The following is a 72,089-nucleotide window of genomic DNA, read 5'->3' as shown; positions in this document are numbered from 1 at the left end:
GCGGTGCTGCTGGAGGGAGAGGTCGCGTGTGTTCATATGGCGGCGCATGGCACTGAGTGTGGATTTCAGAATGTGACGGGAACAGCAGTCCGAGAAACGTTTTATGTCCCGGAGATACCTGTAATCCTGGGTGGGTTCGAAACATGAGGGGTGGAATTTCAGTTGAAATCCACGTGGGGTAAGTCGGAGACGGAGACAGTCACTGAGAAAGGAGATATGGCTGTGAAAGCGGGTTTTAGTAAACACCTTGTCAAACACCAGGAGGGAAATGGAAAGCAATGAAGGTGAGCAAGGCAAAAGAGAGGTACGGAAATCTTGTCGCAGAGAAGAACAGAACTTCTTCAAGGAGGTAGGCATTTCTTGAAAAGCAGTGGCAGTCAATTAAACACAGAGATAACCTTTATTATTAAGTCAATCTGCAATGAAAAAGGCTCAGATGACGCTAGGCACGAAAAATGATAGCGGTTGTGTTCATGGAAAAATGTGGACCTACATTTTATCAGGTCAGGCCATTACTGCCTGCCACTAAAGAAGCCAGATATTTTTTGTCAAAAAGTTTATGCAGTTGTTAACTTCTAGAAATAAGAATTTGGTGGATAAAAAGATTATTTGGAAGCTGCATGGACAGTTTGCACCTCCAGTGCCACAAAAACTGAAAGCTCTACTGGTGATATGCTTGAGTGGTTGATAAAGGATACAATGACCATATTGAGTAAATCACGGCTCACTGAAATTTGTATTAAGTATCGTAAGACACCACCACGTCCTGTTGTGAGCTCACCACTAGCCAGGGAATTTAACAATGCGGTGGCAATGGACTTAAAAGTATGGGACAAGGATAGGGGTATTTTTATTTTGCTACGCTTTTATAGATATGGTGACCAGGTTTAGCCTATCCGCTGTAATACATGGCAAGGACAAATGGGCCATTGTTGATAAGGTCATGGAGAAATGGGTGGGAACATGATTCGGAACACCAACAAAATTCCTGATGAATAATGGTGGGGAATTTGCTAATGAAGAATTTCGAGACTTGTGAAAATTTGAAGATCATAGTTATGCACACTGGCTGAGAGCCCATCAGTAATGGTCTGTGCTGGAGAAATCATGCAGCGATAAACAACATGTTGGATAAAATATTGGCTGATCAACCAGATTGCAAATTGCAAACAGTACTGACATGGGCAATGCATGCATAAAACTATTTGAAAATGGTTAGGGGGTACAGTCCATACCAGCTGGTGTACGGAAGAAATCCAAAGTTGCCGAGGGTGCTATCAGAAGCTCCCCCTGCTCTAGAAGGGACTCGCATTAGCTCCACTTTTTCTGCTCATTTGAATGCTTTGCATGCAGGCAGAAAAGCTTTCATTAAAGCTGAGGTTTGGGAGAAAAACCATCAGGAATACAGTTTAGATGAGGAGACATGGTATGTTACAAAAGAGAAGGGCAGAAAGAGCAGGAGAGGCCACTGGCAAATATAAACATTGGTTAACTGTGCAGGATGAAGGACAGGGGATAAGACCAATGGTAATGGCAAAACAAGGTAAAGATATGGAAGGCCAAAAAGCGCAGTGTGAGCTCTGACAGTGGACCAGAAAGTGACCCCAGGAAAAGATGGCAGACTTAAAAAAGGAATTCTGATCACGTTCGGGAAAGATCATATAGCAGTAGTTCAGAAAGAGGCGGATGTGAATAGCGGTCATAGCTTGACAAGAACAAGGATTGCAGAACAAGCTAGGAATGTCACTAGAAGTAGAAGTCCTTTATGATCAAAAGGTTTTAGTAGCTGTTAATAAATTGGAAAATAAACTGATAAGGGAAGCCAACAAATAAAGTTGGAAAGGGTTTGGGGTATATACTGAAGTACCTGATAGGGAATAGCCAGCCTTATCACACAGATGGATCTGTACAGAAAAAGTAAGTCCTGACAGCACCCATAAGGCTGAAGTGAGACTAGTAGCCTGAGGTTTTAAATAAAGACTTGGGATCAAGATGTCAGGGTGGACTCCCCTACTGCAGGGAAAGTGAGCTTGAAGATTCTTTTTTATAGCTATTTTAGCGTCATATTCCTGGGAGTGCAAATCGATTTTGATATAAAGGCTGTGGTTTTGCAGGATGAGAAGTTTCAAAGCGAAGTTTTTTCTGAAACCACCTAAAGAAGCTGGCGATATAGAAGGGGAGCTGTGGAAATTGAACAAGTGTGTTTATGGATTGAATAATGTATCAAGAATGTGGTATTTTTCCATCAGGTCTGTCCTGTTGAAAACAGGGTGCATTCAGTTAAAGGCAGACCCTGCGATGTCTTACTGGTATCACAAGAAGAAACAAGCAGGAATCTTTATCATGCATGTTGAAGGTTTTCTGAGGGGAGGTTCTGTAGAATTAGAGCAATGTGCAATCGAGAAAATAAAGAAGGAATTCAAGGTTGGAAGTCAGGCCTCAAGGGCCTTTACATAGGCTATTAAGCAGAACAAGTCAGGAGTGACAACTTTATCCATCCCACCTTAGCTCCCACCTATTCCTGACCTTCTATCTTGTTCCACCTCTTTTTAAACAGTATAAAATCCATCACATTTCTACTTCCCTTTAGGTCTGAAGAAGAGCCATACGAACTTAAAACGTTAACTCTGTTTCTCTCTCCACAGATGCTGTCAGACCTGAGTTTTTCCAGCATTTTTTTGTTTTTAAGTTAGGAGTGACATTGAATCAACAATCTTATTTAGAAAACGTTAATCGCATCCCAATAAATCGGGTTAGATCCTCACAAAAAGAGGATCCTGCATCCAAGGAAGAATCAGACCAACTGAAGTTTGATTGGGCAGCTGAACTGGTTGTGTACTCAGACGAGACCTGATGGTAGTTATGACATGTTGGAACTGAGTACTATGATGAAGCATGCTACACTTGAAATTCTGACAACAAATAAAACATTAAAGAAATTAAATTCACAGAAATGCATACTCAAATTTCCAGCCTTGGGTGAACCGGAAGATATGGGGTTGGTCATTTTTAGCAATGCTTCACATGCCAATCTTCCAGATGGATATTCTAGCACGGCAGGGTTTATCACATTCTTGGTGAAAGAATGATAAATATTGCCCATTGGCTTAGGAAGCCAAGAAAATAAAAAGGATAGTGAAAAGCACCTTAGCTGCTAAAACACAAACCTAAGTGGAAGTGATAGATATGGGGGTCTGCTTATCCAATATATTTATGGAAATACTATATAAGGGACAATGTGAGAAAAGTTTGCCCATAGAATGCTATGTTGGTAACTGATCTCTTTGGGATGACGTTCATTCAACGAAAAGTGTAGCTGAAAAAAGACTCAGAATCGACCTAGTGAGCATAAAGGAAACGTTAGAGAGAAGTGAGATCTCTAAGATACGATGGGTTCACACAAGTTGCCAATTATCAGACTGTTTTACAAAAAGAAATGCCTGCTCTAAGAAATTACTAAATGTACTAGAGAAAAATTAGTCTTATGTTATAATGACAAAATAGAAAAGCTTTTTTTTTGCTAAAGGAAATGTGGGGCTGATCTGTTTGATTTCAAAAAAACGTTCTTGAATTTTTTTGAAAAGCTTTAATTTAAAAGAAAAGGAGGGGAATTTGTCAATGTATTAGTAATTATATGGTACAGGTCCAATAACAACCTTGTTGACTGGCAATTACATTGTATAGCAATGACATTGTTAAACCAGTGATGGGTATTGTCTCACCCATATGTGAAAGGACTGGGAGAGTCTGCTACACTGTAGAGCTGTCTTGAGAATAAATCTGCTTGAGGTAAAAGACTAGCTTTGAACTCATTCTTCCATGACAAGCACTAATTGTGAATAACAAACTAGGCCCCCTCCCCCCCTTGCCCCCAACTGCCTCCCCAACCTGCTGACTACCACCCATTTACCTTACACACTTAGCTTCTCTCCATAGCTTATCAAAGGGACATTTACATTTACAGAATAAGAAGAGGGTGTGGCTTGGCTTCCCCTAACACTCCTACACTACAAGGGAAGGGCTCCAAGAACATGTATGCTCCACATTTCTCAGGAGGTCCGATGAAGTCCCGGTGAGAAACATGGAGCTCCAGTGCAAGATAAGTAAGAAGGAGCAGAGTGGCAATCTGACAGTGATTGCCACTCCTCTGAAGATTCAGCCCATTAGGACAGATAACAAAAAGCTTGGTCAATGAAGTAGGTTTTAAAGAGGTAGAGAGCAATGATCCCTCTAACCTGAGCAGTTGTACAGCAACCCAAAAGTTTCTGCACGGTCTGAGAATGAACTCCGCATGTGTAGCAGTGCAAAAGAATTTAACAGCCGATGCACTTATCATAGAATGATTACAGAACAGAAGGAGGCTGTTTGATGTGTTGTGTCCATGCTGGTTCCTCAGCCAATCCCACTCCCCTGCCCTTTTCCTATAGCTTTGCAAATCTTTTTCTCTTCAGGTGCAATTTTCAAGCCCTGGCAACATTCTTGTAAATCTCCTCTGTACTTTCCCCAGGGCAATTATGTCCTTCCTGCAATGTGGTGATCAGAACGGTACACAAAAAGTTCCAGCTGTGGCCTAACCAGCATTTAATACAGTTCTATTATTGCATCCCTGCTTCTGTATTCAATACCTCGTCCAATAAAGGAAAGCATTCCATGTGCTTTCTCTAACAACTTATCCACCTGTCCTGCCACCTTCAGGGACCTGTGGACATGCACTCACTTCCTCAACCCTTCTCGATATCCTCCTGTTTTTAGAGTATTCCCTTGCTTTGTTTGCCTTCCCCAAACGCATTACCTCACGCTTTTCTGGATGAATTCAATTTGCCTCTTTTCCACCCACTAAACCAAGCCGTTGATATCTTTCTGGAGACAGCAGCTACTCTCTTCACTGTCTACATGGCCAACAGCAAGGGCCCCACACTGAGCCCTGTGGAACGCCACTGGAAACCGTTTTCCATTCACAAAAAAGTACATCAACCATTACCCTTTGTTTCCTGTAGCTGAGCCAATTTCAGATCCAACTTGCCACCTTCCCCTGTATCCCGTGGGATCTCACTTTTCTGACCAGTCTGCCATGTGCGACCTAGTCAAATGCTTTACTAAAATCCATGTAGACAACATCCATTGCACTACCCTCATCAATCCTCCTTGTTACTTCCTAAAAAAGCCTATTAAGTTAGTAAGACACTATCTTCCCTGAACAAAACCATGCTGACTATCCCTGATTAATCCGTGCCTTTCTAAGTGAGAGTTTAATCTATCTCTCAGAATTGATCCAATAATTTGCCTACACCAAAGTGAGACTGACCGGCATATAATTTTCTGGCCTATCCTTCACACCCTTTTTAAACAATGGTCCAATGTTCACAGACCTCAAATCCTCTGGTAACTCACCTGTATCTAATAAGGAATGGAAAATGGTACTCGGAGCATCTGCTATTTCCTCCCTGACTTCCTTTAACAGCCTGGAATATAATCCATCTGACCCTGGTTATTTAGCCACCTTCAAGGATGTCAGTCCCCCCAGTACTTCCCCTCTCATTATGCTTATTGTATCTAATATTTCACACTCCTCTGTCTAGAATGTCTACATCATCCATCTCCTAATTGAAGACAGAGACAAAGTACTCATTGAGAACCCTGCCCACATCTTCAACATCAACGCACAAGTTACCATATACATCTCTGGCAGGTCCTACCCTTTCATAAGACCGTAAGACTTAGGCACAGAAATTAGGCCATTCGGCCCATCGAGTCTGCTCCGCCATTCAATCATGACTGATAAGTTTTTCAACCCCATTCTCCCGCCTTCTCCACGTAACCCTTAGTTATTTTCTTGCTCTTAATGTACTGATAATACATCTTTCGGTTTTCTTTGATTTTACCTGCCAATATTTTTCATATCCTCTCTTTGCTTTCCTAATTTCCTTTTTACTTCACCCCTGTACTTTCTATACTCCTCTAGGCTTTCTACAGTATTAAGCTTTTTGTGGCTGTCATACGCTTTCTTTTTCTGCTTTATCTTGCCCTGTATGTTTGTGGGAACCAGGGGGCTCTAGATTTGGTAGTACCACCCTTTTTCTTTGTGGGTACATGTCTACATTGCCTGGAGAATCTCACTTTTGAATGCCTCCCATTGATTTGACATTGGTTTCCCTTCTAGCAGCTGTATCCAGTCCATTTTTACCAGTTCACCTCTCAGCTTTGTAAAATTTATCTTTTACTCCTGTTCTATCTTTGTCCTTTTCCATAGTGATGCTAAATCTAACTGTATTATGGTCACTATCTCCAAAATGGTCCCTCACTGCTACTTCATCCACTTGCCCAACTTCATTTCCCAAGACCAAATCTGGAATTGTGCTCCCTCTCATTGGGCTTGTTACGTGCTGGCTGAAAAAGTTCTCTTGAATGCAGTTCAAGAATTTTATGCCCTCTGTTCCCTTCACACTGTTCATATCCCAATTGACATTAGGGTAGTTCAAATCCCAACTATTGCTGCTCTGTTGTTTTTGCACTCAGAAATTTGTCTACATATTTGCTCTTCTAACTCCCTTCCACTATTTGGGGGTCTATTGTACACTCCTAGCATTGTGGCAGTCCCTTTTTTTTATTTGAGCTCAATCCATATGACCTCATTTGATGCCTCATTTAGTATAGCATCCTGGCTCACAGCTGTAATTGATTCTTTAACCAATAATGCTATACCCCCACCAATTTTATCCCCCTCTCTAGCCTGTCTGAAAACTCTATATCCAGGGACGTTGAGCTGCCATTCTTGCCCCTCTTTAAGCCAAGTTTCCGTTAAAGCAATGATATCATAAACATTTACAACACAGAAGGCCATTTGGCCCATCGTGTCTGTGCCTGTCAACAAAGATCTGACTACTCTAATCCCTTTTTCCAGCGCTGGGCCCATAGCCCTGGAGGCTATGGCAAGGCAAGTGAACACCTAAATATTTCATAAATGTTATGAGAGTTTCTGATTCAACCATCCTTTCAGGCAGTGAGTTCCAGACTCCCACCATCCTCTGGGTGAAAATATTTCTCAACTCCCCTCTTAGTCTTCTGCCTATTACCTTAAATCTATGCCCCCTGGTTATTGCCCCCTCTACAAATGGAAGAATTGCCTTCTTATCCACCCAATCTATGCCCCTCATAATCTTATAAGCCTCTATCAGGTCCCCTCTCAACCTTTGCTGTTCCAAGGAAAACAACTCCAGCATATCCAATCTTTCCTCATAGCTCAGACTCTACAGCCCAGGCAGCATCCTGGTAAATCTCCTCTGCACCCTCTCATGCTGCCACGTATCAATCTGTGTCCTCAGCTCATTGGCTTTATTTGCAATACTCCTTGCATTTACATAAATACCTTTTAACACTGCCAAATTTCTCGGCTGTACAGTTTTTAACCATTGCTTCTTCTGTCTTTCAGAATCGCTCACTAATTCTCCATCTCCCATTCCCTGATCTGAATTTTCCTTTGGGTTCCCATCCCCTGCCAATCTAGTTTAAAACCTCTGCCAAATAGCACTAGCAAATCTCCCTATGAGGATATTCATCCCAGTCCTGTTCCAAGTGTAGTCCATCCGGCTTGTACAGGTCCCACCTTCCCCAGAACCGATCCTAATGCCTCAGAAATACGATGGTCTCCATCCTACACCAGCTTTCCAGCCATATGTTCAATTGTTCAATTCTCCTATTTCTATACTTGGTGGCATGTGGCACTGGGAGTAATCCTGAGATTATTGCTTTTCAGTCTCCTTCCTAGGTCCCTAAAATCTGCTTTCACAACCTCACCACTTTCCTACCTAAGTCAATAGTACCAATGTGGACAACGACCTCGGGCTGATTATCCCTCAGAAGAATGTCCTGCAGCAGCTCCGTGACATCCTTGACCCTGGCACCAGGGAGGCAACATAGCATCCTGGAGTCATGTCTGCAGCCACAGAAATGCCTGTCTGTTCCCCTGACTAATGAATCCTCTATCACTACTGCTCTTCCTTTCTCTCCCTTCACTCCTGTACAGCAGAACCGCCTGTGGTGCCACAAACTTGGCTCTGACTGCACTCCTCTGAGGAACCAATGCCCTCACTAGTATCCAAAATGGAAAACTGATTGGTGAGCGGAACCCCAGGGAACACCTGCACTACCTGCCCAGTTCTCTTGGACTGTCTGGTGGTCACCCATTCCCTTTCTGCCTCCAGACTTCTAAGCTGCAGTGTGACCACCTCTCTGAACATACTATCCAGGTAGCTGTCAGCCTCGCGGATGCACCACAATGACTCCTGCTGCCACTCGAACTCCTAAACCCGGAGCTCAGGTTTCTGCAGTTGGTGACCCTTCCTGCACATGTGGTTGTCTAGGACAGCGGTAGTATCCACGATTTACCACATATTATAGACATGCTTTCCACTCGACTGAGCTGTCCTGCCATGGCTTCAATTTACTTTCCTTATGTTATGTTAACTTTATTTTACTCTGGTTTACTTATACAACTTTATTTTACCTGACCTTGACTTAAATTTATATCCTTATTGCTTGGGTTTCTTACTGAAATCTAAGCAGCATCTTCTTTTAAACCGACAACGCTTTTCTAATTTTCAGCAACTCGAAGACCCTCCCTAACAGCGGTTTCTCACCAGTCAATGAACTTATGTTTGTCCTGAGATGTCACTCTTCGATGTTTTCAAACTGGGTGCTCCTGTGCAGCTTTTCAACTCCTGATCTCCTGGAGGCTGAGACAGATAGAGAAAAAAATATATGAGTAAGAAGAAAAAACGCCCCCTCCCCTTCTCACCGAACTCCCATACTTACCAAACTCGCAGTAATTCCACTCTAAACCAATTGCACTATGATCATAGGTGTCTAAGACGGCACGCTAACGACTTGACATCTCAATCCCATAGAGAATGGAAGAGGCTTCAGCGCTGCCAAAGTTGACCTTCAGTGAAGGCACTCATACGCTGCATAAGTAGGATTAGAGATGACCCCTGCCTTGCACTTTTGAAATGACTAGGTGCCTTGTGGCCTGTGACCATGTAAATTGGACAATGCACTTTACAGGGTTTCATACAGCATCTTGCAGATGTCCAGCAACTGTGCTCCCTTAATAGCTGGCTGTCTCTTCCCTTTTCACATTCCTCTGAGATTTAAATGCTCAGTGAGACCACCTCTACTGTGGCCCCAATGGCTATTGCAGTCTCGCGTAAAAGTGCACCATTAGTTAGTGGTTCTAACTATAGCTTCTCAATAAAATGTTCATGAGTTCTCAGCTGAGTCTTCAGCTTTATGTTGAGAATCTAAAAATATGAGGCTGCCCCCTGAATGGGCCCTGGAGTCCAGTGGTGGACTCCTCCCACACAGTCTCAGACCCCTACCGTGGAGATTTTGTTTCAGTTTTTTAAACAGCTTCATTGATTCAGGGTGCTGCACATCCACTCCCAGACCAATTTCAATCCACCCCCTGACACCATTCCTGTCCCTCTGATCATCCTGGAACCCCAGGATGTGCAGGTAGGCCTCCTTGCGGTAATTCTCCAGTCTCCCCCAGTAACCCTGGAACCCATAGCAATTGTGGACATTCCTGCCCTTCCCCCTGAACCCATCACTGTGGATGTCCCCATGCCCCATGTGGATCTCACCCCTACCCATCCTGAGACTCTGTGCATGGTCGCACACACAGGCAACAACCGCTTCACCACGCACAAGAGATTCAAATACCCCACACTTTATTACATTTTCCCCATTTACAGGCTGCAGGTACATACCCTGAACATGATTATTCCATCTGCAGCCCTGTACCGAGCCAGCCACCCCCCGGGATCACCATGTGTGAGGTACTGACCATGCCCGGCACACCAAACTGTGCATAATCCCCTTGAGTACACAGGCCTTGCTCCTCCCTGGACCAGGACCACGACTTGCATGCCATGCCTAGCCCTGTAGCATGGTCCACAAAGCTCAGGGCTGCCTTTAATCTCTCAGCCCGGCCATTTGGCCTCAGTCCTAGCACTACAATTGTCACTCAGCCCCCTCATATCTTTCAGGACTCAACACACTATCCTTTCTCCCCCCCCCTTCCCCTCATGAGTCCTGTAGCTCTTCCCTCTTGTGTTACGCTCACCACCCCCCTCTTTCCCTAGTCTTGATTCTGCATTAAGCCTCCCTGTCATGCCATACGAAGCCCACCCTCCCCGCTCCCGAATCTATGTGCATCCCTTCCAGCTTCCCCACTCCCAATCATCCCTCTACCTGCCATTTTCCTCCCCACCTTCTACCCAACACTCCCCTGTTCCCTTCACCCTCATGTCTTTGTCAACCACCAACCCCCCAACCCCATTATCCAGGCTGGTCTCCGTTGGTAAAATGTAGCCCTGCATGTGAAGCAGATCTGCCACTGCGAACAACCCTGCCAGTGAAGCACAACACACACTGTGAGCTCCCCTGCCTAAGACCCATTGCACCCACTGTAAGCTGCCCTGCCTACAAAGCACAGCGCATACTGCAACCAGCCCTAACTGAGACCCGTAGCGCACACTATAAGTAGCCCTGCCTGAGACCCAGAGCATCCATTGCGAATGGGGAGGTGGTGCATAGTGGTTTTGTCACTGGATTAGTATTCCAGACACCCAGGGCAATGCTTTGGGCACTGCTGTTCGAATCCCACCACGGCAGATAGTGAAATTTAAATTTAATAAAAATCTGTAAGTAAAACTATTATGATGACCATGAAACCATTGCCAATTGTCGTAAAAACCCATCTAGTTTACTACTGTCCTCTCTGGAAGGAAATCTGCTGTCCTTACCTGGTCTGGCCTACATGTGACTCCAGACCCACAGTAATGTGGTTGATTCTTAAATGCCCTCTGAACAAAGGCAGTTAGGGATGGGCAATAAATGCTGGCCTAGCCAGCAACTCCCACATCCCATGAACGAATAAAAAAAATGGCCCTGTCTGGGATGCCCACCCACCAGTCTCGCCTTACACAGATCCTTTGGCATCAGTGAAGACTCACAGCAGCACTGTTGCAAATATTGTTGCACTCACCTTGAAGTTACGAGTGAAGTGAGGGGTGGCTGATGCATGCCATTCATACTTGGTCGTTATTCAGACCGGTCTAATTTCCCACTTGTGTGACATAATTAGGAAGGAGACTGTGATTCCAGCTACTTGTGTTTTTAATGAGTATTCATGACATGCTAATGCATGCAATGGAGTTTCCGACATGTATCAGCAGGAAAGTTGGGCTGCCATGACAGTGCTGAGGAGAAAATTCCCACTTGATTTCCAGCTGGCGGAAATCCGACTATTGGCCTTACTCCGAATTTTCTGCTCCTGCCTGCCATAATTCCTGCTGGTGGTGGGACTGGAAAATTCCACCCTAGGACTCCAATGAAGATCAAGAAAAGCAGTGGTCTTAGTAACTGCCCCGGAGAAACCCACCATATGGTTTCCTCCAGACTGAAAAACAAGCGTTCCCAACTGTTCTGTTTCCAGCCACTCTGCCAACTTCCTATCCAGGCTTTTACTTTGCCTTTATTCCACAGGCTTCAACTTTACTGACAAACTTGTTATGTGACACTTTATTAAACACCTTTTGGAAATCAATGTACACCATATCAACCACATCAACCATATCTGTTACATCATCAAAAAACTCAATCAAGTTAGTTAAATATGATTTGCCTTTAAATATTTGTGCTGATGTTCCCTAACTAATCTGCACTTGTTCAAGTGATTATTACACTTGTTCCAGATTACTGTCTCTAAAAGCTTTCCCACCACTGAGGTTAAACTGACTGGCCTGCAATTGCTGAGTTTATCCTTACACCCTTTATTGAACATGGGTGTTCTCCAATCCTCTGGCACCACTCCTTTATCTAAGTAGGATTGGAAGTTTATGGCCTGTACCTTCACAGTTTCCACTCTTTCCTCCCTCAGCATCCTCAGATGCATCACATCAGTCCTGATGACTTATCAACTTTTAAGTACAGCGAGCCTAATACTGCCTCTTTATCATGTTTAGTACATCTGGCATCTCAACTGCCTCCTCTTCACTATGACTTCAGCAGCATCTTCTTGCTTGGAAAAGATAGTTGCAAAGTACTCAGTCAGCCATGCTCTGTCTCTATGTGTAGATCCCCTTTCTGGTTCCTAATAGGCCCACCCCTCCTCTTGGAGTTTAGGAACACTAACCACTCCGAGTTGCACAGTAACACAATTTGGAAGTATAACGCCATCATTCCTTTATCATCGCTTGTTCAAAATCCTAAAATTCCCTTTTAACAGCATTGTGGGGGTACCTTCACCACACAAACTGCAGTGCTTCAGGAAGATACCTCACCACCACATTCTCGAGGGCAACTAGTGACGGGCAATGAATGCTGGTTTTAGCAATAATCCAGAAGACCCATGGGAGAATAAAAATGTTTTAAAAACTCTTATCTGGTCCCTCAGTTGCGAGTTGGCCACTCTCACCTCTGAATCAAAAGGGTTATGGATTCATCATCCCATTTCAGAAACATGAGCACAAAACCTAAGCTGACATGTCCAGCAAAGTAAAAACAGAAAGTGCTTGAAAAGCTCAGCAGGTCTGGCAGCATCTATGGAGCGAGAAACAGAGTTAATGTTTCGAATCCAATGACTCAGCAGAGTCATGTTAGACTTAAAATGTTAACTCTGTTTCTCTCTCCACAGATGCTGTCAGACTAGCTGAGTTTTCCCAGCACTTGGTGTTTTTATTTAAAATCTCCAGCATCGCTTTTGCTTTTATATTTTGCTTTTATTATGCCCAATAAAGTTCTGTCTTTCAGGTGGGATGCAAAAGATCCCATATCACTATTACTGCCTGTTATCCTGGTCATTATTTATCCCCCCCGCTAACATCTAAAACAGATTATCTGGTCATTATCACATTGCTGTGAGGCCTTTCTGTGCACAAATTGGATGTTGCATTTCCTACAATTGCAACAGTGGCTGTACAAAAATTCTTCATTGGTTGCAAATGCATTGGAACATTCAGAGGTTGTTAAAAGCACTATATATAGTCTTATCTTCAAGGCAAAATTAGCCAAGTACCTGAAAGAGAACATTATCCCCTTCAACTGCTAAATTGGGCTAGCTTTAAAGTCTATTCTTGCCTGGAATTCTAATGTTCCAGGAACATAGGACGTGGGAGCAAGAGTAGGTTATTTGCCCTTCGAGCCTGTTCTGCCATTCAATAAGATCTTGACTGATCTGACTGTGGTCTCAACTCCACTTTTCTGTCTGCCACCACCCCACCCCTCCCCTCTGCCCCCAGTAACTCTTGACTCCCTTGTCTATCATAATCAGTTTAACTCGGCCTTGAATAAGTTCAATAGCCCAGCCTTCACTGCTTTCTGGGCAACATAATTCCACATGCTAATAACCATCTTAAAATGGAGACCTCTTATTTTTAAACTGTTTTAGTCTCCCCCACAAGAGGAAACATCCTCCTGGGATCTTACATGTTTCAATAGGATCAGCTCTCCTTTTTCTAAACTCCAATGGGTATAGGCCCAGCCTGTTCAAAAGATTTCCTCATAAGATAACCCCTTCATCTCAGGAATGAGTCAGGTGAACCTTCTCTGAACTGCTTCCAACACATTTATGTCCTTTCTAAAGTAAGGAGACCAAACTGTATACAGTACTCCAGATGTGGTCTCAGCCCTGTACTAAAACTTCCCTTCATTTATAAAAACAGAAAATGCTGGAAAAACACAGCAGGTTTGGCAGATTGCCAGACCTGCTGAGTTTTTCCATTAGACCATAAGGTGTAGGTGCAGAAGTAGGCCACTCGGCCCATCGAGTCTGCTCCACCATTCAATGAGATCATAGCTGATCTGATAATCCTCAACTTCACTTTCCTGCCTTTTCCCCATAACCCTTGACTGATTAAAAATGCCTATCTCAGCCTTGAATATACTTAACGACCCAGCCTCTGCAGCCCTCTGCGGTAAAGAATTCCACATATTTACTACCCTCTGAGAGGAGGAATTCCTCCTCATCTCTCTCTTAAATGGGTAACCCCTTACTGAGATTATGCCCTCTGGTCCTAGACTCTCCCACAAAGGGAAACAACCTCTCAGCATCTATCCTGTCAAGCCTCCTAAGAATCTTATATGTTTCAATAAGGTTGCCTCTTATTCTTTTAAACTCCAATGAGTATAGGCCCAACCTACTCAACCTCTACTCATAAGAAAATCCCTCCATAACCGGGGTCAACCTAGTGAACCTTCTCTGGACTGCCTCCAATACCAGTATATCTTTCCTTACATAAGGGGACCAAAATTGTTCACAGTATTCTAGATGTGGTCTAACTAGTGCCTTGTATAGTTTTAACAAGACTTCCCTATTTTTATACTCCATTCCCCTTGAAATAAAGGCCAACAATCCATTTGCCTTTCCTATTACCTGTTGAACTTGTATGTTAGCTTTTTGGGATTCATGCACAAGGACTCCCAAATCCCTCTGTGCTGCAGCCTTTCTCCATTTAAATAACATTCAGCTCCTCTATTCTTCCTGCCAAAGTGCATACCTCACATTTTCCCACATTATATTCCATCTGCCAAGTTTTAGCCCACTCACTTAACCTGTCCATATCCCTCTGTAGGCTCCTTGTGTCATTCTCGCCACTTGTCTTCCCACCTACTTTTGTGTCATCCGCAAACTTGGCGACAGTACATTCACTTCTCTCATCTAAGTCATTAATATATACTGTAAATGATTAAGGCCCCATCACTGATCCCTGTGGCACTCCACTAGTTACAGATTGCTATACCGAAAATATCCCCCTTATCCCAACTCTCTGGCTTCTATTAGTTAGCCAATCCTCTATCCATGCTAATATACCATCCCCAACACCATGAGCTCTTATCTTATTAAGTGGCCTTATGTGCAGTACCTTATCGAACACCTTTTGGAAGTCCAAATGTATTACATCTACTGGTTCCCCTTTATTTATCTTGCTTGTTACCTCTTCAAAGAATTCTAATAAATTTGTTAGGCATGATTTCCCCTTCATGAAGTCTGGTGGCTGGTGGAGAATCAGTTCAGTTTGGATGGAAAACGTCAACTGAAGCCGCTGCAGGATACAAGATCTGGACTGAGTGTGAAACTGAACATTTCAATTTATTAACATTACTAAGAGGGGTAGAGATCTTAGTGTACAAGTACACAGGTCCCTGAAGGCAGCAGTTCAAGTAGACAAGATTTTAAAGAAGGCATATGGAATGCTCTCCTTCATTGGCAGAGGTATAGAATATAAAAGTAAGGATATAATGTTGGAATTGTATAAAACACTGATGAACCAAGGACTGGAGTATTGTGTGCAGTTCTGGTCACCACATTACAGGAAGGACGTAATACCTCTGGAGAGAGTGCAGAGGAGGTTTACAAGAATGTTGCCAGGGATAGAAAAGAGTAGCTACGAGGAGAGATTGGATGGGTTGGAGTTATTTTCCTTAGAACAAAGAAGGCTGAGAAGTGACTAGATTGAGGTGTACAAAATTATGAAGGGAATAGATAGAGTGGACAGGATAAAATTGTTTCCCTTGATGGAGAATTCTAGAACCAGTAGACATAGATTCAAGATAAGTGGCAGAAGGTGTAGGGGGGGCATGAGGAAGAACTTTTTTACGCAGAGGGTAGTGGGTGATTAGAATTCACTGCCCAAGATGGTGGTAGAGGCAGAAACTTTAAACTCTTTTAAAAAGTACATGGATCTGCACCTAAAGTGCTGTAAGCTGCAGGGCAATGGGCCAGGTGCAGGAAGGTGGAATTAGAAAGGGCACCTGGGTGTCCTCGCATGGACAAGATGGGCCGAATGGCCTCCTTCTGTGCTGTAACTTTTCTAAGTCATGCTGATTGAGCTTGATTAGATTATGTATTTCTAACTGCTCTGCTATTACATCCATTATAATAGACTCCAACATTTTCCCAATGACAGATGTTAAGCTAACTGGCCTATAGTTACCTCTTTATTGTCTCCGTCCTTTTTTGAATAAAGATGTTCTCCAATCCTCTGGGATTTTTCCAGAATCAAGGATTCTTGGAGGATTACTACCAGTGCATCCACTAACTCTGTAGCTACTTCCTTTAATATCCTAGGATACGACCTATCAGACCCAGGGGACTTATCAGCCTTTAGTCCTATTAGTTTCCCTAGTACTTTTTATCTAGTGAGTTATTGTGTTTATTTCTTTCCCACCCCCTTTTGCCCCTTGATTATTCAGTATTTTTGGCATGCTCTTAGTGTCTTCTATCGTGAAGACTGAAGCAAAGTATTTATTCAACTCCTCTACCATTTCCTGTTTCCCGGTAATTATTTCCCCAACCTCATTCGCCAAGAGATCTATGCTCAGTTTGGCCTCTTTCTCCCTTAAGAAACTCTTACTGTCCATTTTTATATTTCTTGCTAGTTTACTCTCAAAGTTTATTTTCTCCCTCTTTATTTTTTTTGGTCATCTTTTGTTGGTTTTTATAACTTTCCCAATACTCTGGCTTACCACTAATTTTTGCCACATTGTATGTTTTGTTCTTTCAATTTGATACTGACCTTAACTCCCTTGGTTAACCATGATTGGTTTCTCCCCTTTCTTGAATCCTCCTTCCTCACTGGAATATATCTTTGTTGACGGTCATGAACTATTTTCTTAAACATCTGCGTTTTCTGTTTTTATTTCAGATTTCCAGCAGCCGCGGCATTTTGCTTTTTCTCCTTACGTTTATATCCCATTCCCTTCTGGAATAAATATCAACATTTCATTTGCCTTCCTGATCACTTGCTTTATATACGGGTCACCCTATGCCACAGGTTGAATGATACAGCACTATAGAGAAGCCATTTGGCCCATCGTGCCTGTGCTGGCTCTTTGGAAGTGTTATCCAGTTAGTCACACTCCACTGTTCACCCTGTAGGGGTGCTCCCTTTTCAAGTTTTTAATAAAATTCTCTAATGAAAGTTACCATTGCAGCTGCTTCCATCGACTTTTGGATCACAACTCGCTGCACAAGAGAAACACATTTTCCCTTGCCGCCAGCACCGGTTCCTTCGACAATTCATGTCCAGTTGGGGGTTACTGACCCCTCCTCCCAAATCTGCCGCCTCAAACATTTTCTCCCCATTTTTCCCCTCCACCATAACCCTTTTCATGATAAAACTTGGGTAAAAACAAAGCCCTGAACCATTTTCCATTTGTTGGGTGGCTGTTGTTCTTGTCTCCTCCCCCACCCATTAACATTGAGCAGTTTAGGACGGTAAAGTGCATAGCAGGTTGGGCGGGAATTTCAAAACCAGCTCGAGGCCAGAGAGAGAGAGAGGGGGCGGCTGCAGCGGCAGCGGCTGGGGCCGGGGGTGGGGTAGGAAAACGTCATTTCAACTGACGTCATCTGTTAACGTCACGCGCTTTCTTCGCGCACAGCGCTGGCGGCGGCGGCGGCAGCAGCGCCGGCGGGGAGGGAGTCAATCCTGCCCCTGCGCGCGCGCGTGCGGGGGCACGTCGGTCCGTGCGTGCTTGCGTGCGGGCGGGTGGGTGCACGTCGTTCCTTGCGTGCGTGCGTGCGGGTGCACGTCCGTCCGTACGTTTGAATGTAAACAAGAGGCGTTGGGTCAACCGCACGCAGAAAAAGGGGGAGGAAAGGAAAAAGCGTCCGACTGTTAACTCCTTTTAGCCGGGGCGGTTGCTGCCATCTCTTCCCTCCCACCTCCGGTTACTCGTCGCCCGGTCTTTTAAAAGCAGAACTTCCGACTGTGTGTCCCTCAGCTTTGTGTGTGTGTGAGAGAGAGAGAGAGGAGCAGGAGGGAGGGAAACGCGGGGCCTAGGCCTCAGGCTCCGGCCTGTTCCTCACTCCATTCCCGCCCTTCCACACACACAAAAACAGCGCCGTCACCCGGCGGCCCAGCCCTCAGGATCGCCGCCGCTGCTGCTGCTCCTCCTCACCCACTCCTGCCTGAACAGAGGAGACAGAAGGTAAAAAAAAACAACAAAAAAAGCCTCGTGTTTTTGATTTTTATTAAAAATGTTCGCGTGTGTAATTACATCCAAATGAATAATTCCGTCTCAAAAATATGATCTGACTCATCGCTATAGAGCCAGGGATGTTTGTACTAAGTCAGTGCCTAAATGTGCAGTGTCATATCAAGACTTTACTTAGTTTTGCCTCGGGTTGTTTATCAAAACCTAATTTTAATTTCAATGCCAGTCATTGGCCTGTACCGTGTTTTTTTTTATATATATCTTTTTGATACGGCATAGCCGCACTGCTCCTTTAAAAAGTGAGTATTTGACAGGCTGTTTGATTGTGGGGGGCATCACTGGACCTAATGTCTGTTCCCTTGCTGTTCGGTTGTGGGGGGGAAGCAAGAGGGAAATATTGTATTTTTTTAAAAATTCATTCATGGGACGTGGGTGCCACGGGCCAACATTTATTGCCCAATCTCCGTTTGCCCTTGGTCGTGAGCTCCTTTGAACCGCTGCAGTCTTTTGGGGGCAGTTTGATACAACTGAGTGGCTTGCTAGGCCTTTTCAGAGGGAAGTGAAGAGTCAACTATATTGCAGTGGGTCTGGAATCACATGTAGGCCAGACCAGGTAAGGATGGCAGATTTCCTTCTCGAAGGGCCATTAAAATTGGGTTTTTAGGAGAACCCAGCAGTTTCATCATCACCATTACTGAGAGCTGTGAAATTCCTGGCTTTATTTAATTAACTGAATCCCCCTAACTGCTGTTGTGGGATTTGAACTGGTGTCTCTGGATTGCAAGTCCTGTAAAGTAACCAGCATGCTATCAGACCCAGTTGTGTATTTTCTCAGGAGTCCGATAACAGCCAGAAGTGGAACATGAGCATTTTTTTGTTGTTTTCTCTTCACTATCCGGAGGATGCCGTGACCAGATGAAATGCATCCACTGGTTAATGTATCAAAGATTAGGGGGAGTAACTTTGACCTTCCAGGCATGTGTAGCTAGGAACCCACACCTTAAGGTGCATTTACTGACTGCTACTAAATAGTGCTGCTGTTCAATTTGGTTAATATTTAACACTAATAACCAGGCATGTTGTGTATTATTGACTTACATATTGAAAGTTCCTAATCCGGACAAGTGATTAATTTATGAGAATGTTTTGGCCCTGGTGTATTTTCCTGCTTTGACACAGTTGACAGCATTTTTGCCTCAGCCAGAAGGTTGTGAGTTCAAGTCCCAATCCAGAGACTTGAGCGCACAATCCAGACCGACAGCTCTAATGCAGCACCAACTCAGCGCTATCAAAAAACAAAGAACAAAGAAAAATACAGTACAGGAACAGGCCCTTCGGCCTTCCAAGCCTGTGCTGATCATATTGCTGGTCAACTAAAACATTTTGCACTTCTGGGGTCTGTATCCCTCTATTCCCATCCTATTCATGTATTTGTCAAGCTGCCTCTTAAACACCACTATCGTACCTGCTTCCACCACCTCTTCTGGCAGCGAATTCCAGATACTCCCTACCCTCTGCGTAAAAAAACTTGCTCCACACATCACTATGATTTTCTCCTCTCACCTTAAATCTATGTCCCCTAGTAATTGACTCTTCCACCCTGGGAAAAAACTTCTGACTATCTACTCTGTCATAATTTTGTAAACTTCTATCAAATCGCTCCTCAATCTCCGTCGCTGTAGTGAGAACAATCCGAGTTTCTCCAACCTCTCCTCATAGCTAATAACCTCCAGATGAGGCAGCATCCTGGTAAACCTCCTCTGCACCCTCTCCAACACCTCCATATCCCTCTGGTAATGCGGCGACCAGAATTGCACGCAATATTCCAAGTGTGGCCTAACCGAGCTTCTATACAGCTGCAGCGTGACTTCCCAGCTTTTATACTCAGTACCTCTGCCCATGAAGGCAAGCATGCCATATGCCTTCCTGACTACCTTATCCACCTGCGTTGCCACTTTCAGTGACCTGTGGACCTGTACACCCAGATTCCTCTGCCCGTCAATGCACTTAAGTGTTCTGCCATTTACTATATAATTCCTGCCTGTATTAGACCTTCCAAAATGCATTACCTCGCATTTGTCCAGATTAAACTCCATCTGCCATTTCACCGCCCAAGTCTCCAACCAATCTATATCCCATTGTATCTTTTGACAATCCTCTTCACTATCTGCAACTCAGTGGTCTGACTTCCCTGTCAGGTCCCATGGCACTATTTGGAAAAGAGCAAAAGGCTTAAGACATAAGAAATAGGTGCAAGAGTAGGGCCATTGGCCTCCTGAGCCTGCTGCTTAATAAGATCATGGCCATGACCCTTTCCTTCCCGATCCATAATTGGTTCCCTTAGAATCAAAAAATCTATCAATCTCAGCCTTGCAGCTACAGTAGAGAATTCCAAAGATCCACAGCCCTGAGTGAAGAAATTTCTCCTCATCTCAGTCCTGAATGGCTCCCCTTATTCTGAGATAATGATCCTCTAGTTCTAGGCTTCCCTGTCAAGAGAAACAGCCTCTCAGCAGTATCTACTCTGTCTCATACTCTCAATCTTAAATGTTTCAATGAGATCACCCCTCCAAAGAATATAAGTCCTTTCTCCATCATTTCTCCTCCACTAGGACAACCCTCTCCTCAGTAATCAATTTAGTGAATCTTCACTACACCGTCTCCAATGCAAGTATATCCTTCCTTCAATATGGAGACCAAAACTGCACAGGCTAATTCAGCTGTGGCCTCACCAAAGCCCTGTACGTTAGCAACAAGACTTCCTTATTATTGTACTCCAACACCTTTGCAATAAAGACTAATATACCATTTGTGTTCCCAATTATTTGCTATACCTGCAGGTTAACTTTGTGTCCTGTACATGACATCCAGATCTTCTACTAACGTTTAATAGTTTCTCACCATTTAAAAATATTCTGCTACCAAAGTGAATAACCTCACCACTTCCCCACATACTCTATCTGCCACCCTCTTACCCACTCATTTAACCTATCTGCATCCCTTTGCAGCCTCTGACCTCCTCTTAGTTTACTTTCTCACATAGCTTTGTATCATCAGAAAACTTGGATACACTCAGTCCCTTCATCTAACTCGTCTCATTTTCCCAGTGTCCTGGCTAATATTTATTCCTCAAATAGCATCATGAAATTATCTGATCACTATCACACTGCTGTTTGTGGGACCTTGCCATGCACAAATTTCACGTTACTACAACAACAGTGATTACCCTTCAAAATTACTTTCTTCAATGTAAGGTACTTAAGGGCATCCTGAGAACATGAATGGCATTATGTAAGATATATGTTCCAGCTAGAAGAACAAGGGCAACAGATGCCCGGGTATGCTACCACCCCTAAGACACTCGGCATTTCCTTCCCTTTGGCCTAAAATATCTTCTTGCACTTGACTTCACAGGAGATCCAAACAGACTATTTTAAGTACCTGTGTACCAGTGTTTATAGAGTGACTTTACTTCCTTGTGTTCTGGTGTTGCAATTAAATTGAATATGTAATTGGATAGTGCAGTGTGGTAAATGCATCAAATGACCACGAGCTTCTCTTGAGTATTTCCCATTCGTTTTTTTGTACTAGTTTAATGTTCTACATTTATGATTTTTTTTAAATAGTTTGTTTTAGGGTGATGCATTTCTGTAAGCTACATGGATCTGCATCCTGCACAGTTCATGAGAACGATAGGCAACATCTATGCCCAATATGCATTAAATAGTTTAACTGCTATAATCCATAATTCTGACTTTCACCATACTTTCACGTATCAATCGAATGACCTAAAATTGTTTTTCTAATGCTGTGTGTCTTCTCTTATTTAATTTTTGTTTTGGGGGAGAGTGAGGCGTCATGCTTGTTAGATTATTTGACCCATGGGAAGTATAATATTAAGACACCTTTGTGTGGCCTGAGTTCTAAGGGGAGAGAGGAGATTCTGAGCTGTGCCTGGAAGAATGGCTGGAACAGTATAATTTGTGAATAGGAGGATGAGCATTAGTGAAATTTGTATTGCTACATGTTCTCATAAGATCTACAACATGTGCAGAAGTGTTAATGTTTTGAATTCAGAACATTCGCATTCTTGGAAATGGGCATGTTTGTGATAGATACAGTTTGATATGGATAGATGTGAGGAAATAAATTTTGGAGAAATAACATGGAGAGGCAGTATAATCTAAAAGGTTATTTTTGAGGAGGCTGCAAGAACAGAGAGACCTTGGATTGCATATTCACAGTGCTTGAAGTGGCAGGGCAACTTCAATCAGGGTATTTTTTAAAAAAGTGTATTGGACATTTGACTTTGTAAATTGGACCATTGGATACAAAAACAAAATTCCTGGTAAACCTTTGTAAATCACTGGTTATGCCACAGTTGGAGTATTTGTATACAGTTCTGAACAACTGAAGGAACCATGCAGAGGGCATAGAAAGGGTACAGAGAAGGTATACCAGGGTGGTACTAGGGATGAGGGCGTTCAATTATGTGGAGAAGCTGGTGCTGTTCTTGGAGCAGAGAGGTTAAGGGGAGACCCTAATAGAGATTTTCAAAATGATGAGGGGCTGTGCTAGTGCAAGTGTGGTGATAGTCAGAGATCATAGATTTAAACAAATGAGAAGTTCATTCACATGGGGTTGTTAAGATCTGAAAGGCTAGTGGAATCAGGCTGTATAGTAACTTTCAAAAGACAATTGGAAATGCACTCGAAGTGGACTTAATTTGCAGGGTTATGGGGGGTGGGGAAGCTAGATTGTGGAGCTAATTTGGATAACTTTTTCAAAGAGATGGCACAGGCATGACAGGATGAATGACCTCCTGTGCTGTAAGATCCCATGATTCTAAAATACAGCTTTTACATCCTCCTGGATGTCCCAGATTGGTTCACAACCAGTGAACGACTTCTGAAGTTATAATGTAGGCAGATTAGACAGCCAGGTTGTCCATAAACAGCAGTGAGATAAGGTTCCAAATAATTCTAGTTTTAGTGATGTTCGGGTGAGGGATAAATTCTTGGCAAGGACTCTTGAATTTTCCTGGTTTTCTTTGAATAGTGCCATGGGATCTTTTTCTTGACAAGGCACACAAGGTCTTGGTTTAATGTCTCATCTAAAAAATGGCACCTCTGACACTGCAGTACACCCTCAGTACTGCAGTAAAGTGTCAGCCCAAGTTATGTGCTCAGGTCTCTGGATGGTGGGAGGGCATTCAGTGAACTGAAACGTTGACAACATCAGGCACTCTGGGGGAAAAACATGAGAAGGTGCACTTACTAGACTCCTTTCTAAGACTTGTAAATGTGTAGGTATATGCCCTTCTGTCCCACTGCTCCTTGTTAGCTGACAGTAGGGCCTTGAATATATCAAGAGGGTAGTCGGGGAGAGAAGCAAAGACGGAAGGGAGGCAGTCAGCTAGCTGGCCTAGGCAGAGGAAGCAGCCTGAGGACTTGCCTGGTAGTTTGAAGCTGTTCATTGAGTAATGATCTGTGGGATATGGGTGGTTCTTTGGAAGTCTTGTAAGTGGTAGGACAAATGTTTCATTGTGTCTACTACAATCACTGTTTGCTGTGATTCCAAAGCTCTGAACTTTTATGGGTTATTTGCCCTATCCATGCAATCATTGCTCCTTTCATCCAGTGGGCTTCAATTATACTAACAGGTTTGAAATTGGAGATGTGTTGGAAGCGGTATACCCCGGAGTCTCTTAAGATAAAAGCAAAATACTGCGAATGCTGGAAATCTGAAACAAAAACGGAAAATGCTGGAAAAACTCAGCAGGTCTAGCAGTATCTGTGGAGAGAAAAACAAACTTAATGTTTCGAGCCTGTATAACCCTTCAGAGCTCTGAAGAAGAGCCATACAGACTTGAAACATTAACTTTGTTTTTCTCTCCACGGATACTGTTAGACCTGCTGAGTTTTTCCAGCATTTTCTGTTTTTGTTACCCCGGAGTCTCTGCTGGTTCCACTTGTGTGTGTGTGTGTGTGTGTATGGTACAGGGGTATAAGGAACACAGCCGTGAAATTTGATCGTACAACAGTAGGGATGTTGTGAATAAGGATTGTAAAAGGATTCTGGGAGATAGAGACAAGCAATCGATTGAGCATACGGGCGGTAGATGCAATTTAATTTAGATATGCGTGAGATAACACTTTTTTTTGGAGGAAGTTTTCAGTAACTTAGAGATAGGAAGGAAGAAGAGCTAAGGGGTTGAATGCCTTATTGGTGTGTCCAAATTTTTCAGGTCTGTTAGACAATTAATTGATGACTTTATGCAGTGTAGTAATGCCATATTTTGGCAATGCAAATAAATATGTTTTATTTGTCACAATGATTTTTTATGGGTAATATTATCCATTACTTTGGGAGCATAGGCTGCTCCTAAATAGATTAACAAGATCTCTAAATATCTACCAGAGCCTGTCCTACAGGCTGAAAATAGGTTTCATCCAAACGATAGCCTCAAATCTATGAATCATGACAATTGAGCACTGGCTGTAAAGTTACATTTTTATATTCATGGGATGTGAGCGTCAATGGCTAGGCCAGCATTTATTGCTCATCCCTAATTGCTCTTGACAAGGTGGTGATGAACTGCATTACTGAACTTCAGCAGCCCATGTGGCATATGTACACCCGAAGTGCTGTTAGGGAGGGAGTTCAGGGATTTTGACCCAGCGACAGAGAAGGAACGGTGACGTATTTCCAAGTCAGGATGGTGAGTGGCTTGAAGGGAAACTTGCAGATGGTGATGTTCCCATGCATCTACTGCCAGTGTTGTAGTTGTACTGGAACAACTTGGCTAGGCACAAGCCTTCAGTACTGTTGCTGGAATATTGTCAGGGCCCTTAGCCTTTGCAGTATCCAGTGCCTTCAGTTATTTCTTGATATCACATAGAGTAAATCGAATTGGCTGAAGACTGTCATCTGTGATGCTGGGGACCTCCGGAAGAGACCAAGGTGGATCATCCAGTCGGCACTTCTGGCTGAAGATTGCTGCAAATGCTCCAGCCTTAACTTTTGTACTGCTGGGCATTTTCATCATTGAGATGGGGATATTTGTGGAGCCGCCTCCTCCAGTGAGTTGTTTAATTGTCCACCATTCACGACTGGATGTGGCAGGACTGCAGAGCTTAGATCTGATCCGTTGGTTGTGGGATCGCTTAGCTACGTCTATTACTTTTTGCTTATGCTGTTTGGCATGCAAGTAGTCCTGTGTTATAGCTTCACCAGATTGACACCTTATTTTTAGGTATGCCTGGTGCTACTCCTGGCAAGCCCTCCTGCACTCTTCATTGAACGAGAGTTGATTCCCTGGCTTGATGATAATGCTGGAGTGGGGAATATGCTGGTTCTTGAGGTTACAAATTGTGTTTGAGTACAATTTTGCTGCTGCTGCTGATGGGCCTCATGGATACCCAGTCTTGAGTCGCTAGATCTGTTTAAAATCTATCCTATTTAGCACAGTGGTAGTTCCACACAACACGATGGAGGGCATCCTCAATGTGAAGGCGGGACTTGGTCACCACAATGACTGTGTGGTGGTCACTCCTACCGATACTGTCATGGACAGATGCATCTGCAGCAGACAGGTTGGTGAGGATAAGGTCAAGTATGGTTTTCCCTCTAGTTGGTTTCCTCACAGCCTGCCGCAGACCCTGTCTAGGGCTCGGGCAGTAGTGTTGCTACTGAGCCACTTTTGGTGATGGATATTGAAGGACCCATGCAGCGTACATTCTGCACCATTGCCACCCTCAGTTCAAGTAGTGGAGGAGCACTGATTCAGGAGGAAGGATGATACGTGGTGGTCAGCAGGAGGTTTCCTTGCCCATGTTTGACCTGATGTTATGAGACTTCATATGTTCCGGAGTCGATGTTGAGAACTCCCAGGGCAACTACCACCCCCCACCCAACTGTATACCACTGTGCCACCACCTCTGCTGGGTCTGTCCTTCTCGTGGGACAGGACATACCCAGGGATAGTGATGGTGGTGTATGATTCAGTAAGCATGACTATGTCAGGCTGTTGCTTGACTAGTCTGTGAGACGGCTCTCCCAATTTTGGCACAAGCCCCCAGATGTTAGTAAGGAGGACTTTGCAGGGTTGACAAGACTGCGATTGCCGTCGTTTTTGGTCAATGCCGGATGGTCTGCCCGGTTTCATTCCATTTTTGTGACTTTGTAGCAGTTTGTTACAACTGAGTTGCTTGCTAGGTCGTTTGAGTCGACATGTAGACCAGACCAGGTAAGGACATTAGTGAACCAGGTGGGTTTTTACAACAATCGACAATGGTTCCATTAGACTTTCAATTCCAGATTTTTATTTAATTCAAATTCAGTAAACCCATCTGCCATGGTGGGATTGGAACCTGGGTCCCCAAAGCATTACTCTGGGTCCCTGGATTACTGATCCAGCAGCAATACCACTACTCCATCACCTCATTTAGCATTGGTAATGCCACTGAATGTCATGGGGAAATGGTTAGATTCTCTCTTGTTGGAGATGGTCATTGTCTGGCACTTGTGTGGCGCAAATAATCATCAGACTGGAAACTTAAACCTGCTGTTTCACTCTGTCAGGAACAGATCACAGTTTTACACCAATCTCTGATTTGACAGCACGTTTCCAGCATTCACTGTTCTTCCTGATTCTAAACACAGTTGTAAAGGAGCCTTCTGTTCTGTGTCTATGAGCTCTGAACCATGAAAGTGAGCGGCTGTGACTCATTTCTTACACACCTCACGATTAACCCACAAGTTCAATCCTGGATGTGATTAGCAGCAGCAATAACAGAATTCAACTCCTGCAGTCATTTGTGTACTCGCTGGGGTATCAGCAGGCTTGATGACTGCGTGAATCCCTTCCCACATAAAGAGCAGATGGACAGCGTCTCTCCAGTGTGAACTCGCTGGTATGTCAGAAGCTGGTCTGACTGAGTGAATCCCTTCCCCCACACACAGCAGGGGAATGGAATCTTCTCTGTGTGAACTTGCTCATCGCAAGCTTGTCAGATGAGTAGGCAAATTTCTTCTCTCACACAGAGCACCTGAATGATCTTTCTCCGGTGTGAATGCGTTGGTGTGTCAACACACTGGATAGCTGAGTCAATCCATTTCCACACACAAGCAGGTGAATGGTCTCTCCCCATTCTGACTGCGTTGATCAGTTTCCAGTTCAAATGGGGAAATGAATCCCAACCCACTGTCCCCCAATTTCACAGATTCGCCAAGGTGCCAGTGTCCTTGTATCTCTTCAGGTTGGACGATCAGTTGAAGCCTTACACACACAAAACAACATGTGTACAGTCTCTCCCCTGTGTGAATGGTGCAATTCTTTTTTCAGACTGTGCACCTGGTTAAAGCTTTTTCCATAGTCAGTTCACTCTCACTTGTGTTTGTTTCGGTGCTTTTCCAGTCATGCTGACGCTTGAAATCTTCTCCCATGGACAGAACAATCATTTCTTCATTTACATTCAGACTGATGATATTCAGGTCCTGATGAATCGAGTGACTCTGTCAGTTCTCGACATGATGTTTGTAATGACTTTCCCATCTGGAACTCCTCCCCATGTAACCCCCTGTAAAAGGATAGAAATTTAGAACTGACAATTTCCCCTCTTTCTTTCCCCACAATCTATAAATCTCTGTCCCACACATTCCTCTCCCTCTGTGCTCATTGATCCAGATTCAGTGTCCACTTATTATTTTCTCCTCCCCACATTCTCTCTCCTTCTGTCCTTAAACACTGACTCAGACTGTGGGCCAGTCCCACTCGCTGATTCTAATTCTGCCAAAGAATTTGGCTCAGAAGTGTTTATGAGGTTGCACATAAGGCCAATGTTATAGGGCATGGAAATGACGGAATTGCAACACGTATTTTGACCAGTGAAGGTAGACATGCAGTAGACGGTAGTAGAGAACCCATTAGCAAGTATCTCAACCACCACAATGAGGAATGGGAGCCCATTTGCTCCATTTCAAAGGTAAATTCGAACACCGGCTGGAACCCATTAAGGTGTGTAAGGAAAATCTTACATGCAGCTGCAAATTGAAATATAGCAAATATATCATCTATGCCTTGGGAATACGCAAGGGGTAGGGGTTCTCTCCAACAGGATTACATTGGTCTCTTTCACCATGTTCACCTGAAGAAGAGTAACACAGACTCGCAGCATTAACCCTTCATAAATGCCGCCAGACCTGCTGAGTTTTACCAGCGTGTAAAATTAAAGCATATGGGATTTGGTGTAATGTATTGAGATGGATAGAAAACTGGTTGACAGACAGGAAACAAAGAGTAGGAATAAACGGGTCATTTTTCAAATGGCAGGCAGTGACTAGTGGGGTACCGCAGGGATCGGTGCTGGGACCCCAGCTATTCACAATATATATTAATAATTTAGATGAGGGAGCTAAATGTAATATCTCCAAATTTGCAGATGACGCAAAGCTGGGTGGGAGGATGAGCTGTGAGGAGGATGCAGAGGTGCTTCAGGGTGATTTGGACAAGCTACGTGAGTGTGCAAATGCATGACGGATGCAATATAATGTGTATAAATGTGAGGTTATCCACTTTGGTAGCAAAAACAGGAAGGCAGATTATTATCTGAATGGCTATAAATTGAGAGAGGGGAATGTGCAACGAGACCTGGGTGTCCTCGTACACCAGTCATTGAAGGTAAGCATGCAAGTGTAGCAGGCGGTGAAGAAGGCAAATGGTATGTTGGCCTTCATAGCGAGAGGATTCAAGTCCAGGAGCAGGGATGTCTTGCTACAATTATACAGGGCCTTGGTGAGACCACACTTGGAATATTGTGTGCAGTTTTGGCCTCCTTATCTGAGGAAGGATGTTCTTGCTATAGAGGGAGTGCAGCGAATGTTTACCAGACTGATTCCTGGGATGGCGGGACTGACATATGAGGAGGAATTGAGTCGGTTAGGATTATATTTGCTGGAGTTCAGAAGAATGAGGGGGATCTCATAGGAACCTATAAAATTCTAACAGGTCTAGACAGGGTCAATGTAGGAACAATGTTCCCGATGGTGGCGGAGTCCAGAACCAGGGGTGACAGTCTGGGAATACGGGGTAGACCATGTAGGACTGAGATGAGGAGAAATTTCTTCACCAGAGAGGTGGTGAGCCTGTGGAATTCGCTACCACAGGAAGTAGTTGAGGCCAAAACATTATGTTTTCAAGAAGGAGTTAGATATACTTCTTGGTGTGAAAGGGATCAAAGGATATGGGGAGAAAGCGGGAGCAGAAAATTGAGTTGAATGATCAGCCATTATAATGAATGGCAGAGCAGACTTGAAGGGCCGAATGGCCTACTCCTGCTCCTATTTTCTATGTTTCTAAATGTTCCTTGCCACTTGTCAGTCCCAGCCTGGATATTGTCCAGGTCTTGCTGCATTTGGACATGGGCTGCTTCAGAATCCGGGGAGTTGAGAATTGTGCTGAACATTGTGCAGCCATCAGCGGACGTCCCCACTTCTAACATTATGATGGCAGGGAGGTCATTTAAACAGCTGAAGATGGCTGGACCTAGTTACTGTTTGGTAAAACATGGTGGGTAGTGCTTTGAGGAAAGAGAGAAACTTGATGTATTATTAAAAATTACCCTTAATTTTATCTTGGCGTTTTATATCACTTCACTTTCTGTGCCAACAATAGATATTCTGTGAACAATTAGCAAGTGATTTGCTAGATTAGATCAAACCAGGATTCTTGTTGTGTCGAATGCACATTCAGCAGACCAGCTATTACACGTTGTCCTGTTGAATGTTTTCAAAGTTTCAGAAATAAGTACAATTAAATATTCTAATCTGCCTGACAATTTTAACTGGTTTATAATGGCAAAGTACTTCAGCATCAGTTTGATGTTGGCAGTTGTAATGGGAAGGGTAATGTTAGTTGAGTCTGTACTATTGGAAAATGGAAATGTTGTGGTTTCCTTTTTACCAGGTACTGACCTTTGCAGATGATTCAGATAAATGTTCTGCAATTTAGACAGCAAGAAACAAACATTCACTTTATCTGGCTTCCCTTCCCTCTCCAACCCCATTATTCAGAGCCTTCCCAATCCTTCCCTACGATACAACAGTAATTATTACATTGCCACACTTCAAAAGTGCTTCATTGCCCAGCAAATGCAAGATCTTTCTTCGCTTTCATTTGCCTTGGCCCTGTATGAGGAATTTGCCCACTTTTTAATTATAAATATGTTGACTGGTGAGTCAACCAGTTTGCACATACTAATGGCAGGCAGTAAGAGCAGGAGGGATTCCTGGTTAGCCGTGTGATGGAAAGAATAGAGCTATCCATTGCTCCAGACTGCAACATGCATGTAAAAAGGGTTCTGTTGAAGGGTCGTGAGGACTCGAAACGTCAACTCTTTTCTTCTCCGCCGATGCTGCCAGACCTGCTGAGTTTTTCCAGGTAATTCTGTTGTTGTCATGTAAAAGTATACGCCATAGCAACTCAGCCTTCCTGAGTGAACTGTTAACACACCACCACTACAACAAGCAAATTAGTATGACAGATGTTGCATTGGCCTTTCTTGTAACCAACTCCTTTGCAATAATAAGGAAGCCCTGCTACAATTGTGCAGGGCTTTGCTGAGCATACATCTGTAGTACTGTATGCAACTTTGGTCTCCGTATTTAAGAAAGAATATACTTGCGTTGGAGGTGGTGCAGTGAAGGTTCACTAGATTGGTTTTTGGGAGGAGAGGGCTGTCCTATGATAAGTAACTGAGTAAATTGGGCATATATTTTCTGGAGTTTAGAAGAATGAGAGTTGATCTTAGTGAATCAAACAAGATTCTGAAGGGACTTGACAGGTAGACACTGAGAAGTTGTTTCCCTGAACTGGAGAATGTAAAACGTGGGGGCATATCCTCAGGTTAAGGGGTTGATAATTTAGGACTAAGATGAGGAGAAATTTCTTTACTCAAAAGGTTATGAATCTTTGGGATTCTCTACCTCAAAGGGGTATGGATGCTCCATCGTTGAGTATATTTAAGGTTGAGACAGATAGAATTTTGGTCTCTTGTAATCAAGGGATATGGGGAATAAGCGGCAAAGTTTATTTGCGACTAACGATCAGCCATGAACAGCGGAGCAGGTTTGATGGACCATATGGTCTGCTCCTTCAAAGGTTGGAAGGTTGGGATGAACAGTTGAAGACAGACATTACCACTTGCATCAAATCAGAGTGTGTACATGAATATTTGATACTAAAAGTGAATGAAAGTGTTCCAATTTGTAGTGCATATATCACAAAGCACTGTAGACATTTAACAAAAAAAAATGCACTGTGGAACTGTTGTGAATTCGCTTCAGGGCTTTTATAGTCATTACCTCTGTGGTTCAGTAACTAATTATTGTCTGTCTCGAAAGGTGTACTGATTCAATTGCCACACCAGGATCTGAGATGTAATCTAGGCTGTTGCTTCAGTATGGAGATACCAGCTAAGAGAGTGTTAAACTGAGGGCTTTCCATTGCTCCAGTCATGCATTCAGCTGCCTAGGCCCTAAACTCTGGCACCCTCTGCCTCACTGCACCTCTTTCTTTAAGACCCTCCTTATAACCTACCTTTTGATCAAGCTTTTGATCATCTGTAATACTACTTTGTATTGACTATGTCAAATTTTGTTTTATAATATCCCTTTTGAAGTGCCCTAGGGCACATTATATGTTAAAAGGTGTTACAGTCAAATATCCTTTATCTGTACATCCAAAACCAAACTTTTTTTTGAACGGACCCTAATGTGAGCCAACGTGAGCCTTTTTGCGTGGGAATTCTGTGACCTGAACTGACATAAATCTCGCCGATTGTACCCCACCTTTAGCACAGGAAAGTCTAGTTTTTTTGTCTGCACGGTTTACAGTCATACGCTCTTGCCTTACCTTGTGACTTTTATGGTTATTTAGTGCTTTTATTGCACTGTGAACATGTCAAAAATACCACCAGATACACTTATGGGTAACAGTAGGAAAAGGAAGCATAATTCATTATCAATTGCTAAGAAAGTGGAGTTGTTGCAGAAACTTGACTATAGTGCAACTGAGTGAGGAGTATGGGGTGTGTATCACATTTGAAAACAGAATATCTGAATGCTGAAATGCAATCGGCTTCAAGCATTTCGAATAAAGCACACTCGACCTGTATGTAAATGCAAGTTGTTGTTTTGTTGTCTGTCTGTGTTATGGACATCAACATAAATTTAGTGAACAGTAGAAAGTTGGCTTAGCAAATTTCCTTCTTCAAAAATTCCACCAAAGAAACTACTTAAACTGGCTATTTGTGGAACTGACATAGATTGATTACTAAATTTGCTCAGCAAACGCATTGCACTTTAAAGTTGTTTTATTGTGTGAAGAGCTTCAACGTTTTGCAGTATACCATCAAAGGAATTTTTTTTCAAACAAATTCTTGTTGCGAGGTTCCTAACATTGCACTGAATTGAAAATTCTGCTGGCACTGCAAATTTGACATCAAGCAGGTCTGATGGTTGCGGAAATGACTTCTAGCTGACCCTTCTAGTTGATGCAGTTGCTAGTGATCAGTCCATGTTAAACCTATTAAACCAAAATATCAATAAAAGAACATGTTATACTTCAAGCATGTAACTGTTGGAGATATGTTACATATTTCTTTTTTGAGGGGGTAAGCACAGATCATGTGCTGCATTCGGTGTTCTCATTTCCAGACCACTTAGAATTGACCTTGTTGGGAAATGGTACAGCAACTCACCCCACTGCCTGTAAACTAACATCCAAATCCTTCGGTGGTTATTAGCAGGCTATTTGAAGTGAAAAGTGACACTTTGGAAATTAACCTTACCCGTCTTCCCCTACTGTGTTTGCAGAGGCACATTTACAATCACAGGAATCTTTGCTTCTCCTACCCCCTCATTCCATTGGTACTGAGACCAATTATAATGTCTAACCTGAGATCAACTAATTTGACAACCTAGAAATTTGCTGTGGGTTTCTAGTCTGTATAAGCTGTAGAACTGAGGTTAGTGGTAGTAGTGCAGTTATGAAGTTCGCCCACCAGGGAAACTCATCCAATATTTAATATGGTCTCATTGTTGCTAAATGCATTAAACTGGCTCAAGTGTAGAACTGGAGGACAGCATTTTATCTACCTAGTTAATTATGCTGTATTCTAATTCTGTAACATACCTTCATCTGTATAGTAATGTAGTAAAAAATACTAAAGTCTTATTAGTAATTTTGTAAATGGAGCCCCAGCCATTTGCTCACCTTGCAAGCATGATGCAAAACTACAGCGCATCAAAGCTATCCTGCGTGCCAAGGCTACCCTGATCAGATTATAGTTTGTTGTTTATCGCATAAAATCACAAATGGGCCAAAGACTTTTGGGCATAAAAAATGCCATGTCAACGTTACTTTCCACTAACAGGATGCTGCTGTCAGACCATAAAGATGTTCTGCCTACCACACAATTGAGCAACATTGTGAATGAATTTCAGTGCTGGTGCCTTGCCAGGTGCATAGGCTGTATGCTCCAGCGATTGGCTGATCATAATAGGCAGAGTACAGATCGGACTCAACCTGCCCCCACTTGCAAAACCCAAACAAAACATCCACTGTTAGATGTGATTCTGTGATTGAGCAGCACTTGCTGAACAATACTGAGTGCGTGAATAGCTACACCAACAACTAATTTAAGATGATCGAGCTCTGGGTCCATTATGTTGCTTCTAGCGAGTGTAACATTCATACGCAGGGTCCTGTTCTCTGTAAACAAAAGGAATATATTCAAACACTTTTTTGAATTACCGGGAGCTTGGGGAGCCTATAGCTCGCCATTGCTTTCCCCATGGCAATGCCTCAGCCAATCAGAGTCAACTTGCCAACCAGTCAGCATTTTTTTTCTCCTGTAATATAAATTGTTGTGGTATTTTTGCGTTTTGTCCTGATGAGTGCAAGACAAAAAACTTTGACAATATGTCTCCTTTCAGCATCAGCCTAAGCTGTTTCATAGGAGCATATCATTTTCACATAAGCAAAGTAAACTAATCATCAGATCTGGTGGCTCCCACAAAGTTCCTTCTGCATAAACTGGACACCTCTACTTGAATCCACCACCCAGAAAGATCACTCCTAATGTCATATTTTCTGGCTTCACACTGAAAGGAAGGGCAGTTGCTCATTATGTCAACCATTTTTCTCTCTATTGTGCCATAAGCTGTAAGCGTGCAGTGCGACAGTGAATGGTCCTTTTATATGACCCTGTATGCTGAGGTAAAGGACAATCTTCTGTATTTTACTACAGGGGTATTGCTCTGGATGTCGAGATACTTTGTGTGAAACTTTACTATTGATGTTTTTAATTGAGTTTTGGAAGGGCAAGGTTACTGTTGTTCCAGTTTCTCTTTTAGGGTAAATTGTAACATCATCCAAAAACATGCCTAATTCCTCATGTAAGCTAATCTACCTCACCACCATCTCTCTTGACCACTCCACTGTCTTTAATTTGTCACATGCTTGTTTGACATCCAGTGCTAGATGAGTAGAAACTTCCTACAAATAAATATTAGGAATACGGAAGGCATTGTTCTTCAGTTTCTGACTCAAGCTCTGTTTCTTAGCCGCTGACTTTATTCCGGTCACACTCTTGAGGCTAAACCTCTTATGAACTTGGCTTCCCACTTGAGCCTAAGATAAGCTTGCAATCCCATATCCCACATTACCAAGCCCACTACTCATACTTCCATAATGTCACCTGTCTCTGCCCCTCCCTTGACTCATCTGCAGAAACCCTCATCCCTGCCTTCTATGTGTTTGTTATCTCTGGTCCTGACAATTGTAAAGATCTCTTGGCCGACTTCTCCTCTTCCACCGTATGTAAATTTGAGCTCATCAAAAACTGCCCCTTTGCTGACTTGCCTCAAATTCTGTTTATCCATCACCCCTGTGGTTATTGATCTACATTTGGCTCTTGGTTCATTGGTTTTAATGTACTCATTGTTTTCAAATCCCTCAATGGCCTTGCCTCTCCCTGTCACTGTAACCTCCTCCAGCTCTATAACTCTCCTCATTCCTTTAATTGCAACCTCTTGCATATTCCTGATTTTAATCTTCCCACAATTTGCGGTTGTGCATTCGACTGTGAAGGCCTGAAGCTCTAGAATTCCCTTCCCATGCTGCCACCCTCTCTCTAGCTGTATCTCCCTACGACGCTCTTTTGAAATCTACCCCTCTTGACCAAGTTTTTGGTCACCTGTGCTTGTGCATCTCTTATGTGGCTCGATGTCCAACTTTGTTTAATAAGACTCCTGTGGGACTTAAGGTGCTATAAAAATACATGTTATTGTGTCCAAACATGTTTTCAGCATTCCATTTATGTTTTGAACTTTGAGCTTAATCCAATTTTAATAAAATTAAAATGGAAAAGGCTGGAACCAGACAAAAAGTTTATTGATCTGAAAAGAAAAAAAAGGATTGAGATTTTGGGTGAAACTCCTTCATTGGAACTTGATGAGATATTTCCATCCAAAGCAGCAACCTGTTTTCCTTTTTTCAGATTAATAGCGATTCTGATTTGCAGAATTCAATGTTTTTATTTTTGCTTCGTTTTACCACAGGACTTGGGGAAAAGTGCCTGACATCTAAAGGATCAAATTAAAATCCACCAAGAAAAATTACTTTTTTCAAATGAGTGCATTTTCATGTGTTTTTAGTTATAAAATTGCATCTGATCAAAATCTGTTTTCTATTAACATTGTTCAGTTGTTCAACATGGAAAGTAAATGCATCTTTCTTGACTGCATACAGGCAGTACTTTTGATCTCATACTTATTTTAGACACTGCACTTTTCTTGTGTTCATGCCAATTCACCTGTTATTATACCTTTTTTTAATTTGTCCATGGGATGTTGGCATTGCTGGCTAAGCCAGCTTTATTGCCCATCCCTAATTGCCCTTGAGAACCAAGTGGCTTGCTTGGCCATTTCAGAGGGCACTTGCGAGTCAACAACCGTGCTGTGGGCCTGGAGTCATATGTAGGCCAGACCAGGTAAGGACGGCAGATTTCCTTCCCTAAAGGACATTAATGAACCGGATGTGTTTTTACAACAATCGACAATGGTTTCAAGGTCATTAGAAATTCTGCAGGTAGCTACTGTGTTCCTATATAACTTCAGCACCAATTAAAGTAGGGGCTCCCATTTTGCACCGTTAACAACGGAACCCGGTTTCATTAGGCATTATATAGCGCTACCATCACACAATGTTTAATGTGGCACCTTATGTGGAGTCAATCTGTACAAACATGATAATAAACCAAGCTGCACATTTTATGCATACTTTGATAGAGGAATGCAGAGTAGACATTTTACTGTAATGTCAATTCCACCATTGGTGGTATATGCTATTTGCTGGATTTTGTGATATAGAATTTCCTGTTCCTGTGCTGAAAATTGGGTTTTTTTGAGTTCATTTTTAAAAATGTCAAGTTGTTCATTCACAAATTTCTCTCTCTCTCTCTCTCTCTCTTTCACATGCAAGGATAACTAGTCAGTGTTTCACCAGGCTGTATAGAAAATGAAATTGAGAGAGAGATTAAGATCAGGGACTTCGAGAAACTAAATGAGGGAAATTCCAGTTGCTTGTCCGACTGCGTAAAGGTAGGACTGAAATTGGGGAAGGAAAAGAAAGAGAAACGGACATTTACTTGAAGATAAATTGATGTCATTGTGATATTAAAAGAAAAATCCCTAATCTATTTTAAACAAGTATTTATTGGGCAAGGGGAGAAATGTAAGATTTGAAAGGGGTAACAATTCTATTTTGATATTTAATTGAGATCCACTGAGCAAAAACCAAAGCCTCTCTTGCTGCCAAGGCTATCAGTTTTTTCTTTTCCTTGGTCTTCTGCTACAGTGCTTATTCTGTGTGCAGTGTCTGGTAACTGCATTGTATGCATCACATGGGGTCGGGCTTGTTATTTGCATACTGACCATGAATTACGTCCCATACTGACGTACCATTGGGCTGAATGCATTGTATGACCACCACACCACAAGTTGTATGACCTAGTTAAGCACTGACTAATATGAGTGTGAAAATGTTACGAAGGAACTAAATGAGAAATCAGCCTCGTTTTGGCACAAGGTTTTGGATTGGTTAGGTTATCAAAGCTGGCCATTACGTGTGTTCCTGCAGCCTGGGAGGCAGTTGCTGGCAACCAGTTCTAGTGTGAGGGCTCTGTGCATCTGGAATTCATTGGTGGTACGTTTCACCTTCACAGCTTTGGGCCATAAACTCGTAGTGGATCAAGCACTCATTACAGAAACTGTCTGATTTTCATTTGTACAAGCAACTAAACTGCATCCCAGGCTGTGGAAACACATAACTGCAATGGTCACACATGCAATAGCAAGCTTTGATGACCTAACCACTCAAACCTTGTGCCAAACAAGGCTGATTTCTTATTTACTTCCTTTATAACATTTTCATACTCACACCCAATCGGTACTTAACTAGATCATACAGCTTGTGGTGTGATAAGTCATACAATGCACTCAGCTAACAGGTGTGTCTGTGTGCATGCCTCTGTAACCTACGGTCAGTATGGAAATAACAAGCCCAGACCCATGTGCTTCATACAGTGTTGTTATCAAAAACTGCACACAAAATAAGCACTGTAGCAGAAGACCAGAGAAATGAAAATTATACATGTTCTAGACAATCCACTCTTCCAGTTTACTGCCAAATCAATGGGAATAAGCCACGCAGGCTCTAGAACAGGCAAAATATCCCTGCATAATTTTTTGGTTTGCAGCAGTTTATATGAACTGAAAAATGAAACTTTTCTGTCAAAGTGGGTGATAACAGCTGAAGTGGGAAACCTTGAAGTAGCTTATAAACAAGGTTTGGAAGAGCGATGTAACACTACACCAATGACTAATCTTACAATTTGGGCTTTTCCCTTGATGCTTTTGATTTCTGTTCATAACCTGTTGTTCGTGGGAGTTCCCATGAGCAGCTCAAAACTTTTATGAATAGAAATAAGTGCCCATATACATCCCCTGTGCAGGCTGGGTATAATCTTTAACCTCTAATCATTGTTTTATTATTCATTGGAGAATATGTCCAATGCCCCGGAGGAATTTTCCCAACTCTTTCATAAAGCAGAACGCTGTAAATATGCCATCAGAGGAATAAATGCAGGCTAAAAGTTGGTCAGCTTTATTTGTTAAATACATGTGAAAAGATGCAGCAACATAGTTGCTCAAAAAGGAGTTGAATGTGTCCTTTGTGGAACTGTGTATTTAGAGTCTGATCAGCAACAAGGCTTGGCTCTTGGTAAACCTTCAAATCGAGATGTTTTATATGGGCAAAATGAATTCTACAGAGTTCAGTGTCTTTGACAAAAGTTTTAGCTTCTGGAGCTGTGATTGATGACAGGCTTTCATCTTAGTCATTGCTTTGAGTAAGCAAACCAGCAGAGGTTGGCATTTTTTTTACAAGTTGTGGTATTAAACATCTGAAAAGTGTACTTTCTTTTTATCTATCTTTCTCTTAAATGGGTTTTTTCTCTGTATAATGGAGTCCCTTGTGACTCTGTTCAGTATGATTCGAGAAAGGTCCCTTAATTACCTGTTAAGCAGTAACATGTTTATCACCTGCTGGCTTGCCCCCAAGGCTTAGTGTTTTTTATTAGTTTATATGCTTTCTCCTTTTTATATTGAGTGTTTGTTGGTAGGTTGTAACTGAGGGGAACACAGCTGTCAGTTTAGTTCCACCTGTCTATTGAGGGTGGGATTAAATAAGGACACTAATTTCCCATTGTTGCATTCACGACGTTTTAATACTGCTTATAGAATCCAAGTTGGTTTTTATGGTCTGCTCGGCTATTTCATATTTTAAATAGTTTTTTTCAAAAAGACTTCGTTAGAATCACAGTATTTTCTCAAGGATACTAAGGCCAGTTGTGCTATTATCCTAACACTAATCACTGGCGTGTATAATTCAGCATCATGCAGCGCTATACTTTCAAGATTGTAGGAAGGTCATATTCATTTTAGTATAGTAGTTATCTCCTATGATCACTTTCTCAGTTACCATGTCCCCCATCTCTGGCACTCCCTTCACCTTGTTACCAGTGTTTGCAAAAGCTTCCTCAACTCCTTTTTTTCAGCCCTCAAGGGCACCTTGATTTTGTATTTTTCCCCCCTCCAAACTGAGCACTCTGCCCCCTCTTTTTGTAAAAGCACTTTTGAGATATCTTTCTCTTTGGGAGGAGCATCTTACTCTGCAGGAGGGACAGCCTATAGCAGGTTTTCATCACATACACTGGTGAGCTACATTTTCAAATATTGCAATGATTTTGGGGAATAAGTGTGAATGAACCATTCAACTCCTGTTCTACTGGCAGCTTTCTGGCTGAATCAGTCATGTGATCCAGTGGACAGGTAAAATTCCACATTTTATCAAACTTTTTTTTTTGCTGGGAAACTCCAATGTTGCAGATGTATCTCAACTAAAGAACGTACAAAGTGCTTTGAGAATTTACACACAATCCTGCCGTTTGCGACTCCCTGGTTCGCCTTTTCACTTACCCGCACTTTGCACACACAATCGCGAGCAATATTCGCTCATCCGCGGTTGCTTCATCCTCTTTTTTTTCCCCCATGGAGGCAACAGCCATAACGGAGCAGAAACCGAAATGGTTGCAACTGACGTGCAGCCCGAACGCCGGGATTAACACGGAAATGTCTGAGTCTCGCTGCAATAATGGCAATGTTCATTTTGAAATCTTCACCGATATATTGCTCAGAGGCTCCCCCCCGTCTGTCGGATACAGGCACTGCACCACAACTTATAGTGGAGTAACTACCCAAACCAATGCTCCTCTCCCTATCTGATTCAGCCCCATGGAAAAGCATGTTCGTTGTTCGCGATTTCGCCATTTGCAATGTTTTGTGGGAGCATAACCCCCTCCAACGGCAGGAGTTTATAGCATATTTCCTAGTTAGCTATGCATGCCGTAAAGGAGAATTGAATTGTATATTTAGTTTTTTGAATCTTCTGCCTGTTTAGTGGTACGAGTGCGGGTTACTCTTTTGCAAGTTTGGGAACATAAATATGAAATTTTAAAGCTTTAAGGTTACGTTAATGTGGTGAAGATGTAACAGCCTATTACCAGCTATCACTAAGACCTCTCCATCAATGGTTTCCAAGGCCACTGTGTCTCAGGCGGCCTGTGAGACCAATACAGGCTTTGCCTTCCTCCCAAGATGGGTTTAACTGGACAGGTGTCTGCTGGCAAAGATACCCCTTGCTCTGCTACCATGTGGTATCCTGACGCCTGTCTTTGGTTTCCTTTATTGCTCCAACCAAACTCCACACCAGACTCAGGAGCAGTATCTTCTTGCCTTTCTCTCGAATTCTGTATCTCAAGGGTCACAATATTGACTTTAGTCACTTGACTCGTACTCACTGTACATTGCTGGAAGAAAAATTGAAATATAATCAGTCAATGTCTGAAGAATTTCTGGGTGTTTCCTCTGTAAAGGTGGAGTTCTGGGCTAGGGCACTCATCTATTTTGTCTCTCTGGTACTACTGGACAGCTAGATACAAAATTTCAGCTCTTCACCCTTTTAGCTTCTGTGTTCACTTGCATTCTTTGCCTCACTGAAATGATCTTTTGTATCATTTAACAGGGCCCTGTTTCTCTTCTAAAGCAGATTGGAGGTCATTCAACTTTCAGTGATAAGGAAAGTTTTCCCCTTTCCTCTTTAAAGCATCATTCCTCTCCCCATTTCCCTCCCTCCCTCTTTCCTCCTCTTTTTTGTTCCAGCCATTGTTAATGAATAGGCTTAGTTTGACTGCTTACACACTGAATTTTAAAAATTCCATTCTCTGGGATTAAATCAATATATACAGGTGTATCCCATGCACAACAGTTTGAAACCCACTGTTGCAGTAGCTGGTAGGTGGAGCAATAGACAATTGCAATACAGAGCAAAGCTTCTGATCAGTATTGCCTGGTGGCCACAACTGAATACTGTATAAAGTGGATAAACATCAGAGTTCTATTCACTGAGACCTTAGCTTGTGTTTGATTTTACCCCTATGTAAGCTGAAATAAATGCAAAACTTGAACAGGTTAGAAAAGCCTTTTTTAAAAAAAACAACTGTAGATGATGGAAATCTGAAATGGAAAATGCTGGAAATGCTCAGCTGGTCAGGGGGGGAGATGGGTTAGAATTTGCTAGAATTCAAAATAGTGAAAGATTTACCTAATGTATTATGTTATTAACTTAAGACACTGCAGTCTGCAAATTTTGATTGGCAATAGAATCAAAGGTGATATTTGAAAAACAACCCTGAGAATAATGGGCTAGAATGCACTGCCTGAAAGGTTTGGTGGAAGCAGATTCAATAATTTGCAGAAGGAAGTCTTGAAGGAGAAAAATTTGCAAGGCTATGGTAAAGTGCAGCTGAATGAGACTAATGGACTTTCCAAGCACAGGCATAATGGGCCAAATAACCACCTCCTGTGCTGTATTAATCAGTGATTCTAAATAAGACTCAACTGTTGCAATTTTGTTATGTCAGCATAGTTTGAATGATCTGTGATTGGCCCTGGGGACTGAATTCCCCGACAGACCTGTAGTATTCTAAGCCTGTGTCAACTGAGTAGTATACAAGCAAAATACTGCAGGTGCAGGATGCAAATTATGTTTGACCAACTTATTGGAGTTCTTTTGAGGCAGTAACAAACCACATGGATAAAGGGGAACCTGTGGATGTGCTGTACTTAGATTTCCAGAAAGCAATTGACAAGGTACCACATTAAACGTTACTACGCAAAATAAGAGCTCATGGTGTACGAGTAACATTAACATAGAGGATTGGTTAGTTAACAGGAAACTGTAAACCCAAAAATGACCCATTTTTGCTATCAGGTGTGGCTCAGTTGGTAGCACTCTTGGCACCGAATCACAAGGTTCTGGGTTCAAGTCCCACTCTAGGGCTTGTGTACAAAAATTAAGGCTGACACTCCCAGTGCAGTGCTGAAAGAGTGCTGCACTGTCTTTGACGACTTGGTTGAAACATAAGATCCTGAGGGGTCCTGACAGGGTTGATGTGGAGCGAATGTTCCTCTTGTGGGAGAATATAGGAGTAGGAGTCACTGTTTAAAAAAGAGGTTGTCCATTTAAAACAGAGATGAGAAGAAATTTTTTCTCACAAACCCCTCTTCCTCGAAAGGCATTGGAAGCAGAGTCTTCAAATGTTTTCAAGGCAGAGGTCGATAGTGTTGATAAACAAGGGGGTGAAGGGTTACCGGGGAAAGGTGGGAGGCTACAGTCAGATCAGCCATGATCTTATTGAATGGTGGAGCAGGCTCCAAGGGCCGAGTGGCCTACCTCTGCTCCTAGTTTGTATGCACATGTTCGTATGTGACGAGTGGAGTGCCACAGAAATCGGTGCTGGGGCCTCAAGTATTTACAATTTATATCAATTACTTGGATGAAGGGACAGATTGTATGGTTGCTAAGTTTGCTAATGACATAAAATATAGCTAAGAAAGTAAGTTGTGAAGAGGGCATAAGGAGCCTGCAAAGGGATATAGATAGGTTAAGTGAGTGGGCAAAAATTTGGCGGATGGAATATAATGTGGGCAAATGTTAACCTGTTCACTTGGCAGGAAGAATAGAAAAGCTGCATATTAAATGGAGGGAAGCTGCAGAGCTCCGATTCCTCTGTACTTCAGAGTGTCCTGTACGTGAATCTCAAAAGAAAAGTATGCACTTACAGTAAGTGATTAGAAAGGATAATGGAATGTTGTTTATTGCAAATGGAATGTTAAAAGTAGGGCTATTTTGCAGCAGTTGGTGAGACGACATTAGGAGTACTGTGCAGAGTTTTGGTCTCCATTTAAGAAAGGATCTGAATGCGTTCAGAGAAGGTTCACTCGACTGATACACCTACCCCACAATCCCAGGTGTCGTATGAGGGAAGATTGGACAAGCTGGGTCTGTGTTCATTAGAGTTTGGAAGAATGAGGGGTGACCTAATTGAAACATATAAGATCCTGGGGGGACTTGAGAGGGTGGATGCTGAAAGGATGCATCCCCTTGTGGGAGAGACTAGCAGTTTAAAAATAAGAGGTCTCCCATTTAAGACAAGGAGAAATTTTTTGAGAGTCGTGAGTCTTTGGAACTCTTTTGCTCAGAGAGCGGCAGAGGCATGGCCATTGAACATTTTTAAGACAGAGGTAAACAGATTCTTGACCAACAAAGGAGTCAAAGGTTACCAGAGGTCGGTGGGAATATGGAGTTGAGACCACAAACAGATCAGCCATGATTTTATTGAATGGTGGAGCAGGCTCAAGGAGCTGAATGGCCTACTCCTAATTCGTATGTTCGTTTGTACGCGTGCATGTCCGTGTAATGCTGGAAGTTTGAAATAAAACGAGAAAATGTCGGGAAAGTACTCACCACCTGTGGAGAGGAGAGAGACAGACTTAACATTTCAGGTCTGTCATTCTGATGAAAGGTCATTGACCTGAAAAGTTAACTTACTTTCTCTCTCTCCAGAGATGGTGCCAGACCTGAGTATTTTCAACGTTTTCTGTTTCTATTATAAATCATTGTTTGATTTATTGAGAACTTTTATGAATTTTTGATATTAACTTGCTAGTTCAGCAAAGAAATTGGAGAGAGGAATAGTGAAAGATATTCAAATTGGGACCTCTGCTATTAATTTTGGCGGCAGGGGAGAGCATCACTGAATAACTCCAACCTTCGGGAGAGGAAGTTGTGCATAATTATGCTGCTGTTTTGTATGGACTCCATCAGCTATGTTATTACTGGGGAGTGAGGTTGCAGATTTGACAGCTCTGTGAATTTGGTCTAGTCGTGTGAGGCTACCTCAGCATATCAGCTTGCACACTTTCCCTGTTAATGACTTTTTAATGTTAGGACAGGCAGCTCTTTGCTATCAGGCCATTACTATCGTTACAAATTCAACTGGCAAAGCTGATGAGCAGAAAGCCCTGTGCAGTAAAGGATAGAGAAGGGGGCTTGCAGGACTTTAAGCATGTACATGCTTGACCACAGCTTGTAGTATAACACAGAGATAAAAACAAAAAACTGAGGATGCTGGAAATCCAAAACAAAAACAGAATTACCTGGAAAAACTCAGCAGGTCTGGCAGCATCGGCGGAGAAGAAAAGAGTTGACGTTTCGAGTCCTCATGACCCTTCAACAGAACTAGGTGAATCCGATTCACCTAGTTCTGTTGAAGGGTCATGAGGACTCGAAACGTCAACTCTTTTCTTCTCCGCCGATGCTGCCAGACCTGCTGAGTTTTTCCAGGTAATTCTGTTTTTGTTTTGAAGTATAACACGACTGTTAATGGTACTGAGCTTTCTCTGATCAGGACTGTCTGTTTTCCTTATTCCCTGAATCTGTTTCTACCAAGTTTGTGAAAAAATTCTGTTGCCTGCTGATCTTCAAAGATTGATGGCAACTGTTTCTGTCCGACTGTCAAAGGCTGCTGCTTAGGACTGACCTCATCAGTTCCGTAACTATTAATCTGCAGTAAAAAGGAGTAACTTTGTTTGTGCACACAACTGTCTCCATTGTCAATTGTTTAACCTTTGACAAGAAAATATTTACTTGGAAATAAAAACTCTTTGTTTCAATGGCTGCATCATTTCTTTATTTTCATTTTAAATCAGTGAGATATCTTATCAGCTTATTTTTAACGATATTCACATGACAGCTATAGAAAAAAATTATGTCCCCTTACTGTAGCTGCATGCACGGTATTTAATGTCAGACTATATTAAAAAGTGATGGTCTACCCTTAAGGTGGCAAAACATCAGTCATGTGAGCCTTGTACTGTGTCTTGCATTTTTCATCTTCCCCTTAGAACATAAGATAAACAAGGATGAAGACCGTTCCATCTATTTTATTTTGACCAATCATAAAGAGTGTACTCATGCGCACCCCATCCCTCCCCATCAGTCCTTAAATGATTCCATGATTTTTCACCTCATTGCCCTATACAAACGCCAAATCCAAAAGTAATTTTTATGAAGAACTTCCTGAGATGATGCTGTGACTTCTCAGGATTTTGAACCCATGTTCTTTGTATAATTTCAGCCTCTCCGGGTTTTATAATAATTTGTCACCATCTATTGCTCCCATCATTTGCTCTTTAGTTTGGTTGTCTGCCCTGCCAACTGCCAGATGGCCGCTTCCTGTGCTGTATTGTTCCACAATCAGACCATCCTGGTCACAGTCTTGGCCACAGCCCTCTGTGATTGCAGCTATGATGAATGATCCCTTTTGGATGTTTGACTTGTAACCACCCACACCTTCCTTATGCATCACACTACATCCATGGTCTAGGCATTTCCTTTGTCTGCTTCTATTCCTAATTGTTTCGACAACGCCAGAACATCTCCAACAATGGTTTCTGTGCCTACATAATTACCTCTGGTTTGACTTGATGTTCCGTTCCTCGACCTCTCCTATCTTTATGTTCCCTCTCTGCTGCATTATTCATTAATATACAATTCGTGGACAGTTTAGATAAGCATGCCAATGATACCCAGCCATGCCTTTCCTCCACCAACCGCTGTCCATCTGGCTGCCACCATCTTGGATGAATGAAATCACGTTGCAGTTCAGCATTTATAAAGTTCAAGCCACCCCATTGAGCTCTTGCCCGATCTCACCCACCCGAGACTTAACCTGAAGGTGCACAACCTCAGGAGTTCTCTGTTTGACCCTAAGCCGAGTTTCAAATTCCATATTTAGTTTATCACCTAAGACTGCTGTGAAGACTTACTACCTTCCCCCACTGCCTCCAAAACCAAACCCACTGGTTAAATCTCCTTGCACAAACCTTCATTTCCATGCTGAATACTCCATGGAGCCGAGTGTACATATTGTGGTGTCCATCTTATCCAGAGTTCCAGTCTCCAGCTTTCTAATCACTCCTATCCTCGCTGGTCTGCACCAGCTTCCCATTATTCCAAAATGCTCATTTAAGACTCCCTCATTTATCCCATCTTAGAAACTCCTTCCAGCCTCATGGCCCTCTTCACATATGGCGTTTTTCTGACTGAGCTTCCTCTCCCTCTGCTCCGCCATCAATTGGAGGACCTTCTGTACTTTAAAATTATTTTTCATTATATTATATTTCCTCAAAGCCTGTTTTTAAAATATGTTTGGCTGTCACCACCTTTAACACCATAATCCTTGGTCTAGTCTGAATTCCTGTGCTTTTTTAATTTATTTGTTCATGAGATTATAGGCATTGCTGGCTAGGCTAGCATTTATTGCATTTGAGCCGCCGCCTTGAACCACTGCAGGTACACTCACAGTGCTGTTAGGAATGGTTCAACTACAAAAGTAAAATACTGTGCTACAGATAGAACAGAACATACTGGAAATACTCAGCAGGTTAGGCGGCATCTGCGGATGAAAAGTCATTATTGACCTGAAGTATTAACTCTATCTGTCTTCGCATATGCAGCCTGACCTGCTGAATATTTGCTGCATTTTCTGTTTTTATTCCTATGCCCATCTACCCTGCTGCCTAACTCTGTAAAGCAGATTGGGGCTCTTTGCAATGTTTAAGGTGTAGTTAAAGACTCAATGAATGGCAGAAGAGGATTGTAACTTTTAATGGGACGTGAACTTGAACTACACAGCCACGATATGTACAGAAAGAATGGGCTGCATTTTTTTTTCCTCAAGGCGGGTAGCAGGGTTATCAGGAAATTTTCCTGTTGAAATACCTGAGCCCCAGGTAAAACATGGCCTGATTGCAATCTTTGGCTCTCTGATCTATGCTGTCAATTGTAATGTTTCTTTACACAAGGTTGAGGATTCAAGTGTTTGCAATTTCAGCTGTTGAAACTTTAAAGGATCTGGATGATTGGAACTATTATTGGCCTATAGTAAAAAGGAGTTTTTTTTAAAGTGGAAAGTTATCAGTGAATGACTTTATTTAAAGCTTATTTTACACATCCTATTTGTTCTATACAGTGTGTAGTGGGTGATTGAGCATGGAAATGCCATAGCTTGGCAGAGGGGCATGACAATCATTAGTGGATGGGGGACATAGCATGGCATCGGAGTATGAGAGATCATGGGGTGGTTGGGGGAGCATGAGGAGTCGGGTGTGGTTGGAGGGGATGCATGAGGGGTCACTGGGAGGGTGCGGAGGGATCCCTTGGCATGCTGCAAACTTTTTGAACTTGCCTTGCAGACTTTTGAAGTGCCTTGAACTGCGACTCTTTGAAAAGCTAGCCCGACTCCATGAAAATTTGCAGAGAACTAGGTCTGGCCTATCCCTGTGATGGAGCTGACCAGGTCAGGAATGTAGGGTATGGACTTGCAAGCTGAACCAGCCTGCAATCTTAAAGGACCCTGGAGAAAATTGGAAAACCCGGGAATAGTGTCAAAAATCATGGAATTGGGCCCTGGCCTCCATTTTTAAAGGTCCACTGACTCTCCCAGCCCAATGTTTTTTTTTAACAAAAATCCTGCCTTCAATTAAAATCACTATTCATTTTCTCCAGCAATATCTCCTTTTTTTTCCCCCATATCTAATCTACCTGTGTATTGAGGCAAGCATGGCTAACTGCCTGAATGTCACTAATCAAATCACAGAAGCATTACAGCAAAGAAGACCATGCGGTCTACTGTGCGTGCTCTTTGAAAGGACTATCCAATTAGTCTAACTCCCCTGCTCTTTCCCCATAGGCCTGCAAATGTTTTACTTTTCAATTACCTTACTGTGATGGTGGCCACTTGCGGTTGGTTGAAGGAGTTAAAGATACTTCAACTGCCCTGGAATGATATGTGATTGTGGTTGAACTAACAGCAAGGGTGCTTTCATTCTGCTGAAAAACTGCTGTTCATTTTGTTGGTCACAAGGTGGCACCAAAACTTCAAAGATCATCAGAGATTCTTCTTCAAATTTACACAACTTGCAATTATGGAATCAGAATCAGAATAGTACAGCAGGGAAAGGTCAATATCCTGGAACACCCTATTTAACAGCACCGTGGGTGCACCTTCACCACAGGTACTGCAACGGTTCAAGAAGATGCCTTACCACTACCACCTTAAGGGCAACTGGGGATGGGCAATAAATAAATGCTGGCTTTGCTAGCGATTAACACATCCAATGAACAAATTTCTTTAAAAAAGGCCATTTGATCCATCACGTCTGCACTGGCCGGTTGGAAAAGGGTCGTGGTTAGTTCCGTTTCTCTGCTCTTTCCACATTTACCTGCAATATTTTTCCCTCAGCTATTTATCCGATTTCCTCTTTGAAGGGTGCTGTATAAGCTACTGGTGAATCCTTTATCACGCAGTTAGTGCATTCCAAATCCATTTGCTGTGTTTTTCTTGTAAAAAAAAACTTCTCCTCCTCTCGCTTCTGGCTATTTTTCCCAGTCACCTTAAATCGACCTCTCTGGTTATTGACCCTTTTTGACGTAATGGAAAAGTTTCAGTGTGGATTCACTAGGATGCTGCTAGAATTCATAAAATGCACATCTAGAAAGACTTAAATGTCTGTGTTCATTAGAATGGAGCAACAGGATAGAGCTGTATGAAATTGTGTGCTATCAGAGTAGGTAGAAAAAAAACCTGCTTCCAACAATTGTGTGTAGAACAAGAGGTCATCATTATACAATTGCATGTAAAAGATGTAGGATGGAGAACAAAAGAAACCATCACACAGTAGGATTGTGAGGCTGTGGTGTGCTACTAAAGTTGGGCATCTTTAGCATAGAAAAACATTTCAGGGCAGTTCATAGAACCGTGACCAAGCCAAATTGAGAGATATTAGCAGCAAAGGCTAAAAGCTCGCTCAAAAGAGGTTTCTTAAAAGAGAGAATTAGGAAGTGAATTCCAGAAATTAGGACCTAAAAATTTGAAGATATGATCACCAGCAGCCGGCCAAAAATTGTGTTCTCAGAGGAGGTTAGAGATGGGGAGGGATGAGGATCTACAGGGATTTGAACTTTAATTTTGAGGAATTGGAAATCAGGTCAGCAACTACAGGAATGATGGGTGAGTTGCATTTTACACCTTAAAAGCTCTGTGCTCCTAGTTACCTAGGCACTTTTTAAAAATCCAAAAAAGATTTGGTTCTATATAAATGTTCTTTTGATGTCCTGGGAAAAATTCAAGCAGCTAAAAAGGACACCGCACAATATTTGAATGGCAGTCACACAGATCAGGCCTGAAAATCAGTAATTAATAAATCTTAAATCCCAGGAAAAGGTTGAGATCAGTTTCTCCATCTATACTCTCCATGTGTTTGGCAGGAAAGAGAATTATTTTGCCAAGTTCAACTTTGGCTAACTTAATTTAATTTCAGTGTTTTGAATTTAATTAGGTGGGGGATTAACAGATTGGCAGTTGGAATCTGTATAACATTTTTTCCCATTGATTTTTGGAAGTCCTTTTGAAAATGCAAAACACATTTTTCGAGCCTACCTTGAATTGGTCCAAAATTGAAAGCGTGCTTGTATTCTCTGTTCCAGATTGCATCTCCCAAGCTGTTTGCCCCAACATGGAATCAGAGAGCAAAGGTGGTGAGGACGATGAGAGCCTGCAGATGGCATTCAAAAAACTTAAAGTGGACTCTGAACGGTAAGTACAAATGGCAGTGCATGAATATCACCTGTTAATCTCATTGTCTGTTAATGTCAGGGATTCTGAACCGGATGACCACCTAATAAAGATGCAACACTGAAGCGATGAACTATTTTGGGTGGAGAGTCAGAAACCCTATGGAGGGCGGTAGCTGTAGGAGCGAATGCCATCTCCCTGACCTCCAAGATTCCTTTACTGCCTGCATCTTCCCAATATAAACCAGATGGTGTGTAGCACTTCATATATGTTAGAGGGGAGTTTGACCACTACTTGAGTCCTGAAAATGGGCCCATCAGGTCACTGGAGGAAAGGCTGAGGATTGATGCAGTAGTGGGATATAAGACCTGCTTGAGTGCAGCATTGGAGGTAGAAGTCAAATTGAGCAACCAAGTTCGCAGCAAAGAAGATCAGCTAATGTTATGGATTCTGACTTGAAGGTACAATCCTGAAGAACTGTTTTCGGGTGGAGAGTTGGAGACCTACTTGAGGGCAGTGGATATATTAGCTAATGCTACCTTCCTGACCACCCCTTTGCACTTTTAAAGAAGCCTGGGGTAGAAGATAAAGATTTAATAGCCATAGCAGAGCAGCGAAGGTGAGCTACCACTTTCTGACTCTTCCTTCTGGTCCATACATCTGTAGAGCTCCATCATTTATTATCTCCACAAGATGGGCAGGAGGGATCTCACTAGCGAGCAGTGTACGTAGAAGACCATCCTTGGTTCCTGAGCCTGTAGACTCTGATCACTAGAGTCATTGTCTAAATAGGAGGCTGGATGATCACACTTGTATGGAGGCACTGAGGGCACTTCCAGAGGATCCTAGATGAAGCAGAATCGGATATCAGCATCCGTGCCAAGCTCCGAGAGGATGTAACGTCACCCAGTGCTACCTGAGCAAATGGCGGCATCTTTACTCCCTTATGGAAAAAAACTCTGGACCAATCATTGCACCTAAAGTGGGTGCTTTACTCACTGCCCTTCATGTTTTGGGCAACAGTTTGATGAGAGAAATGAGCTTTTGAGAACTCTGCAGTGCCTTCCATCGACAATTACGAAGCCCGGCCAATGTGTCACAGATCGGAAGACAGATGGACCCAGGCCCAGCACAATCACTGGAATCTGCTTTAATCTGCTTGACAGCTCGTAGCCTTTGAGTTCTAGGGCTTAAGCCCTGAGACAGGGGCAACCTTAATCCTAAACAAGGGTAGCATATTCTCTCTGTGCACGTCTCTCTCTCTCTCTCTCTCTCTCTCTCTCAACCTGTTTGCACTTGACATGATATGAAGACTGCCTTTTTGATCTTACCCTGCCTTGGTGCAAACTTCAGGAGAAGTATTACTGTGGCCTGTTGCAATGATCTTTTTGTCATTAACTTTGTGAAAAACGATTTAATTGCAGCTGTTTGATACAAGCCAAGTGCACTTAAGAGGTCTACACTTCTTTATGCAGAAAGAGGATTGGAGATTAATTGTTGTAGTGATGAAATCAGCTTTTCTTTTCATTCATGGGATCTGGGCATTGCTGGATAGGCCAGCATTTATTGCCCATCCCTAATTGCCCTTTAGAAGGTGTTTGCTTTTTTATTTTAACTTCATTTCTAGATGCAACCTTGAAACATTAGGGTATATTTTATGACTTGCCTCTCTGGGTTAGTGCATGTTGGTGTGCTCCCTGTACCTCACATTGTTTACCCTGTAAGGTCTGTCCATCTTGTCTCTCTTCATGTCCCTGACCAGTAGTATGTATAAAACACACAAGAACATAAGAAATAGGAGCAGGAGTAGATCGTATAGCCCGTCAAACCTGCTCTGCCTTTCATTATGACTATGGCTGATCTTGGGCTTCAACTCCATTTTCCCACCCGCTCCCCATGTTCCTTAATTTCCTGAGATACCAAAAATCTGTCTATCCCAGCCTTAAATGTATTCGATGATGGAGCATACACAACCCTCTGGGGTAGAGAATTCCAAAGATTCACAACTTCCCAAATGAAGTAATTTCTCCTAATTTCTTTCCCAAATGATTAGCCCTTTTCCTGAGACAGGCCCCATTCCTTAGGCTTCCTAGCCAACAGAAACAATCTCATGGCATTTACCCTATCAAGCTCCTTCAGAATTTTGTAGCTTTCAATGACATCACCTCTCATTCTTCTAAACTCCAGAGAATATAAGCTCAGTTTACTTAGCCTGTCATCATAGGACAACTCCCTCATCTCAGGGACCAGTCTAATGAAATTTTGTTGCAGTGCCTCCAATGCAAGTATATCCTTTCTCAAATATGGAGACCAAGATTGTACACAGTACTCCAGGTGCAGTCTCACCAACACTTTGTACAGTTGCAATAAGGTCTTTATTCTTGTACTTCAATCTCCTTGCATTAGAGGCCAACTTGCCATTTGCCTTCCTAATTTCTTGCTGCACCTGCGTGCTAACTTTCTGCGTTACTTGTGCAGTACACACGAGTCTCTTTGAACAGCACTTAAAAGTTTCACACCTTTTAAAAAATATTCTGCTTTTCTAACGACCAAACTGAATAACTTCACACTTACCTACAATATACTCCATCTTTCATCTTATTGCCACTCATTTAACCTATATCATCTGCACACTTTAATGCATTATTCTCTCTCTCTCTCTCTTTATCTAAGTCATTAATATAGATTGTAATTAGCTGAGGCCCCAGCATTGATCTTTGCGGCACTGCACTATTCACTGCCTGTCAACTTGAAAAAGCCCCATTTATGCCGACTCTCTGCTTCCTATCCCTCTATCTGGGGAAACCAACCATGGTTAACCAAGGAAGTTAAGGACAGTATCAAATTGAAAGAAAAAACATACAATGTGGAAAAGATTGATGGTAAGCCAGAGGATTGGGAAAGTTTTAAAAAACACACAAAATATGACCAAAAAGAATTAGAGGGAGAAAATAAACTTTGAGGGTAAACTAGCAAGTAATATAAAAACTGACGGGGTTTCTTTAAATGTATTAAAAGGAAGAGAGAAGCCAAAGTGGACATAAGCCGCTTAGAGAATGAGTCTGGGAAATAATAATGGAGAACTAGGAAATGGCAGAGGAGTTGAATAAATACTTTGCATCCGTCTTCACGGTAAAAGATAGTAATAGCGTTCCGAACATACTAAATAATCAAGGGGCAAAAGGGGGGAGGAAATAGTACAATAACTATCACCTAGAGAAAAAGCACTAGGGAAACTAATGGGGCTAAAGGCCAGTAAGTCCCCTGGACCTGAAGGGTTGCATCCTAGGATATGAAAGGAAGTAGCTACACAAATAGTGGGTGCACTGGTAATAATATTCCAAGAATCCTTAGATTCTGGAAAAGTCCCTGAATATTGGAAAACTGCCACTGTAACACCGTTATTCAAAAAGGGTGGGAGACAAAAAACATATAACCATAGGCCAGTTAGCTTAACATCCGTCATTGGGAAAATGTTGGAGTCTTTCATAAAGGATGTAATAGAGCATTTAGAAAACCATAATATAATCAAGCACAGTCAGCATGGCTTCATGAAGGGGAAGTCATGCCTGACAAATTTATTAGAATTCTTTGAGAGGCAACAAGCAGGATAGATAAAGGAACCAGTTGATGTGATATATTTGGATTTCTAAAAAGTGTTCAATAAGGCTACTTAATTAGATAAGAGCCCATGATATTGGGGGTAGTATATTAGCATGGATAGCGGATTGGCTAACTAATAGAAGACAGAGTTGGGATAAGGGGGCATTTTTAGGATGGCAATTGGTAACTAGTGGAGTGTCACAGGGATCAGTGCTGGGGCCACAATTATTTACAGTATATATTAATGACTTAAATGAGGAAATTGAATGTACTATTCCCATGTTTGCGAATGACACAAAAATAGGTGGGAAGGCAAAGAGTCTGCAGAGGGATAGAGACAGGTTCATTGAGTGGGCAAAAAGTTGGCAGATGGAATATAATGTGGGAAAATGTGTGGTAATCATTTTGACAAGAATAGAGAAGCTGATTATTATTTACATGGAGAAAGACTGCAGAAAGCTACAGCACAAGGATTTGGGAGCTCTCGTGCACGAATCCCAAAAAAACTAACCTACAAGTTCAGCAGGTAATCGGAAAGGCAGATGGATTGTTGGCCTTTATTTCAAAGGGAATGGAGTACTAAAATAGGGAACTCTTGCTGAAACAAACAAGACATCAGCTAGACCACGCCTAGAATACTGAGAATAATTTTGGTCCCCTTATCTGAGGAAAGATATACTAGTATTGGAGGCAGTCCAGAGAAGATTCACTAGGTTGATCCCAGGTATGGAGGGATTTTCTTATGAGGAGAGGTTGAGTAGGTTGGGCCTGTACTCACTGGAGTGTAGAAAATGAAAGGCAACCTTATTGAAACATGTAAGATTCTTAGGGGCTTGACTGGTTGGCAGGATGTGACGAGTGGAGCTCCACAGAGTTTGTACTGGGGCTTCAACTTTTAACATTTAGATCAATGACTTTGAGGGGTGTGAAGACATGGTAGCTAAATTTGCAGATGACAAAGATAGGTAGGAAAGAATGTTGTGACGAGGACATGAGGTTGCAGATGGATATAGATAGGTTGAGTGAGTGGGCAAAGATCTGGCAAATGGAGTTTAACGTGGGAAAATGTGAAGTTTTTCACTTTGGCAGGAAGAACAAAAAAGAGTATTACTTAAATGGGGAACGGCTGCATAATTCTGAAGTGCAGAGGGGTCTAGGTGTTCTGGTACATGAATCACAAAAAGTTAGCATTCAGAGGTACAGCAAGTAATCAAGAAGGTCAATGGAATGCTATAACAAAAAAGTAAGGATGTTCCGCTTCAGTTATACAGGACATTGGTGAGACCACACCTCGAATACTGTGTGGGGTTTTGGTCTCATTTAAGGAAGGATGTAAATACATTGGAGGCTGTTCAAAGGAGGTTTCCTAGATTGATATCTGGAATGAGTGAGTTGTCTTAAGAGGAAAGGTTGGACAGACTGGGCTTGTTTCCACTGGAGTTTAGAAGAGTGAGGGGTGATTTGATTGAAGTATGTAAGATCCTGAACGGCATTGACAAGGTGGACGCCGAAAGGATGTTTCTTCTTGTGGGTGAGCCCAGAACTAGGGGGCACTGTTTTAAAATTAGGGGTCATCCTTTTAGGACAGAGATGAGAATTTTTTTTTCTTTGGGGCTTGTGTGACTTTGGAACTTTCTGCCTCAGAAGGTGGTGGAGGTGAGGTCATTGAATATTTTTAAGACTGAGGTAGATAGATTCTTGTTAGACAAAGGGATCAAAGGTTATAGAGGTTAGGTGGGAATGTGGAAATCGAAACGTAAGATCATCAGTCATGATCTTATTGAATGGCGGAGCAGGCTCAAGGGGCTGAATGGTCTACTCCTGTTCCTATTTCTTATGTCAGGGTAGATGCTGAGAGGTTGCTTCCTCTTGTGGGAGAGTCTAGGACCAGAGGGCATAATCTCAGAGTAAGGGGTCACCCATTTAAGACAGAGATGGGGAGGAATTTCTTCTCTCAGAGGGGAGTTAATCTGTGGAATTCTTTACCGCAGAGGGCTGTAGAGGCTGGGTCGTTAAGTATATTCAAGGCTGAGATAGACAGATTTTTAATCCGTAAGGGAATCAAGGGTTATGGGGAAAAGACAGGAAAGTGGAGTTGAGGATTATTAGATCAGCTGTGATCTCATTGAATGGCGGAGCAGACTCAATGGGCCGAATGGCCTACTTCTCCCATGTCTTATGGTATATCCATGCTAAAATATTGCCTCCAACTCCATGAGCTCTTAGCTTGCCTATTAACCTTTTGTGTGGCATCTTATTGAAATTCGGAAATCCAGGTATACTGCATCTACTGGTTCACCTTCATCTACCCTACTAGTTACATCCTTTAAAAAACTCTAATAAATTCGTCAAACAGGATTTCCTTTTAGTGAGATCATGTTGACTAGTTCTACTCATACTGTGCTTTTCTAAGTGCGTTGTGAAGACTTCCATATTTTCCCAATGACCAATGTTGTGCTAACTGGCCTGTAAGCTCACTGTTTTCTCTCTCCCTCCTTTCTTGAAAAGTGATGTAATATTTGCCAACTTCCGAACTAGTGGGGCCATTCCTGAATCTAAGGAATTTTAGAAAATCGTAGCCAGCAAATGCACTGTCTTTTTTAGGATCCTAGGGCATAAGCCATCGGATTTTTGCCCCTCAGGTTTTTCCTATACTTTTTCTCGGTTGATATTAATTTCCTCACTCTTTAGCCCATAGGATGCCGTCTTTTTCTGGTATGAAACTTGTCTTCTACTGTGAAGACAGGCACAAAATATGTGTTCAATGCCTCTGCAATTTCCTCATTCCCCATGATTTCTCATGTGTCTGCTTCTAAGGAACCAATGTTTACTTTAGCTACTTTCTTACTCTTAATATGCTCGGATTAGCTCACTCTTCACTGAGTACTGATGCCAGTGCCCCATAATTGAAACCCCTTCTCCCCACACCACTCTGAGTCATGAATTTAATTCTCTAATCTGCTTGACCCTATACCAATTGGCACATGGCTCAGATAACAATCTACCTTTGATGTTCTGCATTTTAATTTGGTCCCGATTATCCTTCAGTTCTCTTAGCAGAACAGAATTCCTGGTTCTACCTATGTCACTGGTTCCCACGTGGGCCAAGACAATTGGACCCTTCCCTTCCTACTCCAAGTTCCTCTCTAGCCACAAGGAGATATCCTTAACCCTGGCACCGGGCAGGCAACACAATCTTTGAGCTCCTAGTAACACAACTATCCTGCCAACTATGCTGTTTCTGTCACTGAAACATTCCTCTTCACTCACCACCCCACCCCCCACCTTCACTTGAATGACACCCTTCACCAAAATGCCATGGCCAGCCCACTCACCCACCTAGAGGCCCTTCTCATCCACACAGGTAGCAAGCACACAACAAAAACAGAATTACCTGGAAAAACTCAGCAGGTCTGGCAGCATCGGTGGAGAAGAAAAGAGTTGACGTTTCGAGTCCTCATGACCCTTCCGGTTCTGTGGAAGGGTCATGAAGACTCGAAACGTCAACTCTTTTCTTCTCCGCTGATGCTGCAAGACCTGCTGAGTTTTTCCAGGTAATTCTGTTTTTGTTTTGGATTTCCAGCATCTGCAGTTTTTTTTAAGCAAGCACACATACTTGTTGCATAAAGTCAGGGGCTAAGAATAGCCCATCACTACATGCTGATTTCCCATACCTACCTGACTGGCAGTCGCACCCACCTTTCCCTGACCATTGACCAATTCTAAGGTTCTGCCTAACCTAAGGCTTGTGACTGCCTCCTGGAACAAAGTGTCCAGGTAACTCTCCCCCACCCCACCCTGATGCCCCTCAATGTCTGCAACTCAGACTCCAGCGCAGCAACTCTGAACCGAAGTTGCCTAAGCTGCAGACACTTACTGCAGTTATGGTTGCCCCAGGATTGCAGGGCGTTCCACAAATTCTCACATGTTGCAGTCACAGTGTACCACCAGCTCTGTCTTTTCTGTCCAACCTTATTTATTTAGTTAGTCAATTACTTAATAATTTACACACACATAGTAATAGAAAGATGCACCCACCTAGCTTGGAGACAATGAAGAAAACTCACCAACTCCTGGAGACTAGGGAAAAAAAGTAGAAAAAGGAGCAACTTTCTGCCCCCGTGCACTGAATTCCCAGCTGAACCAAATTCCCAACTGCACACACTGTCTACGTCTCAATCTGGCAGAGTATCCTCTTCGCGTAGAGGTATCATTTTCAGTAGCAGTGAAAAGGTTAATAGTTCACGATCCCAGACTAGTTTCAGTGTTTAGTGAACAGGGCTTGCCTTTGGAAGTTTCTGTTGGGCACAAGAAAAGAGAGAGTATTTGGAGCATGCTAGAATCTTAACGTTGCCTTTGTATGTGTTTCTGCTCACAGTGCTGCGCCTGCATCAGTCCGCATAAATACCGAAACAACAACTTCAAGGACGTCTGTGCGAGGCAGTCCCGATGGAGCTAAATCTAGGACAACGTGTGCTTCCAAAGAAAGCTGGCACGGGTAAGCAGCTGATACTTTACAGTCTATCTATTTAATCAGTGCTTCCACAATTCTGCCTGAGGTTTTTGAAAACTTGTCCACTAAGCCAATTGTAGTCTGTGGTTCTATAATGTTCCAAATATTTTCCAGTTTAGCTGAAATCCCTATGACCAACTCAAAGGTGTCTAGTGTCTTAGGGAGAAAACTGCAGAACCAATAATTGTATTAAGATTATTTAGAATAGAGCCCTCTTTATTTTGTATTCTAACCAAATCCAGTTTTCCTAGTATCCCCGTGTTGAGCAAACCATGCAGAGATCTTCAGAGCAGCAAATAAAGACCACATAAAAAGGGAAAGTGAGAACCATAAGCAGCACCAGGCCAGATAGCAAGGTAGAGGAGATTCCTCATATCTTGCCAGCTTCTAAAGCTGCCTGAAAGCATCCATCGGTGCTTCTGATGACTTCCCCCACCGTGAAGCAACCTAAGACATTACAAAGCTCTAAAGGCCCTTGTATCTTTTTATGCGGTTGTACATTCTCATTGAACCTTTGGCAATAGTGACCAAGCAATCAATGAAGTGAATATTTGCACTGATCTGCATGTATGTCCTCGACATTCAGCTCTTTTATGCCACAGGCAGAGAACAAGCAAACTTGAGTAACCCTCTCCACTCACTGTGGTGCTGCTGTCTCTTCCTGTGATAAGTCCTACCCTTCACAGGAGCACCTGCAGGAAACAGTTCATAGTAGAGACTACTGGATAGAATCAACTTCTTTGTTGGATTGGATTTTTAATTGGGCTAGAAAGGACTTTCCTTATATACCTAACCCACACAGGAAGCTATTTTATACCCAATTTGAGAGGAACCTTCCATCTTTTCTTTTAGCTTCTATACTGAAAATTCCTTTAAATAGCATTCAAAACTTAAATCGTGTGAGTGGTTCGCCTACTGCTCATTGTTGCTTGGAGCTGGTTTAAGCAAATATCCCATAACTAACATCACTATTAGTTGCATCATTTTGTGGGATCTTGCTTTGCACAAAATAGCTGTTGCATTTCTCTACATTGCTTCACAGCCAATGAAGTACTTCTGAAGTAACCTGTGACATGAAAGGTGTTATTTAAATGCAAGTCGTCATCCCCCCCCCCCCCCCCCCCCCCTTTTCCGTTCCTCCCCCCCCCCCACACACATCTGTTCTTCTCCACTTCCTTGAAGAAAAATATAAATGTGCAACCACTTGGCTAATCTTTGGATATTGGTGGTCTGCCTTTCTCTCGTTTGGACTAGATCAATGAAATGGAGAACTGGCAGACTTCTCTCTTGCAGTGAGATGTCTGATCAAACTGCTGAGCACATGCCTGCCTGCAAGGGCAAGAAAACAGAACCGCATTCAAAGATGTATACCACCCTCGGGACCATTGCAGAGCAGCAATGACCAGCACTACCCTTGCCAATGTCAGCTTGCCTTAATTGATAGGACTTTTGTCCTGTGGCCAATGAACGTTTTTATAGGTTCAGTCCCCAGCTCAGAGCTTGAGCGCATAATGGTGGCTGACTTCCACTGTATTGTCTGAGATGCCATCCTTCAGATGAGACAGTTCATTGATGTACCATCTACCTGTTCAAGAATACGTTAAAAGTATCAATGGAGTGATAGCATCAAATGGGTGAAATGTTTGTCTTCCTATGAAGCTGTCGTGTGCAGGCTTGCCACTATGCTATTGTGTTTTTAATGTCTCTTAACCCAATAAGGGCAGGTTAGAGATTTTAGGACTTTGGAGTTTTCACCTACTAACCAAGTTAAGCCAGCTGTTGTAAAATAACTTTTTTCTTTTTCTCTTTTCTTACCTACACCTGGAAAAATTCAAATTATGCAGTTCTACCAGGAAACCAGCACGGGGTGCTATCAGAACACAGCGAAGACGACGCTCTAAATCGCCAATTCTTCATCCTCCTAAATTCACCTATTGTAGCTCTGCAGTTCCGGCAGCCAGCTGTCAGGCGAAACATAGCAAACAAACAGAGGCTTACCAGGCCCTTGCCGTCCAACCTCCCAAAGAGAGCTGCAAAGCTGGACAGCCGGAAGCTGTGTTCGGTGCTAAAGTTCCCACCGTCTTCTCACTGGAATCATCTGAAGAGTCTGCCGGTGGGAGCAGCACTGAATCTCGCAGCAGCTCCCCACTTGAGTCTCCAAACCTGGCAGTGGCAGCAGCCCTGGAGTCAAGCCAGGTGTCCAAACCCACCTCAGATTTCCAGTCCCTGTCGAAACTTCACCAGACCGACCCATGCTGCTGCTCACAAAAGGAGAAGGAGTGCTGCTGCAAGCGATGGCAAGACGTCGAGGTGTACTCCTTCACTGGGCTCCGCAGCGTCATATCGGAGTGCGAAAGAGGCACAGCCGAGGCCAACAGGCACACGTCGCCTCGCAGAAGAACTCAGATGGGCTCCGGGGTCTCTGGTTCCCCGCGTTCCTGCTCCGAGGAGGCCAGGACATTTGTTGAAGACATCACAATCGAAGACCTTTCGGGATATATGGAATATTACCTGTACATCCCAAAGAAAATGTCTCACATGGCGGAAATGATGTACACTTAAGAGAAGGATCTGATCCTCAATGGCCGATTATTTTCAAACTAATGTGACTGGAATGAAAACGAGCTTCAAGGAATACTGGCTTAAAGGAATTATGCAAGACCTAATTTTGATTTGATGATTTTTAAAAAAAAAAAAATTCTGCCCTCCCCCCACCTCCCACTCCCACTGTTTTTGTTGGCCCTTGATGTAGTTTGGAGGTTTTGTGTAAGTCACAAGTAAAAACATGAAGCTGTTGGACTAATGTGTTTTTTTTAAAGGATACAGGATTAAGATGTCTGAAGTTAACTGTTTACATAATAAAGCCAGCAAGCGACTTGATAGCAAATTTTTCTTGCAATTCACGCAAGACATTCAGAGCAGACAGGCGACTCGTTTTACCAAAAAAAAAGAAATGGGCAGTGGGAGGTTCCCTGACAGCTTGCAGCCGGTCACCTGGGTGAGCATTTTCCTCTTAACAGAAAAATGTCTTAATGTCCCTCGGTTTAGAATTTTAAAGCTACATTGATGTATAATTTAAATCTAGTGATCCCAAGAGAACTTTGCCTGTATGACAGCTATTTCTGATTACACATTTTCCTGTAAGTATCAGATTGAGTGGCGCCCAAGCCTAGGAACCTTCGCTCCTCTCTGAGCAGTGTTTTTTATTAATTGAGAAGGGAGGGAAGGGCTGAGTATTGGCCTGTTCTAATTTATTAACAGAAGTTGGGTTTCTTCAATAGATTAAACTTTGAAGCTTTCTAAACACAACACATGACTGCATATTTTTCAGCAACTTGAAGTATTTCTGCCACTCGTGCCACATATGTTCCTTTGACTTTTTAAGGTATTTAGGCCAAACATTGCAATTTCAACAAAGTTGTGCTTGACTAGAGGCTGCCAAAAATGGCAGACTGCATTGAGCCCAACGCCACCTCTTGGTGTCTTTTTGGGGAGAATGGGTGAGGGGTGGTGGTCACTCATACCCTATTGAAACATGTTGAGGCTAAGCGGTTTTAAAAAAAAGTTTGCCTGCTCTCTTAGCATTTCAATGCTCTGTATAAAATAAGCTGGAGCCACTCAAAGGAGAACTTTTTGTCTTATCTATTTTGTAATGGATTTAGCTATTATAATAGCTAAAAAAAATCATTTTAGCATCTGGTGGGCTGTGAATTTTTTCTTAGCATATGCAATAGTGGTACAAATAGGCAAAGGTTAAGTTATGCATCAGTGAAATGTCTCACATATTAGAGCTGATTCCTGTAATTCTGAGAGTTCTAGAACATCTCTATTATGGAGCCGGCTTTAGCCAGGTAGAACTCAGAGAAGTATTCACTTTGCCACAGCTCACCAATCAAATCACAGAATAGCTTGCAACTGCCATGTGTCAGCGAGCTAAAATGCTGCTTTTTACCATCTGAAACTTGGCTTTAAACCCAACCCATCCTGCGATGAAGACACTCTGTCTCGTTCTCACTCTGCCACCATTAGGGATGCAATGTGAAATGAAGCTAACTGACTTTCAACAGTTCTTACTCCATGTTTAACCAGGTGCCTCCAATAGTACCAGAAAAATGGCTGTTGTCAAAAGATGTTAAATATTACAACTCAATTCAGTGGTTAAACCCTTCTACGGTGAGTTGAAGTATAATGTTGGGGGCAATGTCAAAGGATTTTTTTTGCCCTTTCTCTCCCTTCCTTTCTCTCCCTTCCTTTCTCTCTCTTTTCCCCACCCTCCCCCTTACAGCTTTGACATACCTGACTGGAGAGGTACTTACTAAGCTGCATGCCAATTCCCCAGTATAACTATTAAATATAGAACAGTGATTTCTCTACAAAATAAATATTGAGGCTGTGCAAAACTGTGGCCTGAGTGACAGAATTGCAATCTAATTGAAAGGTTTATATATTCATGATCTGCATTCATGATATTGCAGTGTTACTATGATCGATCTCTTTTATTTTTATATCTATATATAAATAAACATAAATTTATTGGGGTGCTAATCTATTTTGAGATGGATCTTTGCTAGTGTCAGCTACCCCTGATGTCAGAGGATGTTAAGTGTATTAATACCTTGGCAGCCAATAGAGCTTTGATTTGGGATTTGGTTACCATTGGATAGATGCTGTAACTTGCAATTACCTGACCTGATCTTATCTGTACCCTCCAATTTTTGAAGAGCTTGATATTGAAGTTTTCTAATCTGGTTAAATTATTGAGTGGCGGAGTGATGCAAGCCAAGGAATGAATGTCCCGGGTTGATTCCTCGTTTGCTGAGTTAGATGATCTCAACTGGGCTGCCACGAAGATGCTGTGGTTGATTCTACTACTCCTAGAGTTTGCATGTTTGTGTGTGTAATTCAATCGTAGTCGTTTGCACTCCTGGATTGCAAAAGTGATGGGGATTATTCAATAGTTTGCCATAGTTCAAATTTTAAGGAAGTGCAATGCTGAGAATTGATCTAATTTGGAAAACGTAGTTTAAGAATTTTGTCCAGTCAATCTGTTTGCAACTTGCTCAGGATTGTGACTCTTGGCAGTTTGAGCTGAGTCAGTTGAATTTAATTGTTTCCAATTTCCTGCTTAAAGCTGAATTGATGCAAGGATAATGTGCTCTGATGTGATCTATTGAGTATTAAAGCCACCTCCTCTGGTAGCTCTCAGAAGTAGTGTTAAGCTTAGTAAAAATTCTGAAGTAGTCTTGAGTACTCAGTGGATCTGTAAATAGTTCACTGTCTTTTTTGCACTAAAAGAAATTTAATTCACATCATTTTGAAAGGACTAGCAGAATTTAGCTGTGGGAAAGGATGGAAGTCTTCATGCCTCCAAAGGTCTAAACTAACATCACGCTTTGGAATAAATTTCACACTTCCGTTGTCCAATGGCCTCTGTTTGCTCTTAACAGGAGTGCTGGATTGACTGAAATCATGTGCTTTTCCCTGACCAGAGCTGCTGAGATTCCTGTCGCACTGCTGGCTATGGTTTGACCACCTATTGGGGTGAAGCTTTTTTTCTTACAGTAGAGGAAAATTGTATGGTAATGCAGCTTTAACTTTTTAAACACCCTGGGTATGGGTATCAGTAGCTAAGTTAGCATATATTTTCCACCCCTTAAGTTTCTCTGAAAAGGCAGCAGGGTGGCTTGATGCAGCCAAATGGCTTGTGAGGGTTGCTTCTGAAGACAGTTCAGTCAACCAGAATGTAGCCATTCTTGAATTCTAAATTGAAAACCATGTTATCACTAATAATATTTGTAACTTTATACAAGTTCACTGTTGGTGGTTGCTGTGCCCATACATGCCCAGCTTCATCCTGTCCCTCCTGGAAGCTGCTGGCTATATAAAAATAAGACATTAACTTGATGAACACTATGTTTAAACAACGTGCCAAAATTACTATAAGGATACAAACTAAATTCAGGATAACATTCTAACAGGGGCAGTGGCAGGGATGTGGGGTGCAAATGGGCTTTAAACACATCAGTTGCAAAGTGATCAGAGTTGGGTGCAGCCTTTTTTTTTTAATACATCTTTTTTGAAAAATGTATCACAACTTCATGTAACAGTTTAATGATGTGTGCTACCTAAGCCTGCGATCCATTGAAATTTGAGAACTGCTTTTCTCTTGCGCGTTTTGAAAATTTGCATCACTGCAAATAGATTTCAGTTCTGCGATGCAGTGCTAATCATTTCCAACCCTAGGTGATGCTGTTTGCAAAGTGTTTGCATTGTGCACGATTTGTATATTCATATCCCAAGTGAGATGGGGCCTTAGGACTTGAAAATTTAGATTCTGGAGTTTGCACTTTTCCAAGTGTGCAGTAAAACTTCGAGTTCCCATTTAAGAAAAATTGCAACAATTCTCATGACAGAGCTGTTAAGGATTGATGTGTAAAATGTTCACTGTATAGATTGCAGCGTGACATCCTCTGAACTGTACACAATGTGTAATATTACCTGAATTATAAAATTTGCTGCTTATTGTTCAGTGTTTGAATTTTGAGTTTTATTTTAATCCCTCTCTATCACTTCTACATACAATTCTGTACTTGGAACAGATTCCAGCGATCATGGTCTCTCATTGACAGAAACATCATAGGATCATTACAGTATAAAAATGCTTCTGCGTAGACAGGCTGTTAACCTCTGAAAGTCATCCTCCTGTTAATTACCTTTCAGATAGGATCTCGAGGCTGTATTAGTTATCTATAAGCTTGCCTCTAGAGGGCTATGGGTCCTAAATCTTCACAGGAGTTGAGCACACAACCATACACCAGTGCTGCATTGAGGGAATATAGTTACAAAATGGTTGTAGTGGGAAGGTGTAGATATTCTGGAATTGAGTGGAAGAATCTTCATTCCACCTGATTTTTATTAGCTTTAGGGAGGTAAAAAGGCACAGACATATTGAGGCAGGCAATGGTGAAACTCTTAACATGCGAAAACTATGATATCTGCATGTGTGTTGTATCTTTCTAAACTCTATTTCACAGTAGGAACTCTGAAAGTGATGGGTTTTAATCCAGTATCATATTTGGATTGCTGTATTGTCTAGATTCTTAGTTTTGCACAGTTAATTGGACAGTCACAATTCTACAAGGGCTGTCAAAACCCTGTTTTGAATTTCTCCAGAATCTTGTGCTAATACTGTGTTCCCATTTATAGTGAATATTTTATGCATCAAAAATAAAGCCACCTGCAAATCCAGAATGGGGTCCCTGTGTCTTTGTATTGGTGAGCACACCACTCAAAGAAACCATGTATGAGATTGGATGTCTACATGATGCAACGAATCCTGAGTTAAGCTCATGGGGCTTTTAAATAATAAAAGTGTTATTTTAATTTCTACAATTTTGTACAAGTGGCTTCACTCAACCATTGGCTAATTTTTAATTTGGTGGGTGTGCACTCAATGGAGCACTGATCCCACAGGCGAGACGTTCGGCTTCTGGCATTTCACCCAAGTGGGCAGCCTTTCTCTGAGATTTGCCAGTATCAAATTTTGCTTAAGCTCCTGTGAAGTGCCTTGGAATGTTTTCCTATGTTAAAGGTGCTATATAAATACAAGTTGTTAGTGGATCTGTATTTAATTTGACCCGCTTTGGCTCCGTATCCCTGACTTTCCGAACAAACACATCATTCGGTTTTGAAATTTTCAATTGATTGCCAACTTCAACAGCTTTTTTGGCGAAAAGAATTAGATTTTCACTACCCCTTGTGTGAAGAAGTGCTACCTGATATCACAACACAAAAGCAAAATACTGCAGTTGTTGGAAATCTGAACTAGAAACTAAAAGTGCTGGAAATACTCAGCAGGTCTGGCAGCATCTGTGAAGAGAGAGAGAATTTCAGGCCTGTGACCTTCCATCAGAACCTGACATCACCCCTCACCAGCCTGGTTCTAATTTTAAGGTGATGCCACCTTGCCCTGGACTCTTGCCATAAGGAAATAGGGCAGATAGAAAGTATCATCTCACCTCAACTAGCTAACACCTCAATTAACTCACCCCTTAATCATCTATGCCCTAGGGAAAGCAAGCCTAGTCTATACAACCTATCCTCATAATTCATTCCCTCTATTCCTGGTGCCCAAAGTTTTATATTAATGGCCTGATTCTTCTGAGGACAGGCAATCACAGTCAGACCATAGCTCCACTCTTAATTTTCTGTGCCATGCTGGAGCTCTGCATTTGTGGCTGGGTCTTTCGACCCTGACTTCTTCAGAAATATGGAACTTACCTTCAATCCAACTTCTTCCTCATAGCACTGGATCGTTGGGGGAGACGAGGCACATCCCCTTTTTACAGCAAAAACTACCACATTCTGGTAAGTGTTCACTAACACTGAAAAGCTAAGACTTTTTAACAGTTTTTCAATGTGAATACATAGTGTGTCTGGGTGAATGTGTAGGTGGGGTAAAGGGGGTGCAGTGTGAGGTAAGTGGATAAGGGGATAGGGTCACAGGTGGGAGGTGGGCAGAGTGGTGAGGTCAGGTTTTGGAAGGGGGTGGGGAAGAGAGTGGGGGTGAGGTTGGGTTGGTGAGGTTGTTGGGGGGATCAGTGTGAGTGATTGAGGGGTGTTAGTTGTGCCTCAAGAATTAGATTGGCGTTTCTCTATCTAACGTTTCCTGGGTAACAATTCAGGTAAGTTACTCAGAACTATCCGAAATCTCTGACCACAACTCAGAGTTGAAGACTTTTTCAGAGAGTCCCAGGAAACGGGGTAATTTCCCGTTGGAAGTTCCAAGAGCAATTCCCATGGAGTCAGTGCATTGGGACCTCCATGGGGACCTAATGCTATCTTTGGGTTGGGGGGGGGTGTATGTCTGTTCTCCAGCAACGGGAGACCGGAAGATCTGGGCCAGAACTGTCTTTTCAAAGTTAATCACCTGATCACTGACACTTTTGGGGAGTAGTGCATCAAAGCAATTGTGAATTAGCTTTAAATTTTGAGCGTGTTGATTGTTAGTCTGGACTGGTTGGGCTGGATAGTCTTGTTTCTGGTACCATATATTCAATATAATCAATTTTATAGAGATGTTTTTAGAGTTGGTCAACCTTCCTGGATGCTTTATTTTTTAAACCAGATCTGAACTAAGTAGAACTGTCCTAACCCACAAACATTCATGTTCAAATTAGTGTCTATTGCAGCAGTACTTTAAATATATTCTAGTTATTCTTTCACCAGAGACTTGAACAATCAAAACTCCTCACTCTGGAAAAGGTTACATAAAGCTGTCTAAATGTGAAAATAAGCCAAGGAATATAAATAATTTTTTTCTCAAGCGCCTGGCCTTGTGACTTGTTTAGTCATCGAATATGAAAGTCAAATGGGAACTCTCCTTGAGTTGAAAAGGCAGGTTTCCATCTGATGGGTTCTATGTTATTTGATAAATGAACACTTGCTTGAAATCTGTTATAATTTCAGCATCTATCGTCATCATAAACAGCTCCCTAACTACCAACCTTCACAGAATTGTTAGAGTACAGGAGGAGGCCATTCAGCCCATTGTGCCTGCACTGGCTCTTCAGAAGAGCAATTCACCTGGTGCCATTCTTCTGCCTTCTTCCTGTAACCCTGCACATTCTCCCTTTTAAGATAAGTCTAATTCTCTTGCATGCATCAAGTGAACCAGCTTCCACCACACTCTGTGCATTCCAGACCTTAACCACTCGCTGCGTGAAAAAGTTTTTCCTCATGTAAATTTTGCTTTTGTCGATGACTTTAAAACTGTGCCTTCTCACACTTAATCTTTTCATGGGTGGGAACAGTTTTTCCCTATCTACTCTGTCCAGACCCCTCATGTAAATTTTTATCAAATCTCTCAGCCTTCTCTTCACCAAGGAAAACATTCCCAACTTCTCCAATCTGTCTTCATACCTGAAGTTCCTCATCCCTGCAGCCATTCTCATGAATCTTTTCTGCACTTTCTCCAATGCCTTTGCATCTTTTCTAAAGTGTGGTTCTGGGTACCCAGAACTAGACACACTACTCTAGCTGAGGCCGAACTGGTGTTCAGTACAAGTTCAACGTAACCACCTTGTTCTTGTACTCTCTACCCCTATTAATAAAGCCTAGGATACTGTATGCTTTATGAACTGCATGTTCAACCTGTCCTGTCACCTTCAATGACTTATGGAGATATACCCCCAGGCCCCTATACTCCTGCACCCTCTAGAGTTGTACCCCTTATTTTATATTGTCTCCATCTTCTTTATCAAAATGAATTTCTCTGCAATGTTTGCCACTTGTCCACCCATTCCACCAACTATGACCTGTTGAGGTTCTACACAGCTCTCCTCACAGTTCACAATGCTTCCAAGTTAACTTTGCTCACAAGTCTGTTGTGCAGCACTATCAAACGCCTTTTGGAAGTCCAGTCCATGTACACCATCACATCAACAGCATCAATCCTGTCCATTACCTCTTTAAAAACAACTCCAAGTTAGTTAAGTGATTTTTCCCATAACAAATCCGTGCTGGCTTTCCTTAATTAATCTGCGTTTGTCCATGTGACTATTAATTTTGGCCTGATTCATTGTTTCTAGAAGTTTCTCCACCTCTGAAGTTAAACTGACTTGCCTGTAGTTGCTGGTAGTTGTTATCACAATAGTTGTCTGTAGTTGTTATCTTTACACCCTTGTGAATGTTCACACACTCTTTTGAACAAGAGTGTAATGTTTGCAATTCTCCAGTCCGCTGGTGCCACCCATGAGTTGAAGGTAGACTAGAAAATTATGGCTGGTGCCTCTGCAATTTCCACTCTTCCCCCAGCATGCTTGGATGCAGCTCATCCGGTTCTGGTGCTTTATCAGCTTTAAGTATGGACAACTTATCATACCTCTGCCTTAGCAATTTTAAATCCTTCTAGTGTATCAATTACCTCCTTTTTCACCATGGCATGGTTAAAACAGATTCAAGCATTCATTTAAAACCTCTAGCTATTGCCCTGCCTCCATGCATAAATCTCCTTTTTGATCCCTAATTGGCACTACTCCTTTTGCTATTTATATGCCTATAGAAGAATTTGGGATTCCCTTTTATGTTAGCTGCCAGTTTCTTTTCATGTTTTTTGCTTCTCTTATTTGCCTTTTCACGTCCTCTCCGAACCTTCTATATATATTCAGCCTGGTTCTTGGTTGTATTATCCACTTGACATTTTTCTTCTTCATCTCTACCTCAACTAGGGAGTTCTAGATTCGTTTGCCCTACCTTTCTGCTTTGAGAGAATATGCCTTGACTGTGCCCTATCTCCTCTTTGAAGGTAGCCTATTGTTCAGCTACCACTTTTCCTGCCAACCTTTGATTCTAATTTATTCAGCCCAGATCTGTTCTTAACCCATTGAAGTTGACTTTCTCCCAGTTAATTATTCTTACTCTGCATTGTTCTTGTCCTTTTCCATAGCCAACCTAAACCTTATGATACAATGATCACTGTTCCCTAAATGTTCTACTGACATTTGATCCTCTTGGCCCACCTTATTTCCAGGATCCAGGTCTAACAGTGCCTCCCCTCTCTTTGGACTGGAAACATACTGCAGCAGAAAGTTTTCCTGAACATACTCTAGAAATTCTTGCCCCTCTCTGACCTTTATACTGCTACTATCCCGGTCTTTATTTGGATAATTAAAGTCCCCTATTATAACTACCTATAATTCTTGCACTTCTGTAATTTCCGTGCAAACTTGTTCCAATGCATCCTTGCTTCTAGTTGCTACTAGGTCTGTAGACTATACAGAGCAATGGAACTGTTCCTTAGCTCTAGCCAAATAGATTCTGATCTTGATCCTTCTGGGATATCCTCGCTCGAGCATTGCAATGTTTTCCTTAATACTACCAAGAAGCTTAAGTCCCTTATTCTTCCTTTCCTATCTGTTGTATCAGCAATTTTTAACACTCAAGGAAGGGTGGGATTGTTATAGCCACAACACCATGTTTTGTTACAAAGCCCAGACTTCCCGTTGGTGAGTAGGGATCAGGAGCTCCAGTCCCGAAGATCGGTGGCTCTATGATGCGGGCCATCAGGACAAAGGTACCCATTTGGAGCAGTGGTATTCTGTTTGGTGTAGCCAAAGAGCTGAAGTTGTACTTGTGAATTGGTGCTTGAGCGCATACTCGGGAACCCAGGAGAATGGAACGTCAAGAGGGGAGATTGAAACCCTGTGAGTTATGCCGTCGTTGAGGCCGTGCAAGTTTTGGAGAGAGCTTTGAAAGTGAAGACTAGAATTACTCATGAGAGAGACAGAGTTCCAATGAGATTTGTTGACTTGCAGTGTTTACTGATGCGTAGGTGAACTGTTGAGAAATCGGTGGAATCTGACTTGGTTGCATCTGTCATTGCTTGTGCAGTGTGGTATGATGTTCCCACACCCCTGCCAAGTTAGCTTAAACACTGCCCCCCACCAACTCTCTTTCCTAACCCCCTCCCCCAACAATAGTACCAGCAAAATGCCCTGTGTGGAACTCACTCCCAGCTCTAGGTGCAACCTGTCTGGCCTGTACAAATCTCATCTCTTCCAGAGCCGATCCCAAAGTCCCAAGAAACTAAAGCCCTCCCTCCTGCACCATCTTTCCTGCCACACATTCATCTGCTTTATCTTCCTATTTTTATAGTCATTTGCATATGGTACTGGGAGTAATCAGAGATTACTATTTTTGAGGCCCTGCTGGCTAATTTTCTACACAGCTCCCTAAATTCTGACTGCAGGACCACATCACCCTTTCTGCCTATGTTATTCGTACCAATGTGGACCAATGACTACTAGCTGTTCACCCTCAGAGTGCTTTGCAGCCATTCAATGACACTCAACCCTAACACCACAGGGAGGCAACACATCTTCCCCTGGATTCACATCTGCGACTGCAGCAATGCCTGTCTAATCCCAAAACTATTAAATGCCCTTTCACTATTGCTCTTCCTGCCTTCCTTGTATTCCTCTGAATCACCTGTGGTGCCATGGACTTAGCTCTGGCTGCATTCCCCAGATGAACCATCACTTCCATCAGTATTCAGAACTGAAAACAGGTTGTAGAGTGGATGCACTTAGGGGACTCCTGCACTACCTGCCTGTTTCTGCTTGACAGTCTGGTGGTCACCCATTTCCTCTTTCCCTGCATCTATAAATGTGCTATCCATGAAGCTTTCAACCTCATGGATGCACTGCAGTAACACCAGCTGCTGCTCAAGTTCCAAAATACAGAGCTCAAGATGCTGCAATTGATGGCATATGACTACACAAATGGTTATCCAGGACATGGGAAGCATCCTGGAGTTCTCAAATAGCACAGGATGTGCACTCCAGAGGTTGCAGCAGCCCTGCCATTCCTCTATCTTTTAGTTAACCTTGCTACTGCTAATAAATCTTTACCATTATCACTAAACTTTACTAATACTGATAAATTCTAATACTCAATACACCTTACTAATAGCAATAAACCTTACTTTGACAAAAAAGGAAGCTAATACTCACCAGTTTATTACCTACTTTAAGAAAGTTAATAGGAAATGCTCAGCAGCCAATTACCTACCTGTTTCCTTGTGATTTCACACCTCAATCTTTCTTTCTGGACACAGCCTCGCTGATTCCCATTACTCTGCTCTCACTGTTTCCTGCTGCTCTGGAAGTGAAGTCCCACTCTCTCCACCCAGTTTTAAGCCCCACAATGACAAATTCCTTGTTTAGGTTTCAAGTTTCATGGAAACATTATAACTGCTCCTTCCTTGAGTCTGAGTTTGTGCTATGGCATGCCTATTGGAGTTTAGGGTATAGTCTGTTATCATCTTCAACTATAGAATCATCACTGATGTATTCCCTCAATTCACCCAGCAGCTTTTCTAAAACATTTTCACTTAAATCTTGTGAATCTTCATTTTTAGCACAAAGAATTGCTTTTGAATAAGGTGTATCAAGAAATTGCCCCTGTCATTTTGCCACACTTAATCAAATCCATCGTTTCATCTGCCCCATGCCAACTTGCATCCATCCCATTCCTTCCTCCATCCCATAAGCCCCATCCCTTATGGAAACAGTCTCCAGCCAGGGTTATGATCACGTTAGAGACCATTAACGTTTAAAGAAAATCTGAAAACCCAGAGATTAACCAACGGAACTATGCCGCAAGATTTCATGTTTTTTAAACAAAACGAACTTTATTGTATATAAAAAGAATTAAGCAAAACAAGCACTATCAACACGATGGTTCATAACCACTTACATTATGAACTGAGTTTTACTTACTTTCTGCCAAGAATTCCCTTATATATTACATCAATCTTG

At 42.4% G+C, this 72,089-nt stretch overlaps 1 protein-coding gene across 3 annotated transcripts; it reads left to right on the top strand.

Annotated features, from left to right (window-relative positions):
- Positions 1–17,585: 17,585 nt before the first annotated feature.
- oser1 (oxidative stress responsive serine-rich 1) lies at positions 17,586–64,300 on the top strand. 3 transcript variants are annotated; one of them, XM_041204719.1, is made up of 4 exons: positions 17,586–17,988; positions 49,568–49,676; positions 57,637–57,756; positions 59,616–64,300. In XM_041204719.1, exons 2-4 carry the CDS (start codon positions 49,597–49,599, stop codon positions 60,331–60,333), a joined length of 918 nt encoding a protein of 305 aa, XP_041060653.1. In that variant the 5' UTR covers positions 17,586–17,988; positions 49,568–49,596; the 3' UTR covers positions 60,334–64,300. The 3 variants fall into 3 exon arrangements, with proteins under 3 accessions (XP_041060653.1, XP_041060654.1, XP_041060652.1); XM_041204720.1 differs by lacking the exon at positions 17,586–17,988 and adding an exon at positions 36,544–36,657; XM_041204718.1 differs by lacking the exon at positions 17,586–17,988 and adding an exon at positions 49,004–49,091.
- Positions 64,301–72,089: the final 7,789 nt, after the last annotated feature.

The sequence above is a fragment of the Carcharodon carcharias genome, chromosome 14, assembly GCF_017639515.1.
Source record: "Carcharodon carcharias isolate sCarCar2 chromosome 14, sCarCar2.pri, whole genome shotgun sequence".
Classification (NCBI taxonomy): Eukaryota; Metazoa; Chordata; class Chondrichthyes; order Lamniformes; family Lamnidae; genus Carcharodon; species Carcharodon carcharias.
Note: the sequence above shows the minus strand (reverse complement) of the source record. Positions and strands in the feature narration are given on the sequence as shown.

Excerpts from the sequence above, each read along its gene's own strand:
- oser1 (XM_041204718.1), top strand. The coding sequence starts at position 49,019 with ATGAGGATCTACAGGGATTTGAACTTTAATTTTGAGGAATTGGAAATC. Across the intron at positions 49,677-57,636 it reads CTTAAAGTGGACTCTGAACG|TGCTGCGCCTGCATCAGTCC; the intron begins GTAAGTACAAAT and ends TTCTGCTCACAG. Across the intron at positions 57,757-59,615 it reads TCCAAAGAAAGCTGGCACGG|TTCTACCAGGAAACCAGCAC; the intron begins GTAAGCAGCTGA and ends CAAATTATGCAG.